Source organism: Ctenopharyngodon idella, unplaced genomic scaffold, assembly GCF_019924925.1.
Source record: "Ctenopharyngodon idella isolate HZGC_01 unplaced genomic scaffold, HZGC01 HZGC01CH27, whole genome shotgun sequence".
NCBI lineage: Eukaryota > Metazoa > Chordata > Actinopteri > Cypriniformes > Xenocyprididae > Ctenopharyngodon > Ctenopharyngodon idella.
The window spans coordinates 42,194-110,607 of record NW_026138718.1 but is presented as its reverse complement, the minus strand read 5'-3'; the positions used below and the strand labels follow the sequence as shown (position 1 = coordinate 110,607).

General features: G+C 36.9%; 2 protein-coding genes and 1 long non-coding RNA gene across 17 annotated transcripts; 2 read left to right on the top strand and 1 right to left on the bottom strand.

Annotated features, from left to right (window-relative positions):
• Positions 1–9,866: 9,866 nt before the first annotated feature.
• Positions 9,867–56,481, bottom strand: LOC127507983 (hepatocyte cell adhesion molecule-like). Of its 10 annotated transcripts, none has more exons than XM_051885396.1 (6): positions 56,199–56,481; positions 33,805–34,116; positions 18,017–18,304; positions 17,831–17,941; positions 16,926–16,990; positions 9,867–11,001 (listed from the first exon to the last, which is right to left on the bottom strand). In XM_051885396.1, the coding sequence occupies exons 1-6, from the start codon at positions 56,242–56,244 to the stop codon at positions 10,951–10,953; spliced, it is 873 nt and encodes a 290-aa protein (XP_051741356.1). In that variant the 5' UTR covers positions 56,245–56,481; the 3' UTR covers positions 9,867–10,950. The 10 variants fall into 10 exon arrangements, 8 of the variants coding, with proteins under 8 accessions (XP_051741356.1, XP_051741360.1, XP_051741358.1 ...); XM_051885400.1 differs by lacking the exons at positions 18,017–18,304; positions 33,805–34,116 and adding exons at positions 37,483–37,761; positions 37,925–38,233 and having other exon boundaries at positions 56,199–56,475; XM_051885398.1 differs by lacking the exons at positions 18,017–18,304; positions 33,805–34,116; positions 56,199–56,481 and adding exons at positions 37,483–37,761; positions 37,925–38,233; positions 38,438–39,688.
• Positions 19,222–29,787, top strand: LOC127507984 (SLAM family member 5-like). Of its 6 annotated transcripts, none has more exons than XR_007928655.1 (7): positions 20,151–20,545; positions 20,624–20,689; positions 20,777–20,850; positions 22,987–23,049; positions 23,269–23,359; positions 26,230–28,759; positions 28,840–29,787. XR_007928655.1 is itself a non-coding variant. In XM_051885404.1 (4 exons), the coding sequence occupies exons 1-4, from the start codon at positions 19,637–19,639 to the stop codon at positions 28,977–28,979; spliced, it is 801 nt and encodes a 266-aa protein (XP_051741364.1). In that variant the 5' UTR covers positions 19,222–19,636; the 3' UTR covers positions 28,980–29,787. The 6 variants fall into 6 exon arrangements, 1 of the variants encoding a protein (XP_051741364.1); XR_007928654.1 differs by having other exon boundaries at positions 20,151–20,689; positions 26,230–26,282; positions 28,460–28,759; XR_007928657.1 differs by lacking the exon at positions 23,269–23,359 and having other exon boundaries at positions 20,151–20,689; positions 26,230–26,282; positions 28,460–28,759.
• A 7,081-nt stretch (positions 56,482–63,562) lies between the features above and the next one.
• LOC127507981 (uncharacterized) lies at positions 63,563–66,366 on the top strand. Its single transcript, XR_007928649.1, has 2 exons — positions 63,563–63,818; positions 64,570–66,366. It is a non-coding gene; the product is annotated as an uncharacterized LOC127507981 (long non-coding RNA).
• The last annotated feature ends 2,048 nt before the right edge of the window (positions 66,367–68,414 follow it).

The following is a 68,414-nucleotide window of genomic DNA, read 5'->3' as shown; positions in this document are numbered from 1 at the left end:
AGGAATGGCAGAGGATCCCCAAATCCAGGTGTGAAAAACTTGTTGCATCTTTCCCAAAAAGACTCATGGCTGTATTAGATCAAAAGGGTGCTTCTACTAAATACTGAGCAAAGGGTCTGAATACTTAGGACCATGTGATATTTCAGTTTTTCTTTTTTAATAAATCTGCAAAAATGTCAACAATTATGTGTTTTTCTGTCAATATGAGGTGCTGTATGTACATTAATGAGGAAAAAAATGAACTTAAATGAATTTAGCAAATGGCTGCAATATAACAAAGAGTGAAAAATTTAAGGGGGTCTGAATACTTTCCGTACCCACTGTAAATATATAATCATTGTTCATTTAGTTTTTGGAAATATACATATATACAAATATCATCAGAGACATACCTGCACATGTGTGACAGAGTTGAGTGTTGTTGAGGTGTTGAGTCTGGTTTCTGATGGGATTGTTCAGCACACAGCTGTAGGAATCATCCACACACTCCAGATGGAGAAGAAGATCCAGGGTATCCGCGGGGCATTAAAAAGCATTAAAAGTCATTAAATGGATTTTGCGAAAATTAAGGCCTTAAATGGCATTAAAAAGCATTACATTTTATTCCTACAGGCATTAATTTTTTTTTAGATAGTTTTGAAGAAAAACAATACTACCAGTTTATATTGAATATAGCCTTCATAATTAATAACTTTGATTTGCTGTCACAAAATATGTACATTGGTGTGATACACACACAGAACCAGTTTGGTAATTCGGTGCACAATTGCCGTAACGTCGTTTTGGACAGCGGCGGGCTGGGACCTGGAGACGGAAGGTTGAATCAGTGTTGCCAACTAAGCACCTTTTCAGACCCCTTTTGCGACTTTTTTCCAAGAAAGCGCATTGTGACGAATATAATTGTTAACCTGATCTAGCTTCCGAATACTCCCCGGTACTGCCGCACGAGGTCTTGCTTTCCTGCCGCTGGCGTACCTGCGTCTGCTCTGTTCAGAGTGGCTGAGAGGATCAGCACATTCAGTTGAGGATGTCAGAGAACAAATAAAACAGATACTATTGCTTCTAACCTGAGTGATCATTTTACGTGTACATACAGCCACAATCACAGCAAATGGTTTTATATTATGTGAATGGTGATTTTGTCAGACAACGTCTCGATTATAAATCAGGATTTTAGCGCTGGTTTAACATGTCAGGGCTCGACACTAACGCTTGTCAATTAGTCCGGGATAAGTGGATTTTTTGAAGGGGCAAGTGAAAGAGAATTTTACCATACCAAAAAAAAAAAAAACACAAGTGACTGATTTTATTACATTTAGTTTACGTGGCGATCCATAGTGGATAATAATAGGCTGTATAATGTAGTGACGATAACAAGGTTGCGCTGTTGAGGCTCGCGCACCATCTCAAGGAGAAATGGAAACATGAGCGAAGCGCACACACAAAAAGAAGTCTTTATAACTTGATACAGGTAAACAAAATCACACGACCAAGAATGCTGTTTTCCTAAATAGGCTACCGTCACGATTAAAAACGTGACACTGATTTCATACAACTGTTCAGTTAATATTAAGCCACTTACATTTTAGAAGGAACATTGACTGTTTTTGTTCTATTTTAGCAGCAAAAATAGTCTCAAACAAAGATCACAGCAGAATAGCACAACACTCAGCCTTGTTTTCATTACTGAATAATTAAGCGTTTTGAATGAATCGGTTGAGTCAAAGATTAAATGACCCATTCATAAACAGCTGCCTCATTCTTGAATGAATCAGCCATTTGAATGAATCGTTTAAATGAATGACTCACTTATTAAGACGGTTATTTGACGCCACCTACTGGTGGTTTAGTTTAATTTTTAAAAGTATCATTTTCCCCCCAACATTTCTTACAATCCCATAACATTATTTAATGCAGTTGTAAATTATTTAATTTGATTGGTAACAGCCCTTAGTGTCTTATTCTAATTAAATTTATTGATTTAAGAATTTAAAATGAAAGATCAATCATACATTTTACATGAATCGTACAAGAATTGTACAAGTGAATGAAAAGGCTTAATGTCGAGCCCTGTATGTATTCTTAATGGGCTGCGTTTCAGTCACCATTTCATATTGTCTGACAACAAAAACAGAAAAATATATAGATTAAACAATTTTATTGGGAATTTGGCTGTATTAAAATATATTATGTGAGCAAAAAGCTGTAGCAGCAGAGAAGCAAACAAATGTAAAGGGCTGACACTTGGTAGAATGCGAATACAACAATGACATGATGAATATTCTAATTGCCGTATATCATCATCTATCGACATTTACCAACATACATATATTGCATTAAAAATTTAAAATTGGCATTAAAAAGGCAAAAAGCATTAAATTAGATTTGATGAAACCTGTAGAAACCCTGAGATCAGACCGGCTGCTGATATCAGACACTCTGATGCTGGAGAATGAACTGTTTCTTTTGAACCAGGAGAGAGTCACATGACTCACATTCACAGCTGAACACACCAATGAACATGATGAGATGATGATGAGAAGATGATGATGAAGAGTCTCTGCTGATGACAGGAACAGGCAGACAAGCTGAAAACATGACAGAATAAATCAGATTCAGTAGAAATCACTGTGATCTTTTGAATAAAATGATCAGTATCATTACAGAAATCTCTATCATTTTATAATATTCTCAATACTTTTAATAATTTGAGTTTAGTCAACAGATGTAACAGGATATCAATTCTCTCCTCACCATATAAGATATTTTGAAGGAAGTTTGTAACTAGGCTGCTTTGGGGCACCATTGACTTTCATAGTAGAAAAAACAATACTATGGAAGTGAATGGTGCCCCTAAACAGTTCAGTTTCCCACATTCTTCAAAATATCTTCCTTTGTGTTTATTTGTGTTGTGTTTATCAACTAAAGTTCTGCAGCGGATGTGGAATTCATTGTTACTGTCAGTGGTGAGTAAAAAAACTCTTCAAACTTGCAAATTGTTCTGAATTTTTGCTCTTAAGTGTTGTGGCATCATTTTAGGGCTTTTCACACTTGAAATAGTTAACCCTGGGTCATTGTAAACCCTGGGTAAATGGAATCCTGGGTTATCTTGCTTCATGTTTTACACTGCTTATACTTTACAAGGGTTAACAGTTAATCCTGGATATCCATAAGCTGCTGTTTCACACTGCACATTCCTAAATCCCAGGTTAAAGTCCTTTATTTGCATATTGTCTGTTGCTAAACATCTAGCCGTAACATTCTAACACCGCGCCATTTCACACTGTACAAGGTCGGCACCGCATTGCAAAAGCGGTTTCATAGCCCCGGGTAAAAAGCGGTGTGAAATATTCCTTTACCGGGGGTTAAAAGCAGTTTAGAATGAGGATAACCCGGGGTTAAGCACAGTGTGAAAAGCCCTTTTGAGTGCATTAATCGGATGACACTGGAGGGTCTGCCCATTTCCTCCTTCCCTCTCTCTCCACCAGTTACTGGAATTAGTCATCCTGCGCTTGACCTGCTTTCTACTGCTCGTCTCCACTGTCCCATGCTCCCTCTGCCACACATACAAAACATGGATTTTCTAGTTTTTGTGTGACCATCATGTCTGATGAATTTAAAGCACATTATCTAACAAGTCTGTGATTGTTGTTAAAACAGGATCAGATGAAATGCTTCTGGATACGAACCAAAAGAGCAGAAAGCAGGTGAGATTCTGTTATGTTCACTTAATCACTTTACGTTAAAAAGGGTTATAATTTTGTCACATGACTGACCTTTTAAAACACATCTACACTCTTATTTGTTCAGATATTTGTACTGCTGTAGTAAGAATTAATATAAACTGAATGAAAGATTGTTTATCCTGACAGAAACAGTCCATGTGTAAATCTTTTAATGCATCTAAAAGATCAAGACAAAATGTTTAAATTGAGTTTAAATGTTTCAGAAGGTGTGTGACTGAGTTCACAAATGCATTTTGTATTTTATACTTGTCAGGTTTTCTCAAGGAAAAAATTATTTCTCGCTGCCGTATGCCTTCAGAGCTTTTGTAATATATGACACTCTCCACAAGAGACTTTAGTAGTTACAGTATTATATGGTATTATATATTGTATTATGTCAAATTTACTTCTGTCTGTGTTATTCTCATCCGTAAGTTATTCGTATTAAAGCATTTACTGAATTACTAAATGTTGACGTAAGATATTGATATACCGCTGGTCTGTATGATCTTTGTGTCATCCGTCATGAATCATGTCTGTGCTTTAGTGTGCAATACTGACTCAGTTACTGATACAGCTGTTTTGTTTTACAAAATATAAGTAAATATACATTTGAAGATGAACAGTTTTTATTTATTTATTTTTAATATCATGTCCTAGAAATCTGTTGGTTCATACTGTATCTTCAGTAATTGATGTACAAAATCAAATCTTCAGATACCAGACTGAATCTGGCCAGTTACAGCTGAAATCTGAGAGAGAGAGAGAGAGAGAGAGAGAGAGAGCTCCAATTTTAAGAAAATATTTTATTAAAATAGAGCTTGCTCTTGTAAAACAGACCAAAACATTTTGACTCAACTTGCATGTATTAAAAGCACCAGTCAGTGTAATATGATGATCCAGCCTTGCAGGAAAAACAGACTGACCTATCAGGTTTTCATCATGAGATTAGGGTTTAGCTGGTTAGAATAGGAAATAATGTCATTTCGTGTTCAGACACAAGGGGGAGATGAAGCACTGTATCTGGGTCTTCTGGAGGGAAAAACTGGCTGATGACACCACAGTCATTTCATCATTTGTGTTTTGTTGCACACATGCAGGTACTTCTCTAAGATGTCTGCTAAAGATCTAGAAATCTGGAAAACATCTGCTGTGTGAAAACAACTGATAAACGTATTAGAAAAAGCAGTTATTCTTAGAGCAGTCTTAGGTTAGAGAGACGTATTGCAGATGAAAACACACAGATGTAAATGGACGTCTCTGAGATGAACGTGTGCTATCGGGGTGTAATTTTTTCTCAGATCTTAATTTTTGAGGCCATGAATGTTAATGCATGATACATGTGTTAAATGTGGAGGTAAGATATAACAAAAATAAAGAACATAATTATAATAATATTACATACATACTTTCCATATTCATTTCAAAACTTGAAATTTACTGACTGGAACACGGACCCATCTCCAAACACGCACACTAACTTCTATTCACTGTAGTTCTCAGTGCTTTAGAAATGATAAACATAATTTCAGATGTCTGACACTGCCAGGGCGCCATCTAGTGGCTGCCAAAACCTCACTGAGCACACGCACTGACCCCAATGTAACTCTGCTGGAGCTGAACAGGATTGCTAGAGTCTGGAGGATCAGATGAGTTGCTGTCTTCCAGACTGCTCATAGCTGGTCTAGCAGGCTGGTTTTGAGGGGTTTTGACCACTCTTTTTGTTTAACTGCTCAGGCTGTGACCACTGACCAGCTGACCAACCAGCTGAACACCAGCTAGGCCAGATCAAAAACAAACCAAGACCTGCTAACCGGCTCAGGCTGGTTTTAGCGTTTTTTCACACCAAGACAATGATACAATTATTTCACTCAACTCTCATGTAGAAATCCAACACGTCCTTTGAAATATTTGTGTTAAAATAGTTTGCTAAAAAATACCATTGCTTTAGGTAGGCATAACTTTCTTCTTTCTGATGAACACAATCAGAGAAATATTAATAAATATCCTGATGCATCCGAGCTTTATAATGGCAGTGAATGGGATCAATGAGTATGAGCTGAAGAAAGTGTCTCCATCCACATCCATCCATCATAAACGTACTCCACACTGCTCCAGAAGGGTTAATAAAGGCCTTCTGAAGTGAAGCGATGCATTTGTGTAAAAAAATATCCATATTTAGAAAGTTATGAAGTAAAATATCAAGCTTCCACCAGATCGCCTTCCGTATTCAACTTACGAAAAAAAGTGTGATGCCTCTCAACCTGCGAAAAAGTAAGTTGAATACGGAAGGCGATCTGGTGGAAGCTAGATATTTTATGGATTTTTTCTTACACAAACGCATCTCTTCGCTTCAGAAGGCCTTTATTAACCCCCCGGAGCCGAGTGGAGTACATTTATGATGGATGGATGTGGATGGAGACACTTTCTTCAGCTCATACTCATTGATCCCGTTCACTGCCATTATAAAGCTCGGATGCATCAGGATATTTATTAATATTTCTGCGATTGTGTTCATCAGAAAGAAGAAAATCACCTAGGATGGCTTGAGGGTGAGTAAAGCTTGGGTTAATTTTCATTTTATAGTGAACTAATCCTTTAAGTATAAAGAAATATGTTCAGTGCTTATAGTTCAAGGACACGGTTTTGACGTAAGTGAAAGACACCTGAACTGGATCAGTTTAGTAAAGTTGGCAACATATTCACAGATTCGAATTTCCTGGATCAATAACTCGTGAGCTATACATTGTTATTAACGTTCCTATTGGAGTCTATTTGACCCCATTCAATGTTAAAGCATTGACATAATTTTTTATTATTCATATTGCTTTTCCTAATTTAACTCTCTGACAACTGGGTAAACATAAAATTACCATGATTAAATGTTTTAAATGTCCTGTACACATTCTGTAGCATCAATATTATTTGGGGTCAGTTTGAATACCTTAGCAACATCCTAGCAATAACCCAGGTATCCTAGCAAGCGCATAGCAACACCCTAGCAACCACCATGAGTACTTTAACAACCGCACCGCAACACCTTAGCAACCACCCAGAATACCCTAGCACCCGCATAGCAACATGCCAGGAATCACTCAGAATACCATAGCTATACACTAGCAATTGCATAGCAACACCATAGCAACCACCCCGAGTACCCTAGCAACCACATAGGAACCACTCCTAGTACCTTAGCAACCACATAGAAAACTCTATTGCTATTCATGTTACCTACATGTTCAATAATGCTAGCAGCTGCTAATCAAGATAGCAATGTGTTAAATTATGTTAGCAACATGGGAGGGGAGGGGGGGTGGGGGTGGGGTATTTACAGGGCTATTTACATCCCTGCAAACACACCCCTGTGGGGCCCATACTGGCTTTTTGTGGGCACAGTGGTCTAGGGCCAGCCCACAACAAACCTAAACAGGCCCAGTGTGGGCTTGCCCAGGCGATGCCCACAGCTTTGGGCTCACTGCGGCTCTCTGTGATCAGCCCACACTAGTGAACTGCCCACATTAAGCCCATGATGGTCCAGTGTGGATCAGCCCGTTCGGGCCCAGAGCAACTTTAAAAATTACAAAAATAATCTGTAATTAAATACAATAAAAAAACAGTTAGATGATAAAATGGTCAAATGACTGGCAGTGAAAGTAAAATCTCCTTATTTAAATAAGCTGAAAACACTGTCACATGATCAGCAGCAGAACATTAAACACTAACAGATCTGTAGATCTCAGCATCTTCACTTATTACAATACAGTTTGACTATTTCTTTCATACAAAACTTTTAGATGTTGACGTTTTATTGAAAATAGTACATTTTGAAGTCACCGTTATGGAGGTCAGTGTTTGCTTTAGTTGGGCTCTTGACCATTGACTTCCTAACTTTAGTGTTTCTCTGATCATTAACTGTTATTTTTATTAATGGTAAATGTTTGGCACCCTGTGCTGCCAGAAATATTGTTGTAGATTAATATTGAGGGCCCTGTGTGGGCCCAGTGAGGGCTTCCTGGGGGTCAAGTGAGGGCTGCCCGTGCAGGGCCAGCGCTAAGGGGCCAACGTTTTGCCAATGAGCAAATTCTCAGGGGCCCTGCGCTGGCAGCCTGCTGGGGACCCTTATGCTAGCCCTAAGCATAATATTATGACCACCTTCCTAATATTGTATTGGTCCCCCTTTTGCTGCCAAAACAGCCCTGACTCGTTGAGGCATGGACTCCACTAGACCCCTGAAGGTGTGGTATCTGGACCAAGTTGCGACGTGGAGCCTCCATGGATCAGACTTGTTTGTTCAGCACATCCCACAGATGCTGGATTGGATTGGATCTGAGGGCATTTGGAGGCCAAGTCAACACACTCAAACTCATTGTTGTGCTCCTAAAACCATTCCTGAACCATTTTTGCTTTGTGGCAGAGCGCATTATCCTGCTGAAAGAGGCCACAGCCACCAGAGAGTACCTCACGTGTCCACTGTTGGCTCTTTCAGCGGTGGACAGGGGTCTGCATGGGCACCCTGACTTGTCTGCAGCTATGCAGCCCCATACACAACAAACTGTGATGCACTGTGTATTCTGACACCTTTCTATCAGAACCAGCATTAACTTCCTGAGCAATTTAAAGCTACAGTAGCTCGTCTGTTGGATCGGGCCACATGGGCCAGCCTCTGTTCCCCACATGCATCAATGAGCCTCGGCCGCCAGGTGTATAGCTATGAAAATGACCTATTAATTGCCATTAAAGTAAAATTACTGAACCTAAACATACAAGCTTGATAAAAATGCTCATTTTAGAAGAAAATTTCAGATGGCACTTGGAGGCTTTTGCATCTGAAGTCTTCATATATATATATTATATATATATATATAAAATATAATATATATAATATAATATAATATATATATTATATTATATATATATATATATATTCTGGAGGTTTAAGTTGTAGGGGTCTAATTGAGTTTCATTGCTCAATATTAAAAACAAATTTCCAGTGCACTGCATTTCTGCTGGTTTTCACACTTCATCTCTCTCTCAACACATTCACATGCAAAAAATACACACAACATCACCTCCTTTTTGAAACTTGTGGCTCTTGAAGGCATCAGTGACATCTGAAACTGTTTATGAATGTCTGTTTTAGCAGAAGCGTATTAAACCACAGTGTGTTTAAAGGTTAAAGTGTCTCTACACTTACAGTTCTTCTCTCTCATCGGCTCTCAATTGATCACTTGCTACTATATTTGCACAAAATGCATGTTTAGTCGATGTAAATCACTCAGATCGCTGCACTGAACTCATCTGTGGTTGTTTTGCTGTGGTGAGTCGGTTGACCGACACACCTGACGTCTGTGGTTTGGTTGAGTGTGGTTTGTGTGGACAGATCTCAACAAACGACCAACTGAATCTGAGGTTTAAACAGCAGAGAGATGAATGTAGTGACACTTGATCAGGCCAAACATCTGTGGATTTCCAACCGACATGTGGTGAACAAATGTGCCTCAAGTATATGTGATGAGAGATAAAGATCAAACTAAGAGCAGAGTGGAATATAAACTGAAGAAATGACTCACAGTCTCACACATTATTTTTGCGACCGTGTGATCAGTTATTTTTCGTCTCATTTCACACTCATTGTTTTTTCCACTCCAGTGGGTCAGCGTCTTCTTCGAATGTTTGACAGTGTGTTTTCACCCACTGCCGTGATGAGAGCGATTGTTTTGTCAGCTTTTAAAAGATATTTTTTAAAGTTTAATTGTGAATTCACTGAATATTACACCAATTTTCTAATAGTGTTTCTTTTGAATGGTCTGGTAGTTTCTCTAATGTTTATTATATGGATAAAAGTGTCTGCTAAATGATTAAATGTAAGTAAATGTAGAATCCAGAAATAAACGAAGTGGTTTAATATCTTGAAAAGCAGTGCATGTTATTGTCAGTGGGATATTGTGTATGGATCTGTTATTCTCAGTGGTTATATCAGTCTTGGTGCTCATGTGAAGCTAATCAAGACACCTGAAATAGTTTTAACTGTGTTTACATGTATTTATTTTCAAGACTAACAGAATAATTGTGTAAAATCACATAAACTGTGAGTAGAAATGCATATGAAAGGGACAAGAAGGAGGCTGAAGAATTTAAAAATGATATTAAAGCATTTTTATTTAAAATTGTACAAAAGGAGGCATGTAGAAATGTGGAAAAATGTGAAATATAGATATATCTTGCATATAAACTTTTAAGAACTTTATAAAATGTCACAGAGAGAGAGAGACAGAGAGAGAGAGAGAGACAGAGACACAGAGAGAGAGAGAGAGCGAGAGAGAGACAGAGAGAGAGAGCTGTTAGTGAAATAACACATTAGTTGGTGCTTCAACAGAGACAAACAAGACTGACAAATCTATTGAAAACATGATTTGTTCACGCCATGTCGTGATTACTGTTATTACGAGATGAGAAACACATGATTTTATTTGTTCATGTCATCAGATTCAGAATTATGTGCTTCTGTCACAACATTATTAATCCCAAAATGAATCTCCAGCAGTCAGGAAGAAGTTGGAGCTCTCAGAAAATTACAAATTACAAATGATAATGTATGGTAATTACAGTAATTACGATGTGGCGTGAACACAACAAGCATAAATAAAATAAATCAAAAACACTGTTAAAATCTCCTCAATTAAAATCCATTAATATGACATTATTAATGTATAATATTTGACCTTTTGACATGGACTGTGAACACCACAGCCATTAACTGACAAAAATCCTTCACAGAAACTTTATATTAAACAAAACACAAATAAAAGCACATTTGGAACAGTGTTTTTTCTTCTTCTTCTTCTTCTTCTTTTTTTTTTTTTTTTTTTTTTTGGCAAATTTGATTTCATTTATTACTTATCCCTGAGTCTTAAAAAATTATTACTTTAAAAAAATAAATAAATAAAAACGGCTTAATATTACATAATTTGGTCACAATTAAAAAAATGAGAAAAAAATAAATATTAAAATATATAAAATATTATATAATTATATACAGTTTTTCCATATTATTTGTAATTTAATGTAATTTAATTATTTAATGTAATTTAATAATATCTGTAACAGAAAACATCTGGCTCAATGCAAAACAAGTATTGGATGTCATTCAGCTAATATGATGCAGGCCGGTATTTATGTATAACTTCAAACTTATTGGGAAATCTTTCAAATGATCAAGATCCGATCAACATCTCGAGACTCCTGCGTACACCACATTATCCTCCTCTCTAGGCCTCTGAAAGAAAACACAAAAGCACCGTTTATCAATGTATTCATCACATTATTGGCACATCTATCAATCCTCTTTCCACAAGCACAGAAAATACAGCAGAAATACTTTTGTCAGCAATTTCCTCACAACGGGTCACAAGTGTTGTTATGAAAAAGAAGTTTATTCAAGTGTGCTATTAGTATACTTCTTTAAACTAAAAATAAGAGTGTATACTTTCAGTCTACTTTGTATGTACTTCTCAGAAGTAAACTTAAAATCACATTAAAGTATACTTGACTTATACTAACAGAAAAACTATATTTGGCCTATACTTCTACTCCAGCAATCCATGTTTTGTTGTTATATGTTAGGGGGCGCTATTACAAATCTTGTAAATCAAATAAAAACACAAGCGTAATTCAAATTATACACATTCGTCTCCAGGAAAGGATCAGATTGGAAATATAATGCTGAGACATCTTGAAGATGGGGCTGTGGGGAAAATTTTCAAATTGTATAATAGAGTGTGAGAGGAAGGAAGACTACCAAAAGCTTGGAAAGAATCTATAATAATTCCTATAAGGAAGCAGGGAAAAGACCCTTCAAAACCTTCTAATTATAGACCAATAGCTCTTACGTCACATGTTTGTAAAATTATGGAAAGGATGATTACGGAAAGGTTGATGAATTTATTGGAAAAGAGAGGAATAATGGAACAATAGATCAGAACCCAATATTCCCAGTATATACAGATGAATCAAAAGATCCAGAGCGTCAGATAACTGGGGCTGCTTTTTTAGTTCCAGACAGTGAAATCAGTGGAATAAAGTGAACTTCAAATAGTTTGGCAGTCTGTACTGTAGAAATGATAGCAATAGAATAATGTTAGGTCATTCAAATTTAAATAACACACTTAAAATTACAGGGAAACGTCCAGACGGATCATGTGAACAATGTCATGCTGAAGAAACACCACATGTGATTCTTGAATGTATGAAGTATGAACAAGAAAGGAACAATATGATAGAAGAAATAAAGAAAAATGGAATTCAAGAATTTAAAGGTTTAAATAAAATGATCAAGTGAAAATAGTAAAAAATAGTATAAAGAATAAAGAATAAATAGTAAATTTTTCTTTGATTTTATTAGGGAAACGATGCTGATAAATACAATATAAATCTCTGTTCCACATTGAATCCAATTCAGAGTTAGTCTTTTTCTCAGATTTTTGTTCAAAATGTTGTTTATTTGTTTATTTATTAAACTTACATTCAAGTGTTGATAAAAAAAATTGCATGAAGCTTAAAATGATTTGTCGATGTTGTTATCGTTTAAAAGCAGAGGCCGCGTTCTTTCTTTTGATATACTGTATTGTATGTTCAGATATTCATATAACAAATTATTCTGGGGGCCATGAAAGTTTTGTGAAAATGATAAAAAAAATGTTGGTGCTGGCTGGCAACTATTTAAAAAAAAAATGCTGGCGGGGAAGAGTTCAAGTACAGTTGAAGGTATATTTCATATATAAAATGCAATACTTAAATATAGGGACATAGTAGCATAAAGTATGATGTTGAGTTCACTTAAAAAAAAGCTTACAAGTATACTTGCTGTATAAAACTAGTAGTTTACTGAGAGTATTCTTTAAAGGCCCACTGAAGTGTCTCGGAAAGCACAGCTTTATTCACTGTGTTGATGTAATTTCCAATGAAACAGGAAGACAGGGCAGGATATATCTAGAAGCTCCTCCCCTTTTTTAAGAATAGCCAATAGCGTTTTGCCTAGATCACAGCTCGGCCAGAGCCGTTGAGCTCATAAAACCCAATTTTCCTCATAATCTCTAACCGTTTCTCCTGCATATTTTTTTAAAAATATAGCATTGTTTGTAGAATTCAAATGTGTCTGAACGTTTGTGGTCTGAGCCGACTCGCACGTGTGATTCACTCTGTGTTCTCATGTCTCTGGACCAGAGCAGACTGTGCTCATGCTTTGGCAGTTCATGTGACACTAACGTGTAAACAGACTTCATGCGCGTTCAAGAAAAGCATATTTACTCTGTCTGAATCGTTCCCTATCCTCTATATAGTGCACTATATGCCATTCACCACATAGAAACTAGTAAATGTATGAACAAATGACCGGTTAATAGTGTAGGAGGAGGCGGGACTTCAGATTCTAGAGAGCATTTGATTGGTCATAAGATTTGATGAGAAGCTGAAGTGTGATGTGATGTCATGAAAATCCGTGATCCATTTTAGCAGAAGTGAGAGACTGTAAGTTTTGAATGCTTATATCTAAATGCGAATTTTGTCATTGTTTTGGATCACACCAGCTTATTCATAACTTTAACTAGTAAAATATCAGAATACCTATAAGTTCATTTCTATCTTCTTTAATGACCACCTGACCTTAAAAGACCACATTGCAAAGACGAGCTCGGTCATTCAGATTTGCACTACACAACATCAGGAAAATCAGGCTCTTTCTAACAGAACATGCAACACAACTTCTCGTCCCGGCCCTGGTCATTTCTAGGCTTGATTACTGCAGTGCTCTTCTGGCTGGACTTCCATCATGTGCAAAACAAACCTCTACAAATGATTCAGAACGCTGCAGCACGTCTTGTCTTTAACGAGCCCAAAAGAGCCCACGTCACGCTTCTCTTCATCTCTCTTCACTGGCTACCACCTGCTGCTCGCATCAAGTTCAAGGCGTTGACGCTTGCTTACAGATCTACCACAGGCTCAGCACCCTCCTACTTCCACTCACTCTTACGAGTCTATGCTCATTAAAAGAGCGAAGGCTTGTGGTACCATCACAGAGAGGCACTAAATCACTCTCCAGAACATTCTCATTCATTGTTCCTTGCTGGTGGAACGATCTTCCTGCCTTTATCCGGAATGCAGAATCCCTGGCAATATTCAAAAGACAGCTGAAAACTCATCTCTTTCGGGAGCACTTAACCTCCTTTATTTAACCTCCCTATTCTTTTTTTTTTTTTTTAATCCCTCCCTATTCTGGCTTATGATACTCTGAGCACTGCCTAAGACTTGTATGGTGAGCACTTCTTGTGTCCATTTGCCTCGTCATGATGAATCGCTTGTTGTATCCCTCACTTGTAAGTCGCTTTGGATAAAAGTGTCTGCCAAATGAATAAATGTAAATGTAGTATAGTTGCAGTTCAAAGTCAAAGTTTATTTATAAAGAACTTTTTTAAAACAGCAAGTGTTTATCAAAGTGCTGTACACACATAAGATAAAAATATAAAAGATACAAACAGTCAACACCATGAAAGAAGACACTAAAACACAATAAAAACAATAAAAGAAAGCAGCTCTCACATAGCGTCAAATGCCAGACTATAAAAATAAGCTTTTAGGCTAGATTTAAAAGCAGCAAGTGTTTGAGCCTGTCTAATGTAGAGGGGCAAACTATTCCAAAGCTTCGGGGCAGCCGCTGCAAAGGCTTGGTCACCCCTGCTCTTCAACTTTACCTGTGGGACAGCTAAAAGCAAATGATCAGCAGACCTAAGTGCTCTTAACGGAGCATACAGATTGATCAAATCCGAAAGATACCTTGGTGCTAAACCATTAAGAGATTTAAAAACAAGTACCAAAAATTTTAAATTGAATCCTATAATGGACAGGTAGCCAGTGAAGAGACGCGAGAACGGGGGTGATGTGTTCCCGCTTTCGTGTACCCGTCAACAGGCGAGCTGCATTCTGGACCATCTGCAGTCTGGAGAGAGAGGCCTGACTACCTAAATAGAGGCCATTACAATAATCTGTGCGACTTGAAATAAAAATATGTACAATTCTTTTAAAGTCTTTAAGAGACAAGAAAGATTTCATCTTGGTGAGTTGTCTCAATTTGGAAAAAAACTAGATTTAACTACCGAGTTAATCTGTTTGTCTAATTTAAAAAAAACACTCCATGATAACACCCAAGTTTTTTACATAGGGCTTCACAAATGGTTTCAATCCACCAAGGTTTAAATCTACTGACTCACAGGTACCCCCCGGCATAAACAACATAACTTCTGTTTTCTTTTCATCAAAATTGAGGAAATTTAGTGCCATCCAGTTCAAACTAAAAACGTAGATTTAAACTAGTTGGGTCCTCAATTCTTACTACTGTTACACTTAAAGTATACTTAAAAGTATATACTAAAAAGTGGGCCAATTTACTCCCAAGCAGTATTGAAATAGTACACTACAAGTATACTGCTAGTACAAAGTATACTTACTACATAAAGTATACTTAAAAATATACTTGAACATTACTTAAGAATACTTCTTTTTTTTTAAGCATACTTCTTTGTAAGGGTAAGGATGGATTTCATGTAGTATTTCAGTATTTTTCTATTTGTTTATTTTTTTTTTTTTTCCAAAATATTCAGGTAGTGACAACTGCATATAAAAAAATTCTAAGCAATTATGAAACTGAACTGAACAATTAACTGTAATACACCCCACTTTCAGTTTCCGTAAATGTTGGTTTAAAAGCTGCCAGTAAATCCACAAAAGAAGAATTCCCGTCAAAATCAAATAAGCTGCTGCTGTGAATAAGGTCTGTAGGCCTAAACTGGAAATAAGCGACATACCAAAATATCATGACGTGCACATGCCTACTTTATTATATCCATAATCTCCATAAACAAGTGGTCCGTGAAAAAGTATAAGAAAAACTGTAAAAATGTATAATAATAATAATAATAAGTAAATAAATTATATTAAATAAACATGGAAAAGCCTAGAAAAAAAACATAAAAATGTTAAATATATATATATATATATGTGTGTATATATATATATATATATATATATATATATATATATATATATACTTAAATAAATAAATAAATAAATAAATGAAACATGATTAAATTTTTAAATTAACATGATAAAAACAAAAAATAAACAAATACATTTAAAATAAATATATTAGATAGTAAGTAAATAAATAATAAATAAATGTTAAATTAACATATGATGAAAATGTAAAAATTGAATAAAATTAAAATAAATCAATTAGATATAAATAAGTAAATAAATAAAATTAACTCCATAAACATACAAAAAGTCTGAGAAAAACTGTAAAAATGTATAATAATAATAATAATAATAATATTATATTAAATATATAATATATTAAATAAACATGGAAAAGTCTAGAGAAAACCATAATATAAAATTAATTAATTAAAATAAATAAATAAATAAAACACTACTAAACATTAAATTAACATGATAAAAAACCAGAGAATAAATAATTAAATAAATTAGATTAAAATAAGTAAATAAAGTTATTAAATGTTAAATTAACATGATTAAAATGTAAAAATGCAGAGAAAAACTGTAAAAGAATTAAAACAAATAAGATTAAAATCTAGAGAAAACTGTATTAGATAAAGTAAATGGATAAAAAAATGTTATTACAATAAAATTATTAGTTATTAGTCTATTAAACTAATGTTTATAATAAATAACATTTAAATAAATATTTAAATAAATAAATAATACATTTATCAGTATTATAGTGAGAAGAAAATAATGTAACTTCAAAGATATTTTAAGATTCATAATATTACATATTCCAGTATATTAAATGGGCAGATGCATTTTAAATTTCAGGATGGTGGTCCTTATTTTCTCATATTTCAGGATCCACTTCTGAAAGTGTGAAAAGCCTGATTTAGAGGATTCACTGCTGTATTTTAAAGTTGTGTGTCAGCGGACTAATGTTTGTGTGTCTCTAAATGATGGTCTACAGTGTAAATCCACAAACACATCTACTGCTTTATAAATATATGTTGAGCTGCTGCTGTGTGTGTGAATCATTAAACACACACACACACACACACACACACACACACACACACACACACACAGTAAAATCAGACTGAAACAACACAGAGACACACCATACACTGAAATCAAAGATCTTACCGGTTTATTTCTGTTTCTTTTGTAGAATGTGGGATCAGCGTAAGTGATCTCTTCTGCTTGAGTCTCTGTTTCAACAATAATGACAGAAACAAACACTCAGAGAGATGATGTTTGAGAATTATACACACACATATACATACAGGCAGGGCTTGACATAAACACCCACCAACCCGCCAAATGTGGGTAGATTTCAGCTGTGGTGGGTAAGACAGCCACTTCCACTAGACACTTTGGCGGGTGGAATATAATTTCAAATGAAAGGTAGCTAAACTCGTCGTAGCACAAAATTACAATCCGATCACAATTCGTTATCGATTAACTTGCAGTTAGTGAAGGCGGGATCGCGCTAAATGACACATAACAGAAGCGCCCTCTCGCGCGCGCGATCAGTTCTCCTCGCGCCTAAATAGTCAAATATATATACACACAGATGTCAAAATGTTCATCGTGTGGAGTATCTCGCGTGGATACAGTCGGTTATGGCTTAAGTGGATGTAAACAGGTGGGTAAAAACTGGATATGTGTCAGTATATTACGTACATGCATTCATCAGCCCAATTATCTATATGTCATTAATGTTAATCAAACAACAGAAGAAATAAATGTCAAATAAACCTACTGTATCTGAAAAAAGAGTTTAGGTTATTTCATTTACTATTGTAGCCTATTTGTAATTTGATAATTTGCTTCTTTGTTCTTTTTATATAGCCTAAAAAAAAAAAAAAACTTGATTATAAAATTTATCATATTATGGTCATATTACCCACCCCTAAAATATAATTTCCCAACAGCAAAGTTGTGGCCAGTGAAAATGCTGAGTGGCTAGTAACTTTGGAAAACCACTAGCCACAGTGGCTGGTGAGCAAAAAAGTTAATGTCAAGCCCTGCATACAGGTAATACTTGCCTTCTCTGTGTGTGTTTCTGTGTTTCCTGCAGATGCAGAAGATCCCGACAGCAGCAACAATCAACAGAGATCCAGCAGCAGCAGCAGCAGAGATCAGCACTGTCAGAGAGACTGGAGGACATGAAAGAGACAGTCATTAGCCCAGATCAATGTGTGCAGAAACACCAGATATCATCAGTGAAGTACCTGCAGCACATGTGTGACAGAGTTGAGTGTTGTTGAGGTGTTGAGTCTGGTTTCTGATGGGATTGTTCAGCACACAGCTGTAGGAATCATCCACACACTCCAGATGGAGAAGAAGATCAGACCGGCTGCTGAGATCAGACACTCTGATGCTGGAGAATGAACTGTTTCCTCTGAACCAGGAGAGAGTCACATGACTCACATTCACAGCTGAACACACCAATGAACATGATGATGATGATGATGATGAAGATGAAGAGTTACTGCTGATGACAGGAACAGGCAGACGAGCTGAAAACATGACAGAATAAATCAGATTCAGTAGAAATCACTGTGATCTTTTCCAGTTTATTGATATTAAAAAAATTAAATTAAACAAGCTGATAAACAAATATTATACAGTTTAATCATAATGTATAATTAATAAATCAAACAGACAGTAATTCTCTCCTCACCATAGACAGTGAGATTGATCGTGTTGATCGTGTCTCTGCTGCTGGAGACTGTATAAAGTCCAGAGTCTGTGGTTCTGCTGTTGATGATGGTCAGAGATCCAGTCTGATCCAGTTTCAGTCTGTCTTTGAAACTCTCTTTATCAGTATCATAAAACACGTTCTTGTTGTTCTTCATTTTAGCTATGAGAATGTCACCAAACCTCCACTCGATCTCTTCATGTGTCTGTATTTGAGTGACACTAGAGTTCAGAGAGACTGATTCTCCCTCAGTCACTGACTCTGACTTCACTGCATCAGCAACAAACACACCTGAACACAAACACACATAATAACTCGAATTAATTCTTCACTCATTTCAATATACAGTCAATGAAAGGGACAGCAGCATCAACAAAAATATCTGACTATATTAATTTTATACAACTGGAAAATATTAGAAGCAAAATGAATGATGGATTAATGTGTTTGTAGGCAAATGATAAAATAAACTGAAGTGAGGCCATAAAAATACTCACCAGCCTGACACAAGCACAAACTGATGAAAATAAACATTTTCTTTAGCAGTTTTTATGAAATAGTTTGACAACAGAACTGTGATAATAGTCGGATCCTGACACTCGTGAAAACGTTGAATGTTTCTTAAAGCGAATGAATCTGCGGGTCTGTTGGAAAGTGGTTCAGTGAAACTAAACTCCTCCCTTCAGATACTGCCATGCCTTCTCAAAATGAGTTAGAAAGGAGAGAATGGGAACTATTTCTAATAATATGATCAAAATATTATCCTTTATTAAAACAAGTGGTCAGTGGCTCTTAAAAAAGATTCATGAACTGAACTGAGTGTGTCAGACTCCAGACGTTCAGACATTCAGAGGCTCTCCAGGAACAACATCACATCAAATTTAGAGACATTTTTGCCCCAAACCTCTATTTATTTCAGATGCTGGGTTGTGTCCGTCAAGATCCAAAAGAAATGAAATGAAAGACTAATTCTGTTTTGAGAAAGAAAAAGTTCTGAAACTTAAAAGAATTACTGTCTGTGTGGGAGGAGCTACTGGACGAGTTTAACTGCTGGATTTCTCTAAAAATCTTCATTACACACTGGCAGAACAATCGACATTTTCAAGAGTGCAGGACTTGATTATTGTAACATTTCTAAAACTGTTAAAAAATGTTTGATACATTCATTTTCTTCTGGTTGTTCTCCTGGAGTCTGACTGGTAAGTATTTCTAGTTCTCTTTATATATTAATTTGTCCACATACAAGCCATTCTGAACTTTATTGTCTCCATCATTCATTTTTCCTCTAATATTGTCAAGTTTTATCAGACTAAACCTCCAAATGTGGTGTTTGTGTTTGTGTTCAGGTGTGTTTGTTGCTGATGCAGTGAAGTCAGAGTCAGTGACTGAGGGAGAATCAGTCTCTCTGAACTCTAGTCTCACTCAAATACAGACACATGAAGAGATCGAGTGGAAGTTTGGTGACATTCTCATAGCTAAAGTGAAGAACAACAAGAGCGTGTTTTATGATATTGATGATGAGAGATTCAGAGACAGACTGAAACTGGATCAGACTGGATCTCTGACCATCATCAACAGCAGAACCACAGACTCTGGACTTTATACAGTCTCCAGCAGCAGCAGAGACACGATCAACACGATCAATCTCACTGTCTATGGTGAGGAGAGAATTACTTATTTTATTTACAGTCCTAGTCAAGTTTACATTAACCTTGCAGAAACAAAATGCATGTTATTTTTGTTATTTATGTATGCTAAAAAGATTTGTTGGCTCAACATCCGTTACTTATCAAGAAAAACAGATTAAACTAATATATATATAATTTATAACTTACAAAATTTTAAGATACAAATTCTCACACAAAAATGTAAAATAAAAGTGTATGAAAAATAATTTAAGTAACATCAACTAGCATTACAACTTGGTTAAAATTAAGTAAACCTAACTTAAAATTTGACGTATTTGTGAGCTGCGTGATATGCAAATATTATATCCAGCCAATGAGCGAAGCTGGAGCCATTTTAAGTGATGTGATGAAGACAGCGAGAACTCTGTCAGGTAAACTGTCTTTAAAAACATTAAGTAAAATATTAGAGCTTGACCTTTTAAACATTCATAAACACTTGTTTGTGTTAGTGCGCTTCTAAACCGGAAGCACAATACGTTTTCTGAGGCGTGATGTGGTGACGATGATGAAAGGAGGTAAGCTAACGTTTAGCTTTATATTAACAAAGTAAAACATTAGATTTTGACTTTTTAAACATTCATTAACACACATTTATATGTTAGATGGGTTTATTCCTAAACTGGAAGCACAACGCAACATTTTCTGAAGTACAATGTGGTGAAGATGGTGAAAGGAGGTAAGCTAAAGTTTAGCTTTATATTAACAAAATAAAATATGAGTGTGTCGTCTAACGTCCAGTTGTTTATTTCATTTGTAGTCATGGGGATTTGTTAAAGTCATAGTTTGAACTGCTACGAATTCTTCAGCAATTATGTGTTATTTATGAATACTTTGCAACTAGTTCTATCTATACATCAAGTTTGTACATGTGAGTTTATTGCACATGAATCAAGAAACCAGTTTGCACACAAGTATATTTTATAGATGTGCGCGCTTCCATTGAACAGATTGTTGAGTGCTTGCTTAAATGCATAGTGTTTGCATGTATTCATGAACATTGCATTAGATAAAAACTAACCAGGGTTGGGAAGGTTACTTTTAAAATGTATTTCACTACAGATCACAAAATAAAAATTTACAAATTCACAAAATTTTTATAACTTAATAGCCTACTTTAGAATACTTTGGAATACTCATAAGTATGTAACACAAAAACAGGGTAATTGTGAGTTTTTATTTTATTTTTTTCTCAGAATTGCGTGATATAAAGTTGAAATTGCGATATTGAGAAAAGAAGTCAGAATTCTAAGGATAAAAACTTTTTGAGGAAAAAAGTCAGAATTGTGAGATATAAACGCACAATTGTCTAGTCAGAATTGTGAGAAAATTAGTGAGATTGTGAGATATAAATTTGTAATTTTTCAGAAAAAAAAGTCACTCAATTTATCACTCAATTCTGACTTCATAACTTGTAACTGTGAGATTAAATCTTCTAATTCTGACTTTATAAAATGCAATTGTGAGTTTAAATCTCACAATTGTGAGGAAAAAAGTCAGAATTGTGAGATTAAAAAGTCACAGTTACCTTTTTTCACAATTACAAGGGGCACAAACAACTATCACAAAATATGAAAACAGTCATGGATCATCCAGGTAATGACAACACAGTTAAGATTCAAGGGTATGTACCTTTTTGAATGGGGCAATTTTTATAAAAATTCAGTCATTTGGTCTTGTGGAATGTATGTAAACATCTGTTATGTGAAAAAGCTTATTCAAGACAGTACTAAATAACATGCAGTTTTTATGATCCCTCTTATTTAGTTAAAATTATTAAAATGATGCATATTCTGCAGGGGAATTAAACTTATGAGCAGAACTGTAGCTTAGGATGATTATGCAGACTGTCAGAGTCAGAGAATCACCAGTTGTTTACATGAATTGCCCGTCACAGTTTACATTCATGTTTAAATGAAATAAATGACATTAAAAATCAAAGTAATCACTTTGATCATTTAAAATACTTTTCGAATGTAACTGTAATTTGATTACCATCCATTTAAAATGTAACTGTAATGAAATACAGTTACTCAAATTTTGTATTTTATATACGTAACTGAGTTAGTTAACTTGAGTTTTCACTCAGCTCCAAAAAGAATATATAATTAAAGCCACAAGCAGCGAAGAAAGGGCCCTCGCACCACCCAGTGGCCTTAGGAAAACTGTGAACAGTGGGCGATATTCATTTAAGTGGATAAATAGAGGAGAAATATGGCAAGGCCATTTTGATGCACCACACTTCCTGCTTCCAGCAGGTGGCACTTTGACTATAAATGAATATTGTCATGTAGATGTCTTTAGGCCCGGACTATTATCAAACATGTGAAGTTTGGGGCAGATCAGACACTGTATCTGGAAATGGCAAAAAATTGCACAAATTTTGCAGAGAAAATTCAAATTATCTCACTTCCTGTTGGTTTTCAGATTTTGCACCCAGGGGCTTTTTTGTAGGTATTGGGCAGTTAGATCTGTCTACTGAATTTCATACCTGTACGTGAAACGTAGTGCAAAGGGCGCTTGATTGAAATTTTGTAGGTGGCGCTATCGAGCCATTTTGCCACACCTAATTCTGAAACCCATATCAAATGTAAATTTTCACCACTTCTGATGTGTGTGCAAAGTTTCATGAGTTTTTGAGCATGTTTAGGCCCTCAAAAATTAGATTCATTTCAGAGAAGAAGAAGAATTGACTCAGCAATTACAATAGGGTCCTCACACCATCAGTGCTCAGGCCCTAATAAAAACTTAAAAAGCTAGCCTAATCATATTTTATGTTGTTCAATACTGTTATTTTTCTCTCCATTCATCTTAGTGTGAACAGTTGTGGAGCAAAAATAGCAGGATATGGTGGATCCTGTTAGAACAATTTCTGAAGGTAACATTTTTTGTTAATTTCACACTTGATTATTAATTGTTTTTGAAAAAATGGCTTTGCCAAAAAAAAGAAAAAAAAAGAAAAAAGGTGAACCTGCATATTTTCTGCATTTTGGGTGATTTGTCTGCTTTGAAGACATATTTTTCTCAGTCAGTTTAGATATAAAAGCTTGTGTGTATCCACCATAAAAATCCATTTTTTGTTTCACGTACTTCTCAGACCAAACCTGTTCAGATATACAGAGAAGTTGATTCAGTGTTTAATGTTGTACCTCTCTGACAACACTAATGATCTCATCAGGCATCACCAGGTGAGTGTCTGAACACATCTAACACTATATATGGCAGTGGTTTATAATCCTGGTCTTGGGGACCCCTGTTCTGCACATTTTTGCATGTCTCCCTTATTTAACACTTATTGATTCAGATCATCAGCTCGTCCGGAGAGAGCTCCATGAACTCAGCTGAGCGTGTCAGATAAGAGAGACATAAGTCCTTGTCGACAGTAACTGTTTCTCATGGGGACGTAAGATATTTTCAGCATTTACATGGGATGGTTGGTGATTATATTGCTGCCCGAATCCAGAATGTCAGTGTTTTTCTCTCACCACCCACATAAAAATGCCTGGCTGAACTGACTACTGTTTTTTGACAGTTACCAAGGCCGTGTGGTAATTTAATTGCCGTCTGAATCAACATCTCTGAGTTTACCAGAACAGATTGATACAAAATTCACTGTTTAAATCCTTTTTGCACCATATAAGTGTTGAGCTTCGCTGTAATTTGCATGCAGTTAAAAGATACATTTAATACAGAAATGTTGGAAAGTATTTACAAAAGCAATATTCATCACCGCTCCACCACAGCATTAATAATTTAATCGATAAAACTTATCAGTGATTGATTAAGCAAGGTTCATTAGGCATCATTAGGGTGAGTGGTTATGCACCATAAACGAGCAGCAGACGCAGGAAATAATTGGGATAATTTTACTTCAAATGAAGGTAAATGAGGCTGTAGTGTTATGGGGCATCAACATGCAGATGGCAGAAAGATTGTCAAATAGTAAAAATACACTCCAAATTTTCCGTGATGAAAAGAACACTTACAGGTGCTGGTCATATAATTAGAATATCATCAAAAAGTTGATTTATTTCACTAATTCCATTCAAAAAGTGAAACTTGTATATTATATTCATTCATTACACACAGACTGATATATTTCAAATGTTTATTTCTTTTAATTTTGATGATTATAACTGACAACTAAGGAAAATCCCAAATTCAGTATATCAGAAAATTAGAATATTGTGAAAAGGTTCAATATTGAAGACACCTGGTGCCACACTCTAATCAGATAATTAACTCAAAACACCTGCAAAGGCCTTTAAATGGTCTCTCAGTCTAGTTCTGTAGGCTACACAATCATGGGGAAGACCGCTGACTTGACAGTTGTCCAAAAGACGACCATTGACACCTTGCTCAAGGAGGGCAAGACACAAAAGGTCATTGCAAAAGAGGCTGGCTGTTCACAGAGCTCTGTGTCCAAGCACATTAATAGAGAGGCGAAGGGAAGGAAAAGATGTGGTAGAAAAAAGTGTACAAGCAATAGGGATAACCGCACCCTGGAGAGGATTGTGAAACAAAACCCATTCAAAAAATGTGGGGGAGATTCACAAAGAGTGGACTACAGCTGGAGTCAGTGCTTCAAGAACCACTACGCACAGACATATGCAAGACATGGGTTTCAGCTGTCGCATTCCTTGTGTCAAGCCACTATTGAACAACAGACAGCGTCAGAAGCGTCTCGCCTGGGCTAAAGACAAAAAAGACTGGACTGCTGCGGAGAGCTCCAAAGTTATGTTCTCTGATGAAAGTAAATTTTGCATTTCCTTTGGAAATCAGGGTCCCAGAGTCTGGAGGAAGAGAGGAGAGGCACACAATCCACGTTGCTTGAGGTCCAGTGTAAAGTTTCCACAGTCAGTGATGGTTTGGGGTGCCATGTCATCTGCTGGTGTTGGTCCACTGTGTTTTCTGAGGTCCAAGGTCAACGCAGCCGTATACCAGGAAGTTTTAGAGCACTTCATGCTTCCTGCTGCTGACCAACTTTATGGAGATGCAGATTTCATTTTCCAAGAGGACTTGGCACCTGCACACAGTGCCAAAGCTACCAGTACCTGGTTTAAGGACCATGGTATCCCTGTTCTTAATTGGCCAGCAAACTCGCCTGACCTTAACCCCATAGAAAATCTATGGGGTATTGTGAAGAGGAAGATGCGATATGCCAGACCCAACAATGCAGAAGAGCTGAAGGCCACTATCAGAGCAACCTGGGCTCTTATAACACCTGAGCAGTGCCACAGACTGATCGACTCCATGCCACGCCGCATTGCTGCAGTAATTCAGGCAAAAGGAGCCCCAACTAAGTATTGAGTGCTGTACATGCTCATACTTTTCATGTTCATACTTTTCAGTTGGCCAAGATTTCTAAAAATCCTTTCTTTGTATTGGTCTTAAGTAATATTCTAATTTTCTGAGATACTGAATTTGGGATTTTCCTTAGTTGTCAGTTATATTCATCAAAATTAAAAGAAATAATCATTTGAAATATATCAGTCTGTGTGTAATGAATGAATATAATATACAAGTTTCACTTTTTGAATGGAATTAGTGAAATAAATCAACTTTTTGATGATATTCTAATTATATGACCAGCACCTGTATAATAGCAAAACAACCTTTTGCAAATTAGCATAAATCACATTGATTCATTTTTCAATCCTACTAGCGAAAAAAAAAAAAAAAAAAAAAAAAAAAAGGCCGGTGAGGGAGCTGGTGTGTTGAGTGAAATTGGCACTCCCTGTACTGCAGTTTCAAGGTTAATGATTAATTGATTTTTAATTTAAATGACGGTGGATCATGGGAATTTGTGTAAATTAACATCCCTACTTCAAAACTCAATAATCAACTTAATAATGGAAGTAAATCAATTTCACCCCCAATAAAACAAATGAAACAAACTGTAACATTTATTTATTAAATATAAAGGTGTTTTCTTGTTATTTCAAAACATTGTAACTCATTTTGTGTTATATAAATGTTTTACAGTGGGAAAAATATAAAACAATCTGGAACTACAAAGTAATGCAAGTAAATACACATTTGCTATGCTTTTCTTTAGGATGGTCATGGTGACCTTGAGGAACTGGAACAGCACACACACTGATCACGAAGGTGGATTCATGGATGATGGGAACTTTCTTTTTGTCAAATTGTCACATTTTTTTTTTTTTTTTCAGAAGTACTACAGTCATGATTTTTGGTTTCAGACTATATAAGTTGTTGTTGTTTCCAGAGTAGTATTGCAATCTCTGTCAAAAAACCTAAAATGCTTTATTTCTGTACTAATTGTGTGAAAACCTTTTGTTGAAATGCTGTCCAAAAATGAAGTAAAATGCTTTGTTTTCTGCTAATTGTATGTTTTATTGGCTTATTCTAAAGACATTTAATGTTCTGGAACAGTACAGTAAGTTTTAAATTAAATTTCTAAGTTGTTTCAACACAACTTACTATTACTTGGTAGTTTGAACTGGTGTTTTTAAGTAAAAAATGTTGAGTAAACAAATATATTTAACAAATATACAAACCCGTTTCCAAAAAAGTTGGGACACTGTACAAATTGTGAATAAAAAAGGAATGCAATGATGTGGAAGTTTCAAATTTCAATATTTTATTCAGAATACAACATAGATGACATATCAAATATTTAAACTGAGAAAATGTATCATTTTAAGGGAAAAATAAGTTGATTTTAAATTTCATGGCATCAACACATCTCAAAAAAGTTGGGACAAGGCCATGTTTACCACTGTGTGGCATCCCCTCTTCTTTTTATAACAGTCTGCAAACGTCTGGGGACTGAGGAGACAAGTTGCTCAAGTTTAGGAATAGGAATGTTGTCCCATTCTTGTCTAATACAGGCTTCTAGTTGCTCAACTGTCTTAGGTCTTCTTTGTCGCATCTTCCTCTTTATGATGCGCCAAATGTTTTCTATGGGTGAAAGATCTGGACTGCAGGCTGGCCATTTCAGTACCCGGATCCTTCTTCTACGCAGCCATGATGTTGTAATTGATGCAGTATGTGGTCTGGCATTGTCATGCTGGAAAATGCAAGGTCTTCCCTGAAAGAGACGACGTCTGGATTGTAGCATATGTTGTTCTAGAACTTGGATATACCTTTCAGCATTGATGGTGCCTTTCCAGATGTGTAAGCTGCCCATGCCACACGCACTCATGCAACCCCATACCATCAGAGATGCAGGCTTCTGAACTGAGCGCTGATAACAACTTGGGTTGTCTTTGTCCTCTTTAGTCCGGATGACATGGTGTCCCAGTTTTCCAAAAAGAACTTCAAATTTTGATTCGTCTGACCACAGAACAGTTTTCCACTTTGCCACAGTCCATTTTAAATGAGCCTTGGCCCAGAGAAAACGCCTGCGCTTCTGGATCATGTTTAGATATGGCTTCTTTTTTGACCTATAGAGTTTTAGCCGGCAACGGCGAATGACACGGTGGATTGTGTTTTCTGGAAGTATTCCTGAGCCCATGTTGTGATTTCCATTACAGTAGCATTCCTGTATGTGATGCAGTGCTGTCTAAGGGCCCGAAGATCACAGGCATCCAGTATGGTTTTCCGGCCTTGACCCTTACGCACAGAGATTGTTCCAGATTCTCTGAATCTTTGGATGATATTATGCACTGTAGATGAGGATAACTTCAAACTCTTTGCAATTTTTCTCTGAGAAACTCCTTTCTGATATTGCTCCACTATTTTTCGCCGCAGCATTGGGGGAATTGGTGATCCTCTGCCCATCTTGACTTCTGAGAGACACTGCCACTCTGAGAGGCTCTTTTTATACCCAATCATGTTGCCAATTGACCTAATAAGTTGCAAATTGGTCCTCCAGCTGTTCCTTATATGTATATTTAACTTTTCCGGCCTCTTATTGCTACCTGTCCCATCTGTTTTGGAATGTGTAGCTCTCATGAAATCCAAAATGAGCCAATATTTGGCATGACATTTCAAAATGTCTCACTTTCAACATTTGATATGTTATCTATATTCTATTGTGAATAAAATATAAGTTTATGAGATTTGTAAATTATAGCATTCCTTTTTTATTCACAATTTGTACAGTGTCCCAACTTTTTTGGAATCGGGTTTGTATAAGTACCTATAACAGGTTTTCTTGTTAGTTTTACATAAAATTGCTTCAAGTTGGATTTATTTAAAAAGTGTGGTGCAAAAACTGTGCATACATATTTTAAGTAAATCCAACACATCATTTTTTTTTGCAGTAATGACACAATATTAATAACCACTTATATGTAAATTTCTCCAATATTTTTCAGCTCGTCTGCCTGTTCCTGACATCAGCAGAGACTCTTCACAATGTTCTTCATCATCATCATCATCATCATCATCATGTTCATTGGTGTGTTCAGCTGTGAATGTGAGTCATGTGACTCTCTCCTGGTTCAAAGGAAACAGTTCATTGTCCAGCATCAGTGTGTCTGATCTCAGCATCAGTCTCTCTCTACCTCTGGAGGTGGAATATGAGGATCAAAACACCTACAGCTGTGTGCTGAACAATCCCATCAGAAACCAGACTCAACACCTCAACAACACTCAACTCTGTCACACATGTGCAGGTACGACAGCAGAACTATATATTTTTTCACAAACTAAACAAAATTTCTATTTTAACATTGCTCATTTCTTGTCTCACAAGAGAGTATCCACTGTTGTGGCTTTACTGAAGCTGTGATCCGATTGGCTCTCTCTGCTGTGGTGGGTGTGGCTACTGTGGTTGTTCTGGTTTATGACATCAGATCCAGAAGTCTTCAACAGAAGAAGAGCGTCCAGAAATAACCATCAAACTCTGATTAATCTCTCAGGAAGATGGAGATGATCCAGAATGACTGGAGAGATTAAAGTATATTACAAGAAACCTTTTGAGTAAATAGCATTCATGAACAGACAGATAGATAGATAGATAGATAGATAGATATCACACCTGATTTAACTCATTGGCTCATTAGTAGAGACTGCAAGACCTGAAGTGTCAAATTAGGGAGACATACACAATGTGCAGGGCTGGTGCTAGCTACTCCAGGACAACCACTGATTTAAGTCAAATGTTAATTCATTTTATAAAATCTTAACGGTCCTTTAAAAAAATTAAAATACACTATACATTTTAGAACAGGATAACGTACAACATCATCCTGAAAACATCCAAAGAAGTATCAGTCACTGGTAATACATGTAACATAGATTAAAAAATTTCATCTGAATACACAATTATGTTTAAATGATCTTAAGAAAAGGAGGATGTCTTGTGTTTCCAGACCTGTAGTTACAACATCTACCAGCAATAGGATTTACTGAAAATACATAGAGGCCTACTGTGAAAATCCTCAAAATTTTAAAAGTTCAGTCACTAGTAGGCGCTACATCAGGGTCTGTATGAGAGACTCACTGTCTGAGAGAGTCATTGTTTCATCAGAATTCAATCGTCTCCTCAGTTCCAAATTTTTGGCAAAACAACACAAGCACAGATGATGGTTTAGACCCTGTAGCACTCATTATATTTCATAGTTCTATAATCTTCAAAAATGTTTAAAAGAAGCAAATTTAAATGTATTTGTTCAGTATTAAAAACAAAATTTCCCATGCACTGGTCAGTTTCTGCTCTGGTTTTCACACTTCATCTCTCTCTCACACATTCACATGCATAAAAGCAGAAGTAACTGCAGCTTTTGACACTTTTAGCTCCTGAGAGTTTCGGTGTCATGAAAGAATGATTATCAATGTTTATTTTATCAGAAGAGCATTAAACTGTAGCGTGTTAATCATTAAAGTGTCTCTAAACAAGAGGTGACAGTTAATTTTTAGAACATTAGCACATTAACACGTCCGTCTGTTCTATTTTAATTGTTAAAATTACCGAGGATCACTATTCTCCCCTAAAAGTGATCAGGCTGGGATCAAAATTGCTCATAACTCCTAAAGTTACAGGCTCAAGTGTCTTATGTCATTGAAATCCTTGGCTCAAGACGGATTCATACTTGATCATCCTGGCTAACTTTCACACTTCACGCCTTCTTCATGTTTTTCAGGTGCTTAAGGGATTGTTTATCACATAATTTCACACAACATTCATACCAAATCATTTTTTCTTCAGATGTTTATTGATTAATGTCAGTCTTTAACTTTAAAGACTTAACTTTATTTTATCTCAATGAATGGCATAGAAGATTTTATTTTCTGAATAAAAGTGTCTGTTAAAAATAGTTGTAAGTAAATACAGAATGTGAATGTGACCAGACAAAAGATGTTATTTTGAAATATAGTACACAATGAAATAGAGGATATCAGTGGAAATCATTTATATTATTGTTTATGTATATATTTATTTTGTATTTACAACAAAATATCAAACAGCAAAATGAGCAATAAACTACAAAATGGGAGTAAAGGTATAAGTGTCAAAGCAATAAAATATGAAGATTTTGAAATAAACGACTTGCATATAAACATTTTACACTTTAAAACATCACAGTGAGAGAGCTGTGAAAGAACATGTTCACTGAGGAGAAGCTCAATCAGGTTCATACAGGCTCCAGCAGAGAAATACAAAACTGTCTGAACACATTACTATAACAGAACAATCTACAAACATACACACAACAAAAGCACTGCTCAGAGCCCTGGAATAAAACCAGTCATTTCCTTTTTAACAGCCCTTCAACAGGAGCACATTTCTATCAGTGTCGCATGACGACTCCTGCGTATGCCACATCTTCTTGAGCTCTCTGTAAGAAAACAGATGTAGTTATCAAGAACAATACTGACCATTTATCATTTATTTTATACACACAAATACACATCTAGATCAAATCAGAGGCCCGTTTCAGAAAGGAGGTTAAGTGAAAACTCTGAGTATGTTAACCCTGAAATGAGGGAAAAACTGGGTTTTCTGCTGCAGAAATGGAGGTATATCAAACCCGAGTAAGCAGGGTAAGTCAAGCCTGTTTCTGAAAGAGAGGTAACTTATACTCAGAGAAAATGATATAAGATATTTAGTCTTGTTTCCCTGGGGGGATCTAAATTAAGTGCATTTCACTAAAGTAAAATTATCAATATCCGCCAGCGTGGTAATAAAAATAATCTTAATGCAAACGGAAAACAAGATTATTCGGAGTGTCTATTACTAAGTGCAAATTTACAATGTCAGACCAGGTTAAAATTGACACTCATTCTTGTGGCTGCAGTGGTGTAGGCAGTAGTGTGTTGGGTGTGGAGAATTAACTTGTGACGTGATTGACTGGGTTCGAATCGGCCTTCTGCCGAGCTTGCTATTCTCCCTTTTCCCATCACATATCACATCAGAAAGGCATTTATTTTCAATAAAAATGAAGAAAATGATCTAAAAGTGGAAGTAAATTGCCTATAGCGAGTGTTTAATAATGATAAAATCATTTACACTCTTATTATTGCATCCTGTTAAATTATTATTTTTTCTTCTTCTTTTTTTGAAAATGAAAATGAATATTAGTTCAATAACTTACCATTCTGCCAGTTTTCACCTTTGATATTATAACAGTGATAAGAATTAAACTTGTATTGACTCTGAAGTATGCGGACATCTTTTTGTCAGGTGCTGTTGCCATGGTGAATCGTAATATCGGAGCTCCATTGATCATGGCTTTTCATAGTCGTGGTGCACGTGCTTAACTCAGAGTTAACATACTCAGAGTCGATTGAACTAACTGAATTCAGCTGTTCTGAAACAGAAAACTCAAGAGTTTCCCATCTCGGAGTAAGTCAACTCAGAGTTCAAGTTTTAACTCAGAGTTGGTTGAACCTCCTTATTGAAACAGGCCCCAGATGTTTTGATCAAATAACACACACACACACAGAAATAAAGTTCCTACCGATTTCTGTGCTCTTCGTTTGTAGAACGTTGGATCAGCGTATGTGATTTCTTCACCGCTCTGAACTGCTTCAACAAAAATGACAAATAAAGAATTATTGTTGTTTTTTCTGCAGCACTGATTTTCATTATTTTAATATTATAATATTATAATACAGGGCTGTGGGATGCTTGATTCTGATTGGTTGAAGTGTAAGGTATGAGCCATGGTTTTAATAATGAATAAAAAAAAAAAAAAAATAAATAAAAAAAAAACATGAATCATGTAGTTAAATGATGGTAACCACAAATTAACCATGGTTTAACTGTTTTAAACAAGTTTTTTTTTTTTTTGGTCATACAAATGTGCCAAAAAAAAACAACAGCAACAGAAAACAACAACAACAAAAAAAAACATGGTTTTACTATGATAAGGGTGTATAATAACCAAATTAGTCTGCACATCGATGGCTCCATTACTAGCTCTTAAATGACATGTTGGAATTAGTAATGGAGGCTTATGATGAGACACATAAGAAATTAGGCCTACACACAAGAGCGCATTAAAGGCATAGTTTAGCCAATAAATAAATAAATTCTGTCAGTATTTGTTCACCCTCCAGTTGATCCAAACTTGTATGAATTTCCTTCTTCTGATGAACACAGTAGAAGATAGTTTAAAGATTGTGGGTAACCAAACATTCATTGACTTCAACAGTATTTTTCCCCACACTATGGAAGTCAGTAGCTACTGTCAACTGTTTGGTTTCCAACATTTTTCAAAATATCTTCTTTTGTGTTCAGCAGACAACATTCATATGTTCTCGTACAGTCATGACTTCTAGCAGTGAAACTTACTGTGCCTTTAAAAACTATTTGTACAGATATCTCAGCAGTAGGAATACTTGCCCTCTTGGTCTGTTTTCTTCCTGCAGATGCAGAAGATCCCGACAGCAGCTACAATCAACAGAGATCCAGCAGCAGCAGCAGAGATCAGTCCAATGATCAACGAGGATTCGCCTTGATACAGAGTAGACACAATGAAGGGTTAAAGTGAATGAATCTGTCAATCTAACCTTCAACAAACACTATATCTGAACTATATAACTTCAGAGATCAGTTCAGCAAATGAACAAATATATCAGCGCTGTCGTACCTGCAGCACATGTGTGACAGAGTTCAGTGATGTTGAGATGTCTGGTCTGGTTTCTGATGGGATTGTTCAGCACACAGCTGTAGGTGTTTTTATCCTGATATTTCACCTCCAGAGGTAGAGAGAGACTGCTGCTGACATTAGATGCACTGATGCTGGACAATGAACTGTTTCCTTTGAACCAGGAGAGAGTCACATGACTCACATTCACAGCTGAACACAACAATGAACATGATGATGATGAAGATGAAGAACAGTCTCTGGTGAGGACAGGAACAGGCAGACGAGCTGGAAAATGTGAGAGAATATAGATAACAGTGGCACTATAAAGCTTGAGATTAATTAAGAGATGTAATTTGTGAAATTAAGCATGCAAATTTTAAGTTAAATATTTGAGAAAATTTTTATAATGCCTCATTTACAATCAAGCTGTAAATTTGCAGGACTATTGAATAAAAGTTATTCAGCAGCATAAAATGAATTTATGCTACAGCCTTAACAAGACAAAGGAGTCAGTAATGTTATTCCAACATTATTAATATGCTTATTTTCTTGAAGTCTATAACCAAAACTGAACACTAAAGAAACACCCAAATCATCAAACAGGATAGTAATCCTCTCCTCACCATAGACAGTGAGATTGATCGTGTTGATCGTGTCTCTGCTGCTGCTGGAGACTGTATAAAGTCCAGAGTCTGTGGTTCTGCTGTTGATGATGGTCAGAGATCCAGTCTGATCCAGTTTCAGTCTGCCTCTAAAACTCTCATCATCAATATCATAAAACACGCTCTTGTTGTTCTTCACTTTAGCTATGAGAATGTCACCAAACTTCCACTCGATCTCTTCATGTGTCTGTATTTGAGTGAGACTAGAGTTCAGAGAGACTGATTCTCCCTCAGTCACTGACTCTGACTTCACTGCATCAGCAACAAACACACCTGAACACAAACACAAACACCACATTTGGAGTTTTTCTCAATTCAAAACAATCATTGAATAAGAAAAATAACATCATGAACAAATGTTTATATTAGTCTGAAACATGAAAACGAAAGATGGATAATAACAGAATGGTTTGTTTGTGGGCAAGTAATAATAAACACAGAAATGAAGCCATAAAATACTTACCAGTCAGAGTCCATAAACACAAACAGATGAATACACCCATGTCAAATATTTTCTTTTTGAATTTTGATTAATGGTTTCAAATAAAAAGAGCTGCTAGATTAGAAAAGTAAATCCCAGCAGAAATGGTCTAATAAAGGTAGAAAGTGGCAGAAGATCTGGAGAGGACAGTGCTGTGGGTCTGTAGTGAAGCTCAGAGTGAATAATAAGCTCCTCTAGAGCACTTCCCTTCAGAGGCTCTACAGCCTGTGGCTTCTCACTTATACGGGTTTCATCTATAGACCTATTTTAGTAAAAACTTTTACTACCTTCATGTCTGTTAGTATGGTGAGTGTTTAGAGCACGCAGAAGAAGAACGGTGTCCAGTGTGTACAGTCACACGGGTTATAATGGCTTCTGAAGTCTTTGGTCACATCCAGTGTAGACACGGTGAAGTTTAAGAAGAATTACTGACTAATGTTCCCATTCCTCCCAGTTCAGTATTTTTAAAAGGTTGCTTTTAAAATGCAGAAGTTTGCTAAAATGTCATGTTATGAAATATTGAAATATTATTGAAATCCAATTCTGAGCTGATGAGTTCATCAACATTATCTCAGTGGTTAGTCATCTCACACCAAGACACTGCTGGTCAAAAGTTTTTGGACGGTAAGATTTTTTAATGTTTTAAAAGAAGTCTCTTCTGCTCACCAAGGCTTCATTTATTTGATCCAAAATACAGCAAAAACAGTAATATTGTGAGGTTTTTTTACAATTTAAAATATGACACTGAAGACTTTATTTAATTTAAATATAGTATTTTAGCTCCTTCAGAAATCATTCTAATATGATGATTTTGCAAGAAACATTTATGATTATTATCAGTGTTGAAAACAGTTGTGTACTTTTTTTTCAGGATTCTTTGATGAATAGAAAGTTCAAAAGAACAGCATTTATCTGAAATTAAAAGCTTTTGTAACTTTATACACTGCCGTTCAAAAGTTTGGGGTCAGTTTTTTTTTTTTTTTTTGGAAAGAAATTAAAGAAATGAATACTTTTATTCAGCAAGGATGCATTAAATTGATCAAAAATGACAGTGAAGACATTTATAATGTTGCAAAAGCTTTGTATTTCAGAAAAATGCTGTTCTTTTGAACTTTCTATTCATCAAAGAATCCTGAAAAAAAAGTACACAACTGTTTTCAACATTGATAATAATCATAAATGTTTCTTGAGCAGCAAATCATCATATTAGAATGATTTCTGAAGGATCATGTGACACTGAAGAGTGGAGTAATGATGCTGAAAATTCAGCTTTGATCACAGAAATAAATTACTTTATAAAATATATTCAAATATATTAAATTGTAAAAATATCTCACAATATTACTGTTTTCGCTGTATTTTGGATCAAATAAATGAAGCCTTGGTGAGCAGAAGAGACTTAAAACATTAAAAGATATTAAAGTCCAAAAAGTTTTGATCAGTAGTGTACCTTACATAGACTCCAGGAAAATGGGTAGCAGAATGTTTTACCAACAGAAAGAAGAAATCTTCTGCATTTTGTATATTATATGTAGCCTAATTCCTTCATGTATCTGCAGCAGGTTCTGCAACTGATTCTTCATGAGCATCTAATGTTAGCCTAATTTATTTTAAGTACAGTTATAATTGTGATTTAAAAAAATAAGCACAGTAAATGATTTATGCTTTAACCATGCCCCACTTTTCAAAGGCACGTTTTGTGTTGGCTTTAACTTACATATTAAAACCCCTAATGTATTAATGAAAAAATGCAATAGTTTACACTTGTTTGTGGAAATAATATATAGTTCAGCTAAATACAATTCTGCTAATCTCGGTCCTGGCATCAAATCGTCCATCATCCTTCTTTCTTCTTGTCAAGCTATTGCTACATTTAAGACACATGCAGATCCTGAAAAACCTTTAAATGATTTATTGTTTTATTTCACAAGAAGAAATCTTTAAAATGTGCACTCGACCCAAAATAACAATTAAAAAAAAAAACTCTGACTCAAAACTAAATAATCTAACAAATATAAGTAATCACTTGTCTATTCAAAGGAAATGATTTCCACTTATTAAAGTCTGTCTGTTCACAATAAAAACATCACCAAAGACTGAGAAACAAAGCATAAAAACAAGAGAAGAAAACCAACAGGAAAAACAAAACAAAAAAACAAACATTACATTTACCTAAAAAATTCTAAATAAAAGAAGTGAGCTGACCATTAATCATGGCTTACAACAAATGTTTGATCAATATCATGGTATTTTCTGTTGTCATAAATATAACAGTGAAATGGAGACAGACATATCACTATATTCACTCATACTCCAATAAACTAATAAACATCAAGGACTTTAAAAACATATCATAACCCCAACAATCTGTCAGCAAACACAAGCAATAATCTTCTTAATGCTTTTATTTAGATAACAGTTTTCAAGATCATTATCTCATTGAGCTGGACATCACTTTATATTTTTATTACTTTTTTATTATTCAGATGTCCAGTTACAGCCACTAAAAACAGAGACTGTGTAAAAGTACATGAAAACAAACCAGCAAGAACACAAGCTGTTATCAAGGCCAGAGGAGGACATACAAAATATTATATTTGTTGGTTATTATGTGTGAATAAAGACTATTTATTGACTATAACATTTTTAGTTTTAAACAAGTTTTTGACAGATTCCTAAAATTTGTGTTTTTTTTGTATATTTTAAAGCAAATTCTTTGAAAATCTGCTTTAAAATGATTTATATTGTGAAAAGTGACAAACAAGCACAACTGATGTGAAAATTATAAAAGTAGTAAACTAAAAAGAAGAGTTTAGATTCTGAAAAAAAATGATAATGATTTTTAAAATGATATTTCTTGTAATATCACGTCTACAGTGGTTCAAGAACATCTCTACCTTCCTGAGTATCTGATTAATCAGAGTTTGATGGTTATTTCTGGACGCTCTTCTTCTGTTGAAGACTTCTGGATCTGATGTCATAAACCAGTACAGCCACAGTAGCCACGCCCACCAGAGCAGAGAGAGCCAATCGGATCACAGCTTCAGTAAAGCCACAATAGTGGATACAAACTTGTGAGACAAGAAATGAGCAATGTTAAAATAGGAATATTTAGTTTGTGAAAATATACATATATACAAATATCATCAGTGAAGTACCTGCAGCACATGTGTGACAGAGTTGAGTGTTGTTGAGGTGTTGAGTCTGGTTTCTGATGGGATTGTTCAGCACACAGCTGTAGGAATCATCCACACACTCCAGATGGAGAAGAAGATCAGACCGGCTGCTGAGATCAGACACTCTGATGCTGGAGAATACACTGTTTCCTTTGAACCAGGAGAGAGTCACATGACTCACATTCACAGCTGAACACACCAATGAACATGATGATGATGATGATGAAGAGTTACTGCTGATGACAGGAACAGGCAGACGAGCTGAAAACATGACAGAATAAATCAGATTCAGTAGAAATCACTGTGATCTTTTCCAGTTTATTGATATTAAAAATTGAATTAAACAAGCAGATAAACAAATATTATACAGTTTAATCATAATGTATAATTAATAAATCAAACAGGATAGTAATTCTCTCCTCACCATAGACAGTGAGATTGATCGTGTTGATCGTGTCTCTGCTGCTGGAGACTGTATAAAGTCCAGAGTCTGTGGTTCTGCTGTTGATGATGGTCAGAGATCCAGTCTGATCCAGTTTCAGTCTGTCTTTGAAACTCTCTTTATCAATATCATAAAACACGTTCTTGTTGTTCTTCACTTTAGCTATGAGAATGTCACCAAACCTCCACTCGATCTCTTCATGTGTCTGTATTTGAGTGACACTAGAGTTCAGAGAGACTGATTCTCCCTCAGTCACTGACTCTGACTTCACTGCATCAGCAACAAACACACCTGAACACAAACACACATATTAACTCAAATTAATTCTTCACTCATTTCAATATAGTCAATGAAAGGGACAGCAGCATCAACAAAAATATCTGACTATATTAATCTTATAGAACTGTAAAATATTAGAAGCAAAATGAATGATGGAATAATGTGTTTGTAGGCAAATGATAAAATAAACTGAAGTGAGGCCATAAAAATACTCACCAGCCTGACACAAGCACAAACTGATGAAAATAAACATTTTCTTCAGCATTTTATGAAATAGTTTGACAACAGAACTGTGATAATAGTCGTATCCTGACACTCGTGAAAACGTTGAATGTTTCTTAAAGCGAATGAATCTGCGGGTCTGTTGGAAAGTGGTTCAGTGAAACTAAACTCCTCCCTTCAGATACTGCCATGCCTTCTTAAAATGAGTTAGAAAGGAGAGAATGGGAACTATTTCTAATAATATGATCAAAATATTATCCTTTATTAAAACAAGTGGTCAGTGGCTCTTAAAAAAGATTCATGAACTGAACTGAGTGTGTCAGACTCCAGACGTTCAGACATTCAGAGGCTCTCCAGGAACAACATCACATCAAATTTAGAGACATTTTTGCCCCAAACCTCTATTTATTACAGATGCTGGGATGTGTCCGTCAAGATCCAAAAGAAATGAAATGACAGACTAATTCTGTTTTGAGAAAGAAAAAGTTCTGAAACTTAAAAGAATTACTGTCTGTGTGGGAGGAGCTACTGGACGAGTTTAACTGCTGGATTATGGCTACAGTTCTCTTTATATTATCATTATATTTATCTCTTTATATTTTATTTGTTCACATACAAGCCATTCTGATCTTTATTGCTTCCATCATTCATTTTGCCTTTAATATTGTCAAGTTTTATCAGACGTCGTTTTAAATAATTACATATTTTATTTATCACATCACAAAGATTTGAAAATTACAAATAATAATAATAAATATAGCCACGAGCAGCAATCATCTGGGTTCAAGCACTTTAAGGCCTTTAAGCACATACATAAAAAGGTATTATATTTATATTGTATTATAGCATGTTAACTCCATTAAGTAAACGTGCTTACACACACATTTTGTTGCAGAAATGGATATTTGAAATCAATAATGAGGTAAGAAAATGCAGATTCTAGGTTTCCCCTTTAAAGATCATCATGTTCAGGTCTCAATGTAACTGTAATGTTATATTACTAAAAAAACATACGTCAAATGAACAAATGTAGCGGTAAACCTTGACAAAATGTGATTTGTAATGATATTATAAGGATTTATATAGTTTAAAGGGATTTTAAATGCATTGAAACCTTGAACTATATTAGCGGCCTTCTGCTGCCATCTGGTGGCACAAAATGACAGTATCAGGCAATTTAATATAGAGAAAATATGGTTTTAAAGGTTTTTTGACAGTTATAGCACCACCTATTGTGTGATCTTGCCCACTTTTTTTGGGTGTCCTCAGAGTGTGCCCATACATATGCATGTTAATTTTGGTGAAAATATCTCATTTCGTTTTGAAGTTATAGACACTTATATATATATATATATATATATATATATATATATATATATATATATATATATATATGAGAGCATAAAAAATGACCCATGAAAGACTTTGATTTTTTTGCCACTTCCTATCAAAATTTTGACATTTGGGCTGTAACACCTAGTAAACCAACTTAGGTTTTCGTGTTTCCAACGGTGGTTTCGTCTCGATCGGACTAACAGTTTCGAAGATATTTGCAAAAAAGTTTTTTAAGCGCTAAATCACAATGTGGCACAAACCATAAGGCGAAACCTGGCAAGACTTGTATCGGTGGATTCGTCAAGGTTTCAGGAGTGGACGTGACTCCTGCGAAAATAAGTCGACCACACCCAGAATTATATACATTTTCAGCTAAAACCATTAAAAAATATGATTTTAAAAGTTTTTTAACAGTTATAGCACCACCTATGGTCTGATCTCCATAAAAGTTGGCATGCTTTTTATCGTGACCAAAGATTGAGCCCATACACACGTGAACCGAGTTTGGTGCAAATATCTCATTTCTTTCTCGAGTTATAGCCATTTCAGTAGAAGTGGCTTCCCCCACATCGTACGTTTTGGCGCCCCTTAGCGATCGTGAACCAAAATTTCGATTTGATAATCATTGATGTTCAGACTCCAGAGAACATTTCTGCACTGGTTTGGTTCCGATCGGGTCAAAAACCTAGGAACTACTTCGCAAAAGTAGGTTTTTTCCAAAAAAACCAAAATACCCGAACATTGCATCCGACTTGCATCCGACATGCATCTTGTCCGCCTTGAGCCAAGGATTCCAACAATATTTCACTTGAGCTTGGGCCTATAGCCGCCTTTCCACTGCACATGACAAACGACAGCCGTTGGACCGGAAGTTATTCATTTCCAATGGAGAGTAGTACGGGGGCTGCGTGGAGTTCCGATCATGCGAATGCGGAAATTTCGGATCCGATTTGAGCTTTCCAGGCAGGTGTTTTGAGGCAAACTGGTGCTAAACTTTGCAGGACAGTGGCCCTCCAGGACTGAGTTTAGACACCCCTGAACTACTGTGTCATTCAGACTCACACTGACATCAAGAATCTGCGTATGAATCTCAGCAATGGTGACAATCAACAAAAAGCTAGTGCTATAGTTCTGGTACAGATATTTATTTATTTAATTTTATATTTTGCACTTACTACTTTAGTACTTACAGTAATGTGGTATTATATATTGTATTATGTCAAATTTACTTCTGTCTGTATTATTCTCACCAGTCAGTGTAATATGATGTAGCATGTGAGGGGTCAAGGGTCACAGGTTTACAGCCTTGCAGGAAAAACAGACTGACCTATCAGGGTTTTCATCATGAGATTAGGGTTTAGCAGATGTATGGTAGTATCAAATCTAAATTTTAACTGGCATGTTACAGTGAGAGTGCTGAAATAATGTCATTTCATGTTCAGACACAAGGGGGAGATAAAGCACTGTATCTGGGTCTTCTGGAGGGAAAAACTGGCTGATGACACCACAGTCATTTCATCATTTGTGTTTTGATCCACACATGCAGGTACTTCTCTAAGATGTTTACTAAAGATCTAGAAATCTGGAAAACATCTGCTGTGTAAAAACATCTGATAATCATATTAGAAAAAGCAGTTAGTCTTAGAGCAGTCTTAGGCTTAGAGAGACGTACTGCAGATGAGCAAACACAGATGTAAATGGACGTCTCTGAGATGAATGTGTGCTATCAGGGGGTGTAATTTTTTTCTCAGATCTTAATTTTTGAGGCCATGAATGTTAATGCAAATGTAAATGTAAATGTGAAGGTAAGATATAACAAAAATAAAGACCATCATAATAATAATATTGGTCTATTAGAACATTTAACCATCTGCAGACCCCTTTATATACGTACTTTCCATATTCATTTCAAAACTTGAATTTACTGACTGGAACACGGACCCATCTCCAAACATGCACACTAACTTCTATTCACTGTAGTTCTCAGTGCTTTAGAAATGATAAACAGAATTTCAGATGTCTGACACTGCCAGGGCGCCATCTAGTGGCTGCCAAAACCTCACTGAACACACGCACTGACCCCAATGTAACTCTGCTGGAGCTGAACAGGATTGCTAGAGTCTGGAGGATCAGATGAGTTGCTGTCTTCCAGACTGGTCATAGCTGGTCTAGCAGGCTGGTTTTGAGGGGGTTTGACCACTCTTTTTGTTTAACTGCTCAGGCTGTGACCACTGACCAGCTGAACACCAGCTAGGCCAGACCAAAAACAAACCAAGACCTGCTAACCGTCTCAGGCTGGTTTTAGCGTTTTTTCACACCAAGACAATGATACAATTATTTCACTCACCTCTCATGTAGAAATCCAACACGTCCTTTGAAATATTTGTTAAAATAGTTTGCTAAAAAATACGATTGCTTTAGGTAGGCATAACTTTCATCTTTCTGATGAACACAATCAGAGAAATATTAATAAATATCCTGATGCATCCGAGCTTTATAATGGCAGTGAATGGGATCAATGAGTATGAGCTGAAGAAAGTGTCTCCATCCACATCCATCCATCATAAACGTACTCCACACTGCTCCGGGGGGTTAATAAAGGCCTTCTGAAGCGAAGCGATGCATTTGTGTAAAAAATATCCATATTTAGAAAGTAAAATATGTAGCTTTCGCCAGATCGCCTTCCATATTCAACTTACAAAAAAAGTCTAACGCCTCAGTCTCAACCTACAAAAAAGTAAGTTGAATACGGAAGGTGATGTGCGGAAGCTGGATATTTTACTTCATAACTTGTAAAATATGGATTTTTTTTTTTTCCACAAACACATCGCTTCACTTCAGAAGGCGTGGAGTACGTTTATGATGGATGGATGTGGATGGAGACACTTTCTTCAGCTCATACTCATTGATCCCGTTCACTGCCATTATAAAGCTCGGATGCATCAGGATATTTATTAATATTTCTTCAATTATGTTCATCAGAAAGAAGAAAATCACCTAGGATGGCTTGAGGGTGAGTAAAGCTTGGGCTAATTTTCATTTTATAGTGAACTAATCCTTTAAGTATAAAGAAATATGTTCAGTGCTTATAGTTCAAGGACACGGTTTTGACGTAAGTGAAAGACACCTGAACTGGATCAGTTTAGTAAAGTTGGCAACATATTCACAGATTGAATTTCCTGGATCAATAACTCGTGAGCTAAACATTGTTATTAACGTTCCTATTGGAGTCTATTTGTCCCAATTTAAATTTTTTATTATTCATATTTAAAGAGTTAGTTCACCCAAAAATGAAAATAATGTCATTTATTACTCACCCTTATGTCGTTCTACACCACACTCCGAAGCTTCCTGAAGCAGTGTTTTGAAATCGGCCATCACTAAATAAGTCGTTATTTTGTTTTTTTGGCGAATCAAAAATATTCTTGTCGCTTTATAATATTAATATTGAACCACTGTACTCACATGATCTGATTTAAATATGTTTTTAGTAAATTTATGAATCTTGAGAGAGGAAATGTCATTGCTGGCTATGCAGGCCTCACTGAGCCATCGAATTTCAACAAAAATATCTTAATTTGTGTTCTGAAGATGAACGAAGGTCTTACGGGTGTGGAACGACATGAGCGCGAGTAATTATTGACATTATTTTCATTTTTGGGTGAACTAACCCTTTAATGGCTTTTCCTAATTTAACTGTCTGACAACTAGGTAAACATAAAATTACCATGATTATATGTTTTAAATGTTCTGTACACATTCTGTAGCATCAATGTTCTCTGGGGTCAGTTTGACACCAAACTAACTTTTTTTTTGTGGGGGGGGTTGGATGAGATTGAGGATGTTATAAATAATATATGGTAGTAATAATAATTGGTGATGGGAAATCGAGGCTTTCTGAAGCATTTGAGGCTTTCATCAAATTGTGCCGAAAAATGGTTCATTACTGGTAGCTTTTAACACAGTGCGCATTAGCGACATCTGGTGGTCAGACTTGTTTTCTTCACCATATCTAAATCATCGCGGAGCAGATCTACGGTTTGAAAAAGCACGTGACCAAAGCTTCGGAAGTCTGTGACATACGGAATCACTCTTGTTTTGAATCAGTTCTATCTAATCTGATCTAAATTAATTTGTGACAGTGAGATCACAACTCGTGTCACGTGTAACCTGGTCAACGGTTCATATATTGATCAATAATATAAAATATACAATGATGTGATCATAACTGACGTGAGTAGTTGAAAAAATATTTTGGGTGAGCTGTTTAACCCTTATGTTCTGTTCAGGGTCTCTGAGACCCCAGTAATAAAACATGATTTAATACATTTTCCTTTATGGATCTGATGAAGTGCAATTTTTTCAAACCAGCTGTCTCGACTTTCCAATACTGCATGACGTTCAAAGCTTCAGACGTCATCAATCACGTGGTACTGTCATTTCGATACAAGCATCGGTACAGTGTGTGATACAATAGTGCTTTGAAAACTGCGTCAGAGCATCGAAGCCCCGGTATCAACTGTCCCATCACTAATAATAATATAATCTAATCAATCTTGCTAATCATGCTAGCAACACCCTAGTAATTGAGCTGAGTACCTTAGTGACTGCATAGCAACACCTTAGCAACCACTCTGAGTACCTTTAGATACCCTAGCAACCACATAGCAACACCCAAGCAAACAACCTGAGTACCCTAGCAACCACATAGCAACACCTTAACAACCACCCTGAGTACCTTAGCAACACCCTAGCAATCAACCCAGGTACCCTAGCAAGCGCATAGCAACACCCTAGAAACCACCCCGAGTACCTTAGAAACTGCATAACAACACCCTAGCAATCGCATAGCAACACCCTAGCAACCACCCCAAATATCTCAGCAACTGTAAAGCAACACCCTAGCAACCACTCAGAATACCCTGGCAACTGCATAGGAACACCCTAGCAACCACCCCGAGTACCTTAGAAACTGCATAACAACACCCTAGCAACCACCCCAAATATCTCAGCAACTGTAAAGCAACATCCTAGCAACCACTCAGAATACCCTGGCAACTGCATAGGAACATCCTAGCAACCAATCTGAGTACCCTGGCAACTGCATATAAACAGCCTAGCAATCACCCTGAGTACCTTAGCAACCGCATAGCGACACTCTAGAAACCACCCAGAATACCCTAGCACCCGCATAGCATGCCAGGAATCACTCAGAATACCATGGCTATACACTAGCAATTGCAGGGCAACACCATAGCAACCACATAGGAACCACTCTGCATACCTTAGCAACCACATAACAACACTCTAACATGCTACCAACATGTTAATCATCCTAACCTGTTAATCTTGCTAACGTGCTAACGTCAATGCTATTCATGTTACCTACATGTTCAATTATCTTAGCAGCTGCTAATCAAGATAACAATGTGTTAAATTATGTTAGCAATGTGGAGGGCTATTCACATCCCTGCAAACACACCCCTGTGAGGCCTATACTGGCTTTTTGCGGGCACAGTGGGCTAGGACCAGCCCACAACAAACCTAAACAGGCCCAGTGTGGGCTTGCCCAGGCGAGGCCCACAGCTTTGGGCTCACTGCGGGCTCTCTGTGATCAGCCCACACCAGCAAACTGCCCACATTAAGCCCATGATGGTCCAGTGTGGGCCAGCCCGTTCGGGCCCAGAGCAACTTTAAAAATTACAAAAATAATCTGTAATTAATACAATAACAAAACAGTTAGATGATTAAATGGTCAAATGACTGGCAGTGAAGTAAAATCTCCTTATTTAAATAAGCTGAAAACACTGTCACATGATCAGCAGCAGAACATTAAACACTAACAGATCTGTGTAGATCTCAGCATCTTCACTTATTACAATACAGTTTGACTATTTGTTTCATACAAATCTTTTAAATGTTGATGTTTTATTGAAAATAGTACATTTTGAAGTCACCGTTATGGAGGTCAGTGTTTGCTGTAGTTGGGCTCTTGACCCTTGACTTCCTAACTTTAATGTTTCTCTGGCTGCTGTAACTGTGTGTTTCTGAAGCACTTTTGATTAAACAAAAACTGCAAGAGAAATTCTGGTTAGATGAAGTTGATTACTTTATTGATACTTTATTCATCATGCAGTGGTCATAATCAGAGAGATTTATATTTTACAGAGTATGATTTAGGGAATGTTTGAGTGGCAGATGCCCCTGCCAGTCATTGACCATTTCTTTTTTAATGATCATTAACCGTTATTTTCATTAAATGAACAAATTCTCAGGGGCCCTGCGACCACCTTCCTAATATTGTGTTGGTCCCCCTTTTGCTTGACGCAATGATTGACAGGGCGGGGCGGGGACTTGATCGCCTCAGAATGCATTTTCAAATCCACATTAAATTTTGCTAAATTCATTGCGGGACATTTAATGAAAATGCAATCACGAGTGTCTTAACTGTGAGTGTAAATACAATTAAGAAAAATAACATTTAAATGATCATTTTGCTGCAATTTTTGCTTGAACATATTAAACCTATATAACCATTTCTGCAATGCATTTTCAATTTAATTTTGCAACTTATAATGCGTTAAAATATGTTTAAATTATATGTTAAAAGTAGTATAGGAAATAGCAAATGTAAATTATATTATTGAATTTGAATTATCATTTTGGCCCAAACATTATATGGTATGGAAAAAGTACATTTAAATACAGAAATGAATTGCCATTTTGCAAATTGAATATTGCTACCCATATGCTTCCATACAACTCACTAGAAATAATGTTTTGAAGTGTAAATTTGGATACTGGAAATCAAGGTTAAAACAAGACGATATTTCTACAATATTCCCAGACATCTGATTTGATCTCAGTCAAGTTTGGGCTATTAGGCATTAAAAGATGTATTGAAAAGCCCAAAAAGTGATTATGATACAGATATAATCATTGCTCAGATACAACAAAAATCATGAAATTATTCTTGGTACAAGCAGATTGAGTAGAGAAAAAATTAACAATAAAAGTTGTTGATAAAATGAGTAACAAGTTTAATCGGCGATAAGTTGGCGAACACAAAAATTAAGTAAAAAGGACTGAGACAATTTTCTCAATTTACAAGATAACCAACAATAAAGAACAAGTTGGAGTAATTAAGTACAATTGAAAGTCTGATTCCTTAGGAAGAAGAAAACCTATACAACACTGAGATTTTCTTCCTGTTTAACACAAACTTCCACTTTCCTTCATAAAAGAGAGTAAATGAATTAGAAAATAATCTGATACAAATTCATATGAAGAAAACTAATAAAGCATAATGATTTCATTTATACAACAAAGGAAAATGGTATATATGAATAAAACATATAAAAGACTTTACTTCTTAGATATCGTTCTTTTGGGAGTAACTGCATCTTTGAGTTTTTTCCGGTCTCACACTCGAAACCACTGGTCTTAAAGATTGTGACAAGTTTGAATTACTTTTTATGAGGCTGGAACACATTTATATGAAAGAGCTTTTATTGCTCAAAGCATTATTGGGTCACATTTGGTGAAAGTGCTGGATCTGAACATGAACTACTTTGTTTTCAGTACGACAGCATAGAGATCCTGAGTGAAACACTTCATACAGCGATCACATGTTCAAGTCTTAAAGCTCCAGTCACCTCGCGAAGATCCAGAAAAAAGTCAGTTGGAGTCTCAATGACTGCTTCACTCAGAGAAGCTGTCAATCTCAGCTGTCAATCATGACGTCTCACCCCCGATTTTATATCATCAAATAACTAACTAAAACCAAACTTATTTAAAGAATGAGCACTTGAACTAACACCAGCGTGATAAAAACTGCCTAATATGACAAATTGTCTTTGGAAAAAAATATTTGAAGTGTAATTTAAATGTTTAGTTTGTCTCGCGTCCCACTGGAATACATGGAGAGGGCGGAGTTTATGACCTATACTGCTTCCAGCCACCTGGGGGCGATCGAGACGCTTTGGCTTCACTTTTCAGGACTCGTGTGGCACGTTTGTGTACTCCACATTATCCTCCTCTGTAACTCTCTGAAAGAAAACACAAAAGCACCGTTCATAAATGTATTCATCACATTATTGGCACATCTATCCATCCTCTTTCCACAAGCACAGAAAATACAGCAGAAATACTTTTGTCAGCAATTTCCTCACAACGGGTCCCAAGTGTTGTTATGAAAAAGAAGTTTATTCATGTGTGCTATTAGTATACTTCTTTTTGACTTTGTCTACTTTGTATGTACTTCTCAGAAATAAACTTAAAATCACATTAAAGTTTACTTGACTTAAACTGACAGAAAAAGTATATTAGTATTTATCTTGGCACTGCAGTTGTCACGAATGTGGCTCCTGCGCCTCCTCCTCCACACCACCGGAGGGAGCCATCACCTGAATACTGACTGTTTCCCATTCAGACTACGTTTCCCATAGGCCCTCCTTCCTGGGACTGATTGCGCACACACCTGCACCTCATCACACTCACACTATTTAAGCCACACACTCACACACACACACCGCAAAGTCTTGATTTGCCCTGGTGATCATTACTGAGCGTTTTCTTGTGGACTGTTTCCCTGTTACCGTTGGATTGTTTATTCTCTGTGATTCTTTGCTGCCTGCCCTGATCTCTGCCTGTGTACTGGATTGTGTTCGCTTGCCGCCTGCCCTGATCTCTGCCTGTGACTCGACACCGTTTGTCTGCCGCCTGCCTCGACCATTGCCTGTCCCTGTTTATGTCTTTGCCCTTGCCCCTGTCTGCTTTGGTGATTGTTCTAATAAAAGCTGCAAATGGATCCCCACTCTGCCGACCCTTCATTACAGAAGACTTCGCCAAATAACGATCCAGCAGCAATCATGCAGATCTCCACCGAGCTGTCCGCCCAGGCCAACCAGCTCGCGGTACATCAACACCAACTGAATCGATTGACTTCTCTTATCGAGGAGCTGGTGAGAACCCTGCAAAATCTTCGATTTGACGCCGCCGAGGCCGCCACGCCGCCGACAGCCGGGACTTCACTGCCGCTCCCGCTGTAAATCCACGCTTCGCACTCCCAGAGAAGTTTGACGGTAACCCTGCAAAGTGTAAGGGATTTCTTCTTCAATGTTCTCTGTTCATCAACCAACAGCCAACTCTCTATCCCACTGAGTCCAGTCGAATTTCCTTTGTCTGCTCCCTGTTGATGGGTAAAGCGCTGGATTGGGCCACGGCCATATGGAGAGAGGATAGTTCTGTGTTTCCCACCTATTCGACCTTCCTTCAAAGCTTCAAAGAGGTCTTCGACCATCCGGAGGGAAGCAAAAGCGCAGGGGATCAATTGCTGTCGCTGTGTCAAGGTAAAACCACAGCTGCCAAATACGCTCTTCACTTTCGAACCCTCGCCGCTCAAACAAACTGGGTCGAGGACACGTTGAAACTATTGTTTCGCAAGGGGCTGTCTCTGGAGCTTCAAGCCGAGCTCGCATGCCACAACGAGGGAAAATCGTTTAATGACTTCATTGAACTAACCATTCACATCGATAATCTCCTCCGGTCACGACGCCCTATCCGTCTTTCCATTCTGACCAATCCTACTTTAGAACCCATGCAGCTCGGGTACACCCCGCTTCATCCAGAGGAGAGAGAAAGGAGACGACAACTTCATTTGTGCTTGTATTGCGGTCAGGCCGGCCACATCAAGATCAACTGTCCCATTCGACCCAATCCATCCAACCCGAAAGCGGTGAGTTCTCCACTCTCTACCGACTATTCTTCTAACTGCCTCAAAATACCCATTCAGGTAACAGTGAATGACCAATGCATAACCACGCACGCACTTCTGGACTCTGGGACAGCGGGTAACTTCATGTCAGATACATTCATCAGAGAACACAATATTACACTAACGGACTGTAACTCTCCATTGACAGTGGAAGCGCTAGATGGGAGACCCATCGGAGGAGGAAGAGTGGCGCACATCACCGCTGAACTCACAATGCAAGTGGGAGTCCTTCATCACGAACGCATCCGATTTTATGTAATCCACTCACCCAACAATCCAGTTATCCTTGGTCTCCCGTGGCTCAGAACTCACAACCCGCTTATTTCCTGGAAGGAGGGCCAGATTGTTCAGTGGGATGCCACCAGTCACGAACACTGCCTGAAACAGATCACTCCCATACCAGTTCAGGCCGTTTCAGTTCACGAGTCTAACACTGACGAGCCCGACATACCTGCTGAGTATGCTGATCTGGCGGTCGCTTTCAGTAAAAGCAAGTCAACTGAATTACCTCCTCACCATCCCAGTGACTGCGCCATAGATCTGCTACCTGGTACCACGCCCCCCAAGGGCAGAATATTTCCCCTGTCTCAGCCGGAATCAGCAGCTATGAAAGCATACATCGAGGAAGAATTGGCCAAAGGTTTTATCCGACCTTCCACATCCCCGGCAGCATCCGGTTTCTTCTTCGTCAAAAAGAAGGATGGCAGCCTTCGGCCCTGCATAGACTATCGCGGACTAAACGACATTACTGTTAAATTCCGCTACCCTCTGCCATTGGTTCCCGCAGCCCTAGAACAACTAAGACAAGCCAAGTATTTTACCAAGCTGGATCTCCGGTGCGCATACAATCTGATTCGTATCAGAGAGGGTGATGAATGGAAGACGGCCTTTTCCACTGCTACCGGCTACTATGAGACCCTTGTTATGCCGTTCGGACTGTCCAACAGTCCCTCCATCTTTCAATCATTCATCAACGACGTCTTTCGGGATATGCTCAATCGCATAGTCTACATTGACATTCTCATCTATTCCAAAACCTACGAGGAACACGTCCAGCATGTCCGGGCCGTACTGCAGCGACTCATTCAGCACAAACTATATGCCAAAGCGGAGAAATCTGAGTTCCATCGTACCTCTACATCATTCCTGGGCTATGTCATCAGTCAGGAGGGAGTGGCGATGGATGATAGTAAAGTAAGGGCGGTGCTTGAGTGGCCTCAACCACACACACTGAAAGAACTACAGCGATTCCTGGGGTTCGCCAACTTCTACAGGCTATTCATCCGAAACTTCAGTGGCATTGCGGCCCCGTTGACTTCCATGACTAAACGGCAATCCACACGCCTCTCCTGGTCCCACGAGGCGGTGCACGCCTTCCAAGAACTGAAGGAGCGATTCACCTCCGCACCCATTCTCCGCCACCCGGACCCAGAACTCCCTTTCATAGTCGAGGTCGACGCCTCCAGCACAGGCATCGGGGCTATACTCTCACAGCACCAAGGTAATCCAGCAAAAACGTACCCGTGTGCATTCTACTCCAGAAAGTTGTCGGCAGCGGAGCGCAACTATGATGTAGGCAATCGGGAGGCGGCGTTGGAGGAGTGGCGCCACTGGCTGGAGGGAGCATAACACCCATTCACCATACTCACGGATCACAAGAACCTGGAATACCTCCGGTCTGCTAAACGTCTGAATCCCCGACAAGCGAGATGGGCCATGTTCTTCACTCGTTTCCAGTTCACGGTAACCTACAGACCCGGTTCAAAGAACGTCAAGGCAGACGCGTTATCTCGTCAGGCAGAGGAGGTGGAACGAACAGAGAGTGAAGAAAACATTATTCCTGTCAAACTGCTGCTCGCTCCAGTTCAGTGGGATGTCATGACCGAAATCACCCAGACAAACGAACAAACAGCACCACCACCCGACTGCCCACCAAACCGCACTTTTGTACCCATGCAGCTCCGCAACAAATTGCTTCACCAAGTTCACGATTTCCCCAGCTCATGCCATCCAGGCATCACAGCCACACTACACCTACTACAAAACCGGTTCTGGTGGGACACCATGGTAACAGACACTACCCAATTCATCAACAATTGCACAGACTATCAAACTTCCAAAACATCACACCAAGCCCCAGCGGGCCTATTACAGCCGCTGCCCATCCCTCAACGTCCTTGGTCCCATATAGCCATTGACTTTGTCACCGACCTCCCGGAATCCCGTGGCCACACCACTATCCTCACAGTAATCGACCGATTCTCCAAGGCATGCCGACTCATACCACTTCCCAAGCTACCCACTGCATTTGAGACGGCAGAGGTTTTATGCAATTACGTATTCCGCTTCTACGGTCTTCCAGAGGACATTGTGTCTGACAGGGGCCCACAGTTCACATCCCGGGTATGGACAGCTTTTTTCAAACAATTAAACGTCAACATCAGCCTCACCTCAGGGTACCACCCTGAATCCAATGGTCAAACCGAACGCATGAACCAAGAACTCACCAGATTCTTACACACATACTGTCAACGAAATCAATCAGAGTGGAGCCGCTATCTGTTGTGGGCTGAGTATGCTCAAAATTCCCTACGGAAACCTGCCACGGGTGTCACGCCCTTCCAATGCGTCTTGGGTTTTCAACCGCCACTCTTTCCCTGGACCGGGGAACCATCCAACCTGCCATCAGTAACCGAGTGGATGCAATGAAGCGAGGAGACCTGGGACCTGGCCCATCATCATCTACAACGCACTGTAAGAAGGCAAGAGACTCAGGCCAATCGACATCGTCGCCCCAATGTGGGACAGTGGGTCTGGCTGTCAACTAGGGACCTGCGTCTAAGACTTCCATGCAGAAAGCTCAGCCCCAGGTTTGTAGGGCCTTTCCAAATCCTCAAACAAATTACCCCTGTATCATTTTGTTTAAAATTACCTACTAACTACCGTGTTTCTCCCACTTTCCATGTGTCGTTGCTGAAACCCTCTGGTGGTCCGAGAGGAGAGCCGGAGAGAGCTGAAGCCCACAACCCCCCGCCCTTGATGATCGAAGGCGAGGAAGCCTATCAGGTTCAAGAGTTGCTCGATTCCAGGCGCCGGGGGAGGAGACTACAGTACCTAGTCGACTGGGAGGGGTACGGCCCGGAGGAGCGATCTTGGGTCAATGCGGATGATATCCTGGACCCATCACTCATAGACGAGTTTCATCAGACGCATCCGGAGAGACCGGCCCCTCGACCATGTGGTACTGGACTGTTTCCCTGTTACCGTTGGATTGTTTATTCTCTGTGATTCTTTGCTGCCTGCCCTGATCTCTGCCTGTGTACTGGATTGTGTTTGCTTGCCGCCTGCCCTGATCTCTGCCTGTGACTCGACACCGTTTGTCTGCCGCCTGCCTCGACCATTGCCTGTCCCTGTTTATGTCTTTGCCCTTGCCCCTGTCTGCTTTGGTGATTGTTCTAATAAAAGCTGCAAATGGATCCCCACTCTGCCGACCCTTCATTACAGCAGTGGGTAGAGGAACATAAACCTGGGAATGTTTTAATTTGTTCTGACTCAGGATCAGTCTTAAAGAGTTTGAGATCTTTTGAATCCAGACACCAAGATATTCCCTTTAGTATCTTACAAATACAAGAAGTGTTCAAAATAATATCTCAGTTTTATATGAGTTCCTGCACACATATGAATAAAGGGAAATGAAGAAGAGGATAAATTAGCAAAACAAGTGTTACAGAGAGAAACCAGAGATTCTAGTTCTATTAAAGTCAGAGATTAAGTTTTATTTTATAGTGATTGAAGAATGGCAAGTAAAGAATAATAATGGGGAAAAGGGTAGATTTCTTTACAGCTTATAATTAATTAAGTAAATCAAAAGATAAAATGTATAGATAAATCAAGGAAAGAAGATGTTATTTATAATAGAATAATGTTAAATGTCCAAACGGATTATGTGAACAATGTCATGTTGAAAAAACACATCATGTGATTCTTGAATTTATGAAGTATGAGCAAGAAAGGAACAATATGATAGAAGAAATAAAGAAAAAGTACAACAAGATAAACTGCTGGCTGGCAACTATTTAAAAAAATGCTGATGGGAAAAAGTTCAAGTACAGTTAAAGGTATATTTCATGTATAAAATGTAATCCTTATATATTATATATTAAATATATAATATATTAAATAAACACGGAAAAGTCTAGAGAAAACTATAATGTAAGATGAATTAATTAAAAATAAATCAATAAATAAATAAAACATTAAATTAACATGATAAAAAAATGTTAAAAAACAATAAATAAATACATTAGATTAAAAAAAGTAAATAGTGATAAATGTTAAAATAATATGATAAAAATGTAAAAATCAAATAAAATTAAAACAATCTAAAATAAATTAAAATCAATTAGATATAAATGGTATAAATTAAATAAATTGTATTAAAGTAAATAAATAAAAAGTTATTAAATGTTAAATTAACATGAATAAAATATAAGAATTCAGAGAAAAACTAAAAGAATTAAAGCAACAAATAAGATTAAAATCTAGAGAAAACTGTAAAAAAATAAGTCAATAAATTAGATTAAAGAAAGAAAAAATTTTATTACAATAAAATTATTAGTTATTAGTTTATTAAATTAATGATTAATATAAATAACATTTATTTTTAAATAAATAAATAATACATTTATCAGTATTATAGTGAGAAGAAAATAATGTAACTTCAGAGATATTTTAAGATTCATAATATTACATATTCCAGTATATTAAATGGGCAGATGCATTTTAAATTTCAGGATGGTGGTCCTTATTTTCTCATATTTCAGGATCCACTTCTGAAAGTGTGAAAAGCCTGATTTAGAGGATTCACTGCTGTATTTTAAAGTTGTGTGTCAGCGGACTAATGTTTGTGTGTCTCTAAATGATGGTCTACAGTGTAAATCCACAAACACATCTACTGCTTTATAAATATATGTTGAGCTGCTGCTGTGTGTGTAAATCATTAAACACACACACACACACATACACACACACACAAACACACACACAGTAAAATCAGACTGAAACAACACAGAGACACACCATACACAGAAATCAAAGATCTTACCGATTTATTTCTGTTTCTTCTGTTGAATGTGGGATCAGCGTAAGTGATCTCTTCTGCTCGAGTCTCTGTTTCAACAATAATGACAGAAACAAACACTCACAGAGATGATGTTTGAGAATTATATACACACATATACATACAGGTAATACTTGCCTTCTCTGTGTGTGTTTCTGTGTTTCCTGCAGATGCAGAAGATCCCGACAGCAGCAACAATCAACAGAGATCCAGCAGCAGCAGCAGCAGAGATCAGCACTGTCAGAGAGACTGGAGGACCTGAAAGAGACAGTCATTAGCCCAGATCAATGTGTGCAGAAACACCAGATATCATCAGTGAAGTACCTGCAGCACATGTGTGACAGAGTTGAGTGTTGTTGAGGTGTTGAGTCTGGTTTCTGATGGGATTGTTCAGCACACAGCTGTAGGTGTTTCTATCCTGATATTCCACCCCCAGAGGTAGAGAGAGACTGATGCTGAGATCAGACACACTGATGCTGGACAATGAACTGTTTCCTTTGAACCAGGAGAGAGTCACATGACTCACATTCACAGCTGAACACACCAATGAACATGATGATGATGATGAAGAAAAGTCTCTGGTGATGACAGGAACAGGCAGACGAGTTGGAAAATGTGAGAGAATATAGATAAATGTGTATTAATGAAGTAGATGAGAAACCAAGACTGAAAAGTAGAGCATTTAAAAACAATCTGATATTGAAAGAACAGCGTACTTGTTCAGCAAGCAAACAACAGTGGCACTGAGAAGTTGAAGATGAATTAAGAGATGTAATTTGTGAATAAAGCATGGACATTTTCAGTTAAATATTTGAGAATATTTTTATTATGCCTCATTTACAATCAAGCTGTAATTTGCAGGACTATTGAATAAAAGTTATTCAGCTGCATAAGATGAATAAATGCTATAGCCTTAAAAAAAAGGAGTCAGTAATGTTATTCCAACATTATTAATATGCTTATTTTCTTAAAGTCTATAACCAAAACTGAACATCAAAGAAACACCCAAATCATCAAACAGACAGTAATTCTCTCCTCACCATAGACAGTGAGATTGATCGTGTTGATCGTGTCTCTGCTGCTGCTGGAGACTGTATAAAGTCCAGAGTCTGTGGTTCTGCTGTTGATGATGGTCAGAGATCCAGTCTGATCCAGTTTCAGTCTGTCTCTGAATCTCCCAGCAGCACTTCCATCATAAGACATGCTCTTGTTGTTCTTTACACTAGCTATGAGAAAGTCACCAAACTTCCACTCGATCTCTTCATGTGTCTGTATTTGAGTGACACTAGAGTTCAGAGAGACTGATTCTCCCTCAGTCACTGACTCTGACTTCACTGCATCAGCAACAAACACACCTGAACACAAACACAAACACCACATTTGGAGTTTTTCAAGTATTTCTGAAGGTTTAGTCTGATAAAACTTGACAATATTAGAGGCAAAATGAATGATGGAGACAATAAAGATCAGATTGTATGTGGGGAAGTGATAATATAAAGAGAAGTGTAGCCATTAAAAATACTCACCAGACTCCAGGAGAACAACCAGAAGAAACTTAACTGTCCATGTCATATATTGGCATTTCGGTGAACGGTTTCAAATTACAACAGTTCCTCATTTCCCAAGTTCCTAAAAGCTACAATTAAACAACAAAAAGCCATAAATGTGATCATAAACGCTGAAGATTTGGTAATAAAGCGACAGAAGAGCTGAAGGAACAGCCAGTGATGGCCGATTTCGAAACACTGCTTCATTAGGCTCCGTCTCCGAAGCTTTATGAATCTTTTGTGTCGAATCAGTGATTCGGAGCGTGTATCAAACTGCCAAAGTCACATGATTTCAGAAAACGAGGCTTCATTGCGTCATCGCTGTTTCTGAACGTTTTTAAAACAGTTTTCAATGTCAATGGTTCACCGGTAGAGGGCGATGATAAAGTGAACCCATGAATCATGCAGATTCACTGAGAACTGTTGAACAAGTGTCTGTGGGCTTTACCCTATGGTTTTATACATTTGTAGATGTTTTAATTAGACATTAGAATAATTAAAATGAATAAAGGTAGTTATTAATCTCTTACTGGCCTGTTTAAGTAAATGGAACAGAGAAACAAGCCCTGAAAATTGATAAAAGAACACATATTATACAGACACTCTATATTTTACGGAAGCCCTAAACGGCCATGGATTATTATTTTTTTCTATCTTGTTTTGTCGTGATCACGACTTATTTTCTCGTGATCTCGAGATAACAAAAGTTGTTTTCTCGTGATCACGACTTAATCTCTGCTGTAAATTACACAAATGTGCCAACAGGTGTCAGTATATTACCAAATTTAACTGATGATGTGCGGTAAATTTCCACTTTACTGTATTAGTTCATATTGGCCCAGATTGTACGAGTTTCGGACAGAGAGAGTCTTCGTGATCGCTTTATTTTGTGCAGTATTGTGTGCGTTAAGTAATTAACTGTTAAATGCTTGAATATGATTATTTTGCTTGAAAGTGTATCTGTTATCGTTCTGACTAGTGCAGGACTCACCACAGTTTCACGACCGCAATAGTTCGGTGTGATACTAAACTTATTGCTTATTAAAACTAATTTTGATGTCACTGTGTAGTATTCTGTTTGCACCTTATTGTGTATCTTTAAGACGCCATTTTAATCATCGCAGTTTCAGTGTTCGTTTCACTCAATGTATATTGATAAGAAATATGATTTATAGCCTATGTCATTTAATTCAGTGATAGTGTGTAACCTATTTTCTACATTTCTTTGTTGGAAACAACACACATACATAAACACTCTTCTCAAACAGCATCCCAAGATTGTTTTAGCCTGTATCAACTGGATTAAAGTTTTGTTTTTTGGAAATCTGGAGTATTGCACCTCTTTTTAATGGAAACTGGAGGAAGACAGTTTCATGATATCACAAGAGGTTTCTAGTATGCCTAATTAGATCTTGATTAGCTGGTTCAGGCGTGTTTAATTGGGGCTGGAGTTAAACTCTGCAGGACTGTGGCCCTCCAGGACCGAGTTTGGACACCCCTGCCATAGTTCAAAACTTACTGTAAGAAAAAAAATAAAAATAAAATGCCATTGAAGATCTCAAATATGAAGTTTATTGCAGCATAGAGGTGGCAAAGTGTATGAAGCACCTTGGGTTCACCGGCGTCAGAATGAACCCAGAACATCCAAATCTCAAGCCTTTTATTCAGTTTGCCACTCTTCATGTTAATGTAGTTTCTCATGTTTTAACAGCTGTGGTCTGTATGTTAATGAAGTTGTAACACACCTCATTGTCATTCCCACTGTCCCACACCAATTCTACAATTGATGACCATTTGGTCAGGATGTGATTATCCCAAATGGTGCAGAAACAACATAACCGTTGACTTTCTTCTTCTCTATGATAATTAAGCCATTTTGGGGATGAGCTCATTGTAAAATACACTTTGGAGTGGAAACTGGGTTGAGGCAGACTACAATTTCTCACATTACTGTCCAGCATTTTTATTTTTTTTTTTAATTCTTCAAGTGATCAGATTGTCGTGACACTGCTGGAGCAAATGCTGCAGGATCACAAGATCAGTAGAAAGTTTAGAGGCTCTAATAACACTAAACCCTGACAATCAGTGATGATGTTTCAGATCCCAAATAACAGACCAACCTTGAATCAACCTTGAATCAATGTTAATGCATTAACCAAATTATCATTGAATCAATGTTGAAATTTAAGTTGATTTTTCATCAGGTTTGTACCCTGAAATAATGTTATTTCAATGATGAAAAATAGATCAAGATGGTTGTAAAATTAATGTTTTTTCAACCTTAATTAAATCACCTATTTAACATTGAATTAACATGGAAACAATATCAAATCAGTCTTGCTTTATGTACAGCAAGATTCTAAGCCAGTTAAATGTCTATTTCTACTCATTTCAATCAGAGACAATGTAAGGGCTGCAGTTAATATGGTTTTAATGAACAATTCACAACTTCCTTCAGTTTACATACAAATGTATTTATTTATAACCACACACTGTTTGAACAGGAATTAACATCACATTCAGGAAAAACAAGTGGCTGTAAAAATGGCATTTCATGGTGACAAACAAATAGACCTGGTTTCACAGACAGGGCTTAGGCTAAGCCAGGATCAGACCTTAGTTCAATTATTTAAGTAGCTTTTATAGACATGCCTTAGAAAAAACAATCATTGCCATTGTTTTGTCTCAAGATAAACACCAGTGGTGACATATTTTAAGATAAGTTTTCAGTTAAAACAGCTCAAACATGCATTTTAGTCTGGGACTAGGTTTAAGCCTTGTCTGTGAAAGGGGTTAAGTAGTAAAAAAATACATTATTGGCGTTCATCTTGAGACAAAACAATAGCACAGACAAATTTTAAGATGTCAGTGCAAATTACTTTCAGTTAAAACAGCTCAAACATGCATTTTAGTCGTTGGAAAAAGAGCCTGGAAAACTGTGACAACATAAATGCAACCTGCATCTGTAAAATGGAAGTAAATACACATGGAAACGAAGACAGAAACACAGTACTACAGACTGAAACACTACCACAGTTCACTGCTCAGGACTTAAAGCTTTTCAAGGATTGAAGCTACTCTTCTAATGCAAAAAGTATGTCCTTATTCATTAAATTGATACTCTGACGAACTCAGGGATTTCCACCACGAGCAAAGACCGCAAGCTTTCATACAAACCATTATAGGTTGATGTATATCATACCCAGAAGCAGGGCACAAGCTGATGTGACTGAAGTGAGTTGATTCAAAACTTTAACTCCCTCGATCACAATGTCAATTTCAGCAGGTGGTTCATGAAGTTCTCCCCCTCCTTCAGAATAATGAACACCACCACTAAGAGCTGCTCAGGGTCACCCTCACAATCATCTGTTTGGTTATCCTAAAGTCGTGTACATAAAACATACCAGTTTCATTGCCTTTTGCTAGAATAACTACAAAATAAACAAATTTATACTTTTTCTGAAAAATAAATCAGAATATGCTGACGTTCAACTCACAAGGTACTCGTTGAGGAGGTCTTCAGGACTTTCTCTCAGGAAAAAAAGGGCCTACAGGACACACTCTTCTCAGGTGAATGTTTTCAGTCTGTGATAAAGCAATTGTGATTATTTTTCTCATTTAAAAAAAAAAAAAAATTCAGAATAATCTGTAATAATGAATCAGATTATGTGTAGATATTTGATAGCAAAGGATAGGACAATTTTTTTTACAAAACTAAAATAATTTCTATTTATGACTAGCCACATTTGCAATTAAGAAATGCATCTGAATCAGTCAGAGGTTGCATTTATAATTTAGTCTGAAAATAAAACATGCATCAACAAATCATAAATTATCTTTACACCCCAATACATATATTTGAACGCTCTTGATTAAAGGGATTGCTCACACAAAAATGAAAATTTGCTGTTACTCACCTTCAGGCCATCCAGATGTGTCTTTTTTTTCCTTCAGTAGAAATGTAAAGAAGATATTTAACTGATACCTTGACGATTCATACACAGTAATGCAAACCATCACTTTGAGAGAGAGAGAGAGAGAGAGAGAGAGAGAGAGAGAGAGAGGACACATGTAAAACAAAATTATTACAAAACAGATATTTATCAGAAAAAACAACACAAAAATCACATGCATTTGGGATGGCATAAAGGTGAGTTAATGAACATCTGGTTTGGATAATTTCAAGTCTAAAGTTTGTTAAAGAGGATAACATGCAAGTCAATAAACTACATGGATTTTACTCAAACATATCCAACATTAGTAATTCATTATCTATTAACAACTATATCAGTTTTTATAGAAATTACTTACCATGTATTGTAAAGTGTCCTCAGTCATCAAAAAACATTGAAAAGCTTTAGGTCCTAAGAGGAGAAACATTTTTACAGCATTTATTAGTAGTCGAAAGTTGTTTGTGTGACCGTATGAATGAGGTAAGGGTGGTGATTGACACTCGTGATCACCAATCAGCAGCGAGTGTGCGCTATTTCAGGGCTGGTTAGTTTCAGCCTGGGATGCAGCCCCCTTCTATTTAATATAATGATCAATGATATATTTAATGAGGTGGAAAAAGGGATGGGGAGGTCAATATATGCAGACGATGGTGCACTTTGGAGAAGAGGCAGAAATATAACTTACACAGTTAAGAAAGTTCAGCAAGCAGTAAATAAAGTTGAAGAGTGGGCACAGAAGTGGGGCTTTCGAGTATCAGTAGAGAAAACACAGGTAATATGTTTTACAAAGAAGAAAAATGTTCAAATTAAGTTGTTTCTTTATGGAAAGCAATTGGAGCAGGTATCAGTAGTAAGGTTTCTTGGTGTTTGGTTAGATGAGAAACTGAACTTTAATATACATGTAGAAAAGTTATTGATTAAATGTAAGAAAGCACTGAATGTTATGAGATGTTTAGCGGTTAGTGAATGGGGGGCTAGCCGTAGTTCTCTCAGAAACATATATCTAGCAGTTATTAGGTCTGGTATTGATTATGGATGTATTGCATACGGATCAGCAACCAGCATGTACTGGAAAAAACTGACAAGGTGCAGACACAAGCTTTGAGAATATGCTGCGGAGCGTTCAGAACATCACCCAGAGCTGCTCTGCAGGTAGAAATGGGTGAAATGCCCTTAGAAGAAAGACGCATGCAATTAAAAATGACTTCTTGGGTATCTTTAAAAGGCCACAGCAGTAAGCATCCAACAAAGGCGATATTTGAAGAATGTTGGGAGCATGAGAGAACAAATATAAAAAAGCATTGGGTGGATAGCAGAAGAAATGGCACAAACAATGGATTTAGTAAATAGGAAATACAGTGATGCAGTGCCTATAGCTGTACTCCCTCCGTGGTTATTTAAAATGCCTGCAATAGATCTGTATTTACTAAAAGTAGAAAAATCCAATAGTGGTGTAATAAATGAAGTAAATCAGTATATGGAACGGATGTACTATGATAATGTACAGATTTATACAGATGGTTCAAAAGATCCAGAATCCAATAAGACAGGAGCAGCAATAGTCATACCACAACAAGAAGTAATTATTACAAAAAGAACACCAGACTACTTATCTGTATTTACTACAGAATTGATTGCTATTGTCATAGCTTTACAATGGTTGGAAGAGACTCAGATTAAGAAAGCAGTGGTATGTTCAGATTCAATGGCTGCGTTAAGAAGTATTTAATCGGGTCAATCAAATTGCAGACAAGATATTATTATAGAAATAATGCAACTGCTGTATAGATTACATGATCATGACAGGGTTGTGTCATTTTTATGGGTCCCAGCACATGTTGGAATAGATGGAAACGAAATGGCAGATAAACATGCTAAAAGATCATTGAATAAAAATAATGTAGAAATTGATGTAAAAATCAGTAAAGCAGAAGCAAAGATAATTATAAAGCAAGCTGTTATTAAATCTTGGCAACAAAAATGGGATATGGAGAAGACAGGTAGACATCTATATAAAATCCAAAAGAAAGTAGGATTACAAATTAATGAGACTGGAAGTGACTTTAAAAGAAGAGAAGAAGTAATAATAACACGATTAAGATTAGGACATTCATCTTTAAATGGAAACCTGCATAAAATCAGGAAGCACCCTTCTGGGTTTTGTAGATTTTGTGGTGAAATTGAAACAGTGGAGCATTTAATTACAGTGTAGAGCCAGTGGCGCAAAAATGGGGTATGCAGTATATGCAGTGCATAGGGGCGCCGCACGGAGGGTGCGCCATTGTGCCAAAACGTCTTTGAAAATCTTTTTGAATAAAACGTTTAAAATAAATTTAAAAATGATGTTTGTTGAAAAACAATGTTTGTTTAGCATTTTAAATTCAAGTGATATCAACTGCTCACCATTTCGACAAGAGCCGCTGCTCTGTTACGGACAGTCACATGTCCAAAATGGACAGAGGAGGGAAGCGTTTCTGGGGCGCAGAACAGAAAACAGAAAACGCAAAAAAGAAAATGAAAATGAAAAACAGTGTCTTAAAATGAGGACATCGATGTCCATGTGGATAACAAGAAATTGGTAAACGTAACCTATTAGTAACCTGTAAGTGTTTGATGTCTTACACCGGTCGGTCTGTGTAGCGCCGCTTCAAGTCTTTTATGAATGATCCGCTGAATCACTTTTGTTACGTTCAAAACGCAGATTCAGAAATGAAACACTGCCGTGTTAAAATTTTAAAGTTTTAAAATTTAAAGTTTTTTTTTTAATCGTAATTAATTTATTTAATAATAATTAATTAATCTAATTACCGTGTTAAATCGACAGTAAAATGCAGGAAGTTTTCTGTGTGTGAGGGTTAGGGGATATAGAGTGGCAAGAAAAATGAAAAATGTGAGAAAATGTGAATCCTTTGGATTTTCTGGATTAATTGATCATATCAATTGCTCAATGTCATATTCATTAAAGTCACAAGTAGACAAACACAATGTAGGCTAGAGGGGGCGCCAACCATGATCTCGCATACAGCAAATGTACAGTTGCGCCCCTGTGTAGAGCATATAGTAAAGAGAGACAAATGCTAAAAACAAAGATACAAACAGAAGGTGCAAATAATATTAGAACATTAGACATTAGAACTGATATTAGGCAATAGAAAATTCAGAAGAATGTTAATAAAATATATAATAGATACAGGAAACTTCAGGAGAATATAAGTCTTTATATAATATAAGTTTTTTTTTTTTATAGATATATATGTGTATGTATGTATATATATGTGTGTATATATACACGTATATATGGATGTAGATATAGATATATAATCATTCCCATTGTCACTTCACACTCCAGTTCAGTTGGTGGCGGTAGTGCACCAAAAGTTGGCTTGCCCACCGCCAATAAACGTCACAAGAAGAAGAAGAAGAAGAAGAAGAAGCCTGGGATGCGTCACGTCCGGATCCTCCCCTTTTTCTGTTGCTACAGTGGTTACAAGTATGTGCTGTTAGCACGTAGCGTTGTGCTAATCTCTTTTTATTACTGCTCGTTGCACCAATGGCTCGTTTGTTGTACCCCAGCCTGTCTTTTTCATCGGTTTGTATGTGTTCCCATCGGATGCTGTATTGGATTTGATTACTGCCCTCCTTTCAGGTGTGAGAAAGTTGTTTTATTGCAAACAATGTCTAGCTTTACGGAGGGGCGGGTGGTTTGAGTAATGTGCAGTGAAGTCCCTGTACTTCAGTTTAACAGCGGGTTATTTGAAGGCTGAACTGAACTTGGGTAAAGTTGGTTTTATATTCGCACATTCGGACTTCCGCGTTTAAGAACGTTCTAATAATGTGCAATAAAGTTAATGTTTGCAGATTCTGAACAGCGACACGATATTTACAACCAATTGTAAAACTTACAACATTTTTCACAATCGATCGAAATGGGCAAGTATTATTTTAATGGCACACTTACTTGCGAACATCCACTGAATGTCCAATGTAGTGTACAAAGTTATTGTAGCCTATGCGAATATAAAACCAAATTTACCCAAGTGTGAAACGATTGTAAAACTCATCTATCTGCATTTGGTAAGTTTTTGTTTGGGTTTGCTGGGGGGGATTTTCAGCGTGTGATGCGCAATTAGACTTGGGTAAATTTGGTTTTATTTCTGGTATACATCAACCTATACTGGTTTATATTAAATAGTCATAAATTTGAATTCAGCATGTTTTAACTTAAACCTTTTTTTTTTTAAATCATATTTCAAGTTTCACTTAATTTTGTTGTACATTGTAACAGTCACATTTCCAAATATTTATGACCCACCTTCTGTCAGTCATACACTACTACCGATCAAATGTTTAAGAACATTGTGCAGTTTTAACTTCCTGTTTGTTTTTGTTTTCTTTAGATGTCTTACAACAAGTGAAGCCTGAGAAAAAGGAGGCCTCAAAGTTTGTGTTTGCTGTTTCTGCAAAACTGCCTCCGTTTGTGCTCCTGATCAGCTTGTGGTCTTTGCTCATGGTGGAAATCCCTGAGTTCGTCAGAGTATCAATTTAATGAATAAGGACATACTTTTTGCATTAGAAGAGTAGCTTCAATCCTTGAAAAGCTTCAAGTCCTGAACAGTGAACTGTGGTAGTGTTTCAGTCTGTAGTACTGTGTTTCTGTCCTCGATGGTGAGTTTCCATGTGTATTTACTTCCATTTTACAGATGCAGGTTGCATTTATGTTGTCACAGTTTTCCAGGCTCTTTTTCCAACGACTAAAATGCATGTTTGAGCTGTTTTAACTGAAAGTAATTTGCACTGACATCTTAAAATTTGTCTGTGCTATTGTTTTGTTTCAAGATGAACGCCAATAATGTATTTTTTTTACTACTTAACCCCTTTCACAGACAAGGCTTAAACCTAGTCCCAGACTAAAATGCATGTTTGAGCTGTTTTAACTGAAAACATATCTTAAAATATGTCACTACTGGTGTTTATCTTGAGACAAAACAATGGCAATGATTGTTTTTTCTAAGGCATGTCTATAAAAGCTACTTAAATAATTGAACTAAGGTCTGATCCTGGCTTAGGCTAAGCCCTGTCTGTGAAACCAGGGGCCTGTACCATGATGATAGTTGAACAAACTCAGGGTTATAGGATTAATTTCAAGTTGACAAAACCAAACCACTCCAATCCGGCTTTGTTGGTACCATGATGCTGATCATCAACTTTCTCTGTCAACTCAGGCTTTGATCCTGAGTTTGTGGAGCGCGTGCACGTGAATGCGTGACATCAGTGGCAAACAGCCAATCACATGCCTTGCAGCAGAAAGAAACCGTGATTTACTTCTCGCGAGAGAGTCAACACGATTCAAAACTCTTTTGCTGAAGAAAATGAAGAATTTAAATGCATTTACACTAAAGAAGAAACTTGTCCATGAAAAAGGACAAATAAAAGAAATTATCTTGCTCTATCAGAGCAAGTGAAAATTGTCAAGTGTTTATATAGTTTATTATATACAGCAATAGAGACTCAAACATGTAACGTTATGTAGTCATTTTTAAAGAGTTATCTGTTGATTCTACATTCTGTATAAATATTTATTTAAAATAAATGCTTAATAATAACTGTTAAACTAAAATTGCTTGTGTGAAATGGATTAATAATATAGATCATATAATAATTATTTAAATCATATATAAGTCATAAAATAATTCTATAAATCATTAAAGCAAGACAATTTCATCGTTAAATATTTGTTTTTATTATATAGTGATCTTTAATTTGGAGGAAGAGAAACTGGGGGAGGGACTTTATTGCGTTGGATGTGTCAGTGTCACTTTGCTCACATCTGATTGGTCCAATTTTGGTTTGAGATCTTTTACCCAGAACATAACCTGCCCCGGAGCAGGTTAGCTGTGGAGCGTAAGTTACTATGGTGATGAACACCGCTAAAAGCCAAGTCACTTTCATGGTTCCTAAAACCCAGGATTGGCACAAACTAATCTGAAACTTAGCTGGCTAGCCAGCTAATCCAGCTTCATGGTACAGGCCCCAGGTCTATTTGTTTGTCACCATGAAATGCCATTTTTCCAGCCACTTGTTTTTCCTGAATGTGATGTTAATTCCTGTTCAAACAGTGTGTGGTTATAAATAAATACATTTGTATGTAAACTGAAGGAAGTTGTGAATTGTTCATTAAAACCATATTAACTCCAGCCCTTACATTGTCTCTGATTGAAATGAGTAGAAATAGACATTTAACTGGTTTAATCTTGCTGTACACAAAGCAAGACTGATTTGATATTGTTTCCATGTTAATTCAATGTTAAAGAGGTGATTTAATTAAGGTTGAAAAAACATTAATTTTACAACCATCTTGATCTATTTTTCATCATTGAAATAACATTATTTCAGGGTGCAAACCTGATGAAAAATCAACTTAAATTTCAACATTGATTCAATGATAATTTGGTTAATGCATAAACATTGATTCAAGGTTGGTCTGCTATCTGGGACATGAGCTGTGGTGTTTAAAACTAAAAAAATAAGTTCACTTTATTTTCGTAAAGTTATTCCAACTAAACTTTATAAGTTCAAATAACTACATTGTCAGGTTGAAAGTACAGGTGCTGGTCATATAATTAGAATATCATCAAAAAGTTGATTTATTTCACTAATTCCATTCAAAAAGTGAAACTTGTATATTATATTCATTCATTACACACAGACTGATATATTTCAAATGTTTATTTCTTTTAATTTTTATGATTATAACTGACAACTAAGGAAAATCCCAAATTCAGTATCTCAGAAAATTAGAATATTACTAATGACCAATACAAAGAAAGCATTTTTAGAAATCTTGGCCAACTGAAAAGTATGAACATGAAAAGTATGAGCATGTACAGCATTCAATACTTAGTTGGGGCTCCTTTTGCCTGAATTACTGCAGCAATGCGGCGTGGCATGGAGTCGATCAGTCTGTGGCACTGCTCAGGTGTTATTAGAGCCCAGGTTGCTCTGATAGTGGCCTTCAGCTCTTCTGCATTGTTGGGTCTGGCATATCGCATCTTCCTCTTCACAATACCCCATAGATTTTCTATGGGGTTAAGGTCAGGCGAGTTTGCTGGCCAATTAAGAACAGGGATACCATGGTCCTTAAACCAGGTACTGGTAGCTTTGGCACTGTGTGCAGGTGCCAAGTCCTGTTGGAAAATGAAATCTGCATCTCCATAAAGTTGGTCAGCAGCAGGAAGCATGAAGTGCTCTAAAACTTCCTGGTATACGGCTACGTTGACCTTGGACCTCAGAAAACACAGTGGACCAACACCAGCAGATGACATGGCACCCCAAACCATCACTGACTGTGGAAACTTTACACTGGACCTCAAGCAACGTGGATTGTGTGCCTCTCCTCTCTTCCTGCAGACTCTGGGACCTTGATTTCCAAAGGAAATGCAAAATTTACTTTCATCAGAGAACATAACTTTGGACCACTCAGCAGCAGTCCAGTCCTTTTTGTCTTTATCCCAGGCGAGACGCTTCTGACGCTGTCTGTTGTTCAAGAGTGGCTTGACACGACAGCTGAAACCCATGTCTTGCATACGTCTGTGCGTAGTGGTTCTTGAAGCACTGACTCCAGCTGCAGTCCACTCTTTGTGAATCTCCCCCACATTTTTGAATGGGTTTTGTTTCACAATCCTCTCCAGGGTGCAGTTATCCCTATTGCTTGTACACTTTTTTCTACCACATCTTTTCCTTCCCTTCGCCTCTCTATTAATGTGCTTGGACACAGAGCTCTGTGAACAGCCAGCCTCTTTTGCAATGACCTTTTATGTCTTGCCCTCCTTGTGCAAGGTGTCAATGGTCGTCTTTTGGACAACTGTCAAGTCAGCAGTCTTCCCCATGATTGTGTAGCCTACAGAACTAGACTGAGAGACCATTTAAAGGCCTTTGCAGGTGTTTTGAGTTAATTAGCTGATTAGAGTGTGGCACCAGGTGTCTTCAAAGTTGAACCTTTTCACAATATTCTAATTTTCTGAGATACTGAATTTGGGATTTTCCTTAGTTGTCAGTTATAATCATCAAAATTAAAAGAAATAAACATTTGAAATATATCAGTCTGTGTGTAATGAATGAATATAATATACAAGTTTCACTTTTTGAATGGAATTAGTGAAATAAATCAACTTTTTGATGATATTCTAATTATATGACCAGCACCTGTACTTAAAATTCAACTTAACTGAGTCAATGTAAAAGA

What these genes read in the sequence shown, in the direction of transcription:
- LOC127507983 (XM_051885396.1), bottom strand. Translation starts at nt 56,244, where the DNA reads ATGACATGGACAGTTAAGTTTCTTCTGGTTGTTCTCCTGGAGTCTG. An exon ending in GGTTGTTCTCCTGGAGTCTG is followed by an intron (nt 34,117 to 56,198) that starts GTGAGTATTTTT and finishes GTTTGTGTTCAG; the next exon opens with GTGTGTTTGTTGCTGATGCA. An exon ending in AAAGAAACAGAAATAAACCG is followed by an intron (nt 11,002 to 16,925) that starts GTAAGATCTTTG and finishes GTTTTCTTTCAG; the next exon opens with AGGCCTAGAGAGGAGGATAA.
- LOC127507984 (XM_051885404.1), top strand. Translation starts at nt 19,637, where the DNA reads ATGTTTGATACATTCATTTTCTTCTGGTTGTTCTCCTGGAGTCTGACT. An exon ending in GTTCTCCTGGAGTCTGACTG is followed by an intron (nt 19,686 to 19,832) that starts GTAAGTATTTCT and finishes GTTTGTGTTCAG; the next exon opens with GTGTGTTTGTTGCTGATGCA. An exon ending in ACTCTGTCACACATGTGCAG is followed by an intron (nt 28,760 to 28,839) that starts GTACGACAGCAG and finishes TTGTCTCACAAG; the next exon opens with AGAGTATCCACTGTTGTGGC.